This window comes from Ornithorhynchus anatinus, chromosome X1, assembly GCF_004115215.2.
Source record: "Ornithorhynchus anatinus isolate Pmale09 chromosome X1, mOrnAna1.pri.v4, whole genome shotgun sequence".
NCBI lineage: Eukaryota > Metazoa > Chordata > Mammalia > Monotremata > Ornithorhynchidae > Ornithorhynchus > Ornithorhynchus anatinus.
Genome location: NC_041749.1, coordinates 14,737,648 through 14,809,736, shown reverse-complemented (window position 1 = coordinate 14,809,736; position 72,089 = coordinate 14,737,648). Strand labels below are relative to the sequence as shown.

General features: G+C 42.7%; 1 protein-coding gene across 1 annotated transcript; it reads left to right on the top strand.

The window, feature by feature from the left end:
* Positions 1–16,259: 16,259 nt before the first annotated feature.
* On the top strand, positions 16,260–50,081 carry LOC100081669 (cysteine-rich venom protein TEL1-like). The gene is made up of 9 exons (XM_039910153.1): positions 16,260–16,290; positions 32,690–32,757; positions 35,270–35,401; positions 39,874–40,002; positions 42,258–42,386; positions 44,972–45,062; positions 47,237–47,382; positions 48,138–48,235; positions 49,813–50,081. Exons 1-9 carry the CDS (start codon positions 16,260–16,262, stop codon positions 50,021–50,023), a joined length of 1,035 nt encoding a protein of 344 aa, XP_039766087.1. The 3' UTR covers positions 50,024–50,081.
* Positions 50,082–72,089: the final 22,008 nt, after the last annotated feature.

Below are 72,089 nucleotides of genomic sequence, written 5' to 3'. Positions count from 1 at the left end.
TCCAATCTTGTTAACTTGTTTCTAACCCACAGCTTGTAACAGTGCTTGACACATAGTAAGCACTTAAGTACCATTCTTCTTCTTATTATTATCTGTAGAGCCCAGTGGCCAATGCAGGATCCTTTTGAAGCCATTACAAGCTCCAAATTCTGTTCAGCCTGGTTGTGGCATTCCTACCTGAAGCAGGGGGGCTTGGGAAAAGAGGGTTGTTGACCCTGGGTTGAGTTCGCAGACAAGGCAGAAAATGCAGCCTGGGCTACAGGAATTGTAGTGACATCACCCTCACTGGCCAGCCTGGTTTAGATCACGGAGTTCCTATCACCATAACCCATCTATTCCAGCCCCAGAGCAGCCCTGCCTCCTAAAAAGCACCTAAGCCTAACCCAGAATGGTCTGAGGGAGACAGTCACATAGAGAACGAGGCAGCAGACCTGCTCTGGGCCAGGGGGAAGTTCCACACACTCACATCATCCCCAAACAGGATGGGAGAGAACGACTCAGCTAAAGCTCATAAAGATCAGCCCCATTCACCTACTCTCTCTGACCCTCCCTCCACCCTGAACTCCATAAGACCCTTTGGATGGACCTTTCGCTATTTCTCTAAACATCTGGTAGCTTTTGGTTTCATTAGGAAATTAAATTCTACCAAGATCAGGAAGTTCAAAGCTTGTTAGCAGGTCAGAAACCACTAATATCAGAAAGATGCTCAGTAGATCAAAAACCAGCCCTTTCTTCCCAACTTTTAACTGTCCCACAAAGCATGGTGATGCATTAATCACATTCATCTGCTTTGGCTTGTCAGATCAGATGTACAATAAAGGAGGCAGTGGAAATCATAATTTTGGGGTCTACCCATTGTCCCTCTATAACCATTAACTTGTACAACAAATTTAGAGCTATAGTCAAATATCTACTGAATTTAAAGCAGACATTTTACTCAGAGACCGGCAGGATATTTTTCTGTCCCATATGTATTTGTGTTTTAGCCCTCAGGTGCCAGCTGGCATCACCCACTGCTTCAAATCAACACCTTGCCCTTATCCTCTCTGCTACTTCATCTCTGTGCCCAAATAATTACCATGTTCTGTATGTAATTAGAGTGCTGCTGGTTCACAAAAATGAATTTAACCATTTAACATAGTTATATTTAATGAATTACTGATTGCTTTCTAAATTTGACCAATTTAAAGCTGAAAAGTAATGAGAACACTAGGAAAAGTTGCATGGTATCATCAGAGAGCTGGGATATTCAGGTATATTGAATAATGATATTCCCTGTGCATGCAGAGACTTATAAACCAAATACAGATGTTTACTTGATAGATACGTTGTCTTGGTTTGTGGAGCTATCTCAGTGTTTGAAAGTCTGACCTCTCAAGGTAATGAAGTCGGTTCCCTCTATAAGACTGATATCTGCAGGATTAAAGTGTTCCCTGTTATTGCAGATGGCTTAAAAAAACCCACTCACTTTTCTAAATAATCAAATTAACTCTTGGAAATGTCCTTTTGACTTTATTCATATGGGAGATCCAGTTTCCACTGTCTCTCAAGCCATTATTGATCTTGTTAATTTCATCTCAGTTTTCATTGCCTACCATATCTAATAATAATGCCTGTGAAGTCAATTGGTGACCTCCCTTTCCACCACTCCTACAGGAGAGAGGAGTTTCAAGATATGAAGAGATGTTCAGAAGGAAGCAGCCTACTACAAGATGCTTTGGGACTAACAGAAAAAGGCTGCTATTTAATCCAACTTGGACAAAGTAATCAGTAAAACTGAAAAATCACTACTAGAGTCAATTACAGTTCATTCTGTACCTCCTGCAAATAGTTTCTAAACTGCTAGATTCCACTGATTGATTTATAAACATGTTACAACTTCTCATTAATTTAATATTGTGATGTTAAGCTTTCAATTACTTTAATAAAAAATTTAAAAAATTCCTTTCCTTGCTATTATATGAGTATATAAAGACATTTCTTAAATTTTTCAGAAGCTTGGAAATGGATCCTAATATATATCATGTAAATCTATAGGAAAACATACTCCATACTACAGTCATTCTTAATATACGTCCCCTCTAGACTGTCATCTTGTTGAGGGCAGGAAATGTGTCTACCAACTCTATTATATTATACTGGCCCAAACACTTAGTACTTTGCTCTGCACATGGTAAGTGCTCAGTAAATATGATTGATGGATTAAGAGCAAATTTTCAAGGACCACAACCCATTTGTAACATGGACTATACCCATTTATGTATACATAGCTGATCTTCACTTAGAAACAGTAGAAAGAGAGTCAGTCTGGGGATCAGAGGACCTGGGATTTAATCCTGGCTTTACCACTTGTCTGCTGTGTGACCTTGGACAGGTCACTTAACTTCTCTGTGCCTCAGTTTTCTCATTTGCAAAGTGGAGATTCAATACTTATTCTCCTTGATTATCTTATATCTACCCCAGCGCCTGGCACAGTGCTTGACACACAGAAGACACGTAACAAAAATACCACAACTATTTTGATGATGCTACTGACCAGGAGGTCTTATCCATATTATATAGGTGTGGCTGAAAAGACAAAAACAAGACCAACAACCCATTCTCAATTGTGTTCACATAGAGATACTAGGCCAGTTGATAAGACTTTCTCAAAAGTGATCAACATGTCAGACTAATAGACCCAACACGCAGACATGCATGGCACCCTCTGATAATAATAACAGTAGTAATGACAGTATTTAAGTCTTACTTTGTGCCAGGCACTCTACTAAGTGCCGGGGTGGATACAAGCAAATTGAATTGAACATGGTCCCTATCCCATGTGGGGCTCAAGTCTTGATCCCCATTTTACAGATGAGGTAACTGAGGCACAGAGAAGTGAATTAACTGGTCCACGGTCACACAGCAGACAAGTGATGGAGTCAGGATGAACCCATGATCTTCTGGCTCCCACATCCATGCTCTATCCATTACGCCATGCTGCTTCAGTATAGCATAGTGGACTGTAAGCTTGCTGTGGGCAGGGAATGTGTTTATTGTTATATTGTACTTGCCCAAGTGATTAGCACAGTGCTCTGCAAACAGTAAGAGTTCAATAAATATGACTGAATTGAATGAATGAATTGAATGAATGAAATAATGAATGACACATATGACACTAAAATATGGAAGCCTACCCAAATCCAATACAACTAATCAATCAACCAACCATATTCATTGAGTGCTAAGTGTGTGCAGAGCATTATACTAAGTGCCTAGGAAATTACAATATAACAGAGTTGGTAGATATGATCTTTGCCTACAGCGAGCTCCTAGCCTAGCGGAGGAGACAGACATTAATATAAATTGTGAATACGGACCTAAGTGCTGTGGGGCTGAGGGAAGAGTGAAAAAGGGTGCAAATCCCAGCATAAGGGCAATTCAGAAGGGAGGTGGAAAAGAGGAAATGAGAACTTAGTCAGGGGAGGTCGCTTGGAGGAGATGTGCCTACAGTAGGGCTTTGAAGGTGGGGAGAGTGATCTGTCGAATACGAAGGAGGGCATTCCAGGCAGAAGCAGGACAAGGGCAAGAGGTCGACGTTGAGACAGATGGGATCGGGGTACGGTGATTGGCTGGCATTTGAGGAGCGAACTGTACAGGTTGGGTTGTAGTAGGAACACAACAAGGTAAGATAGGAGGGGCCAAGGTGATTGAATGCTTTAAAGCCACTGGTAAGGCATTCCTGTTTGATGTGGAGGTAGATGGGCAACCGCTGGAGTTTCCTGAGGAGTGTGGAAATGCAGACTGGATATGTTGGTAGAAAAATGAGCCAGGCAGCAGAATAAATATGGACTGAAGGGGAGAGGAACAGGAGGCAGGGAGGACAGCAAGGAGGCTAATGCAGTATTCAAGACAGGAAAGGATAAGTGGTTGGATTAATGTGGTAGGAGTTTGGATGGAGAGACTGTAGAACATTTGAAATCCCTGACTGCCCCTATTGATTTAAAACCACTGAATCCTCCTCCCAGGTCCCTGTTGAGGCAGGTACCACTTCTGAGCCACAGGATTTTGTGTCAGGAGGCCTGGTAGGGGCAGGGAGGGGATGTTTACATTTTCTACCACCTCAGATCGCTGACTCTGACTCACCTGTCTGCCATTCTAATAATAATAATGGTATTTGTTAAGTGTTTGCTATGTGTCAAGCACTACTCTAAATAAGCCCTAGGGTAGACACAAGGTAATCAGGTTGGACACAGTCCCTGTCCCACATAATAATAATGATAATGTTGGTATTTAAGCGATTACTATGTGCAGAGCACCATTCTAAGCACTGGGGTAGATACAGAGTAATCAGATTGCCCCATGTGGGGCTCACAGTCTTAAACCCCATTTTACAGATGAGGGAACTGAGGCACAGAGAAGTGAAGTGACTTGCCCACAGTCACACAGCTGACAAGTGGCAGAGCCAGGATTCGAACCCATGACCTCTGACTCCCAAGCCTGTACTCTCCCCTGAGCCATACCACATGGAGTTCTTGGTCTAAATAGGAAAGAGGGGGATTTAAACTCCATTGGTAATTGAGACACAAAGAAGTTAAGTGACTTGCCCAAGGTCACACACAGCAGTCAAGTGGCAGAGCCAGAATTAGAACATTAATTTTACTGAAGCTAGTGCTGGGGAAGAGACAGGATTCAAAATGGAAGTTCCTTCATTTGGACTAAAGCAGAGCAACTGCATTGCTTTTATTGAAAGCCAAGACATCAAATACCCTTCCACCAAAACATATACACCTGCTTTTTCTCTCTGGTAATTTTAAGAATGGACAATGGAGGAATGGTGATGTCTAAGTACTCAGAATTCCACTCTACATTCCCCAAGAATACTTTCAGGCCTAAGCTGAGCTTTCTCCTCTCAGAAATGGCAGAAGAAAGCATTTGAACTGAGTCAAAGCAATTTGGGGTCAATTTTCTTCTGGACCAATTGTGTATTTTTCTAAAATTGTCTTGGAAAGTCTATAGAAATCAGACTGCCCCAGCAGTTATCATTAATAATAATGATAATAATAATGTACTAAGCACTGTACAACACACTAGGGTAGATACAAGATAATTAGATTCCACATAGGCTTTGCAGCTTAAGTAGGAGAGAGAACAAGTATTGAATCCCCAGTTTGAAAATGAGAGAACTGAGGTACAGAGAAGTTGTGACTTGCTCAAGTACGCCCAGCAGGTACCCAGTGGAGCCGGGATTAGAACCCAGGTGTTTTGACTCCTGGGACCACACTTTTTCCACTAGGCCACGCTACTTCCCAAGGGTGCCTTAGATTTATGGATTGGAGAGCTGCAACTAGACTAATAAAAAAGGTAGGGGTGTAGGAGTCAGGTGATGCTGGTCCTGATCCCAGCATCTCTGTGACCTTGGGAAAGGCGTTTCACTCATTCATTCAATCATATTTACTGAGTGCTTTCTGTGTGCAAAGCACTTTACTAAGCACTTGGGAAAGTACAATTCAATAAAACCAGACACATTTCCTGCCTACAATGAGCTGACAGTCTAGAAGGCACGCCCTTCTGGGCCTAAATCTATAAAATGGGATCAGACTCCTCATGTCCCTCCCTATTAGGTTGTGAGCCTCACAGTGAAAAGGGATTGTTTCTAACTTGATGCAATTTAGACTGTAAGCCCCATCTGGCTATAAGTTCCTTTGATCAGAGAACCTGTGAAACCAACTCTGTTGCACTGTACTTTCCCAAGCATTTAGATCAGTGCTCTGCACTGGGTAAACACAACACCACTGATCCATTTATTGATTCATTTGATCACCTTATATCAATTTCAGTGCTAAATTACTAGTAAGTGCTTAATAAATACCAACATTATTTGAGTAGTCTCTATATAGAAACGTTAATACCAAAGACAATTACACCATTTCATGATTTTAGATTCATACAGGGCTCCTTCTTATTGCTGTCGCAAACCATTGAAAATCCTATCTTACCTGCCTTAGCTTTCAATTCTATGGCTTTCACCACTTCCCTAAGAGATCAGATTGTGGCCAGGGCAAAATGTGTTCTTGGAAAATTTCCCTATTTCTGAATCTGCACAGGCAAACTTCTCATTTAAGTCTAAGGCAATGTTTGCCAAGATAGCCTTATGCAGGCTAGTCTAAATGTTTTTAGAGCTAAAGCCCTTCAGAGTCAATCTCTCCTCCCTGCTGAACCCCTCAGGACAGACCTGGGCCTTTCACGACAGTCTCTGTAGTCCTGGCCAGGCTGGCAGACGGGTGCCTATAGATCTTTCGGCAGCAACTGATCTGGAGGCTCTCACAATCATACCACACTGAAATCTGAAATCCAAAGTCCCAAATACCCACTTTGGGAGTCAGTCTTAAAGAGTATCTTTTACCACATCAGTCCCCAATACCTTCTGGTTGATTGAAAATAATAATAATAATAATGATGTTGGTATTTGTTAAGTGCTTACTATGTGCCAAGCACTGTTCTCAGCGCTGGGGTAGATACGAGGGCATCAGGTTGTCCCAATGGGGCTCACAGTCTTCACCCCCATTTTACAGATGAGGTAACTGAGGCACAGAGAAGTTAAGTGACTTGCCCAAGGTCACATAACGGACAAGTTGTGAAACCGGGATTAGAACCCACAAACTCTGATTCCCAGTCCGGTGTTCTTTCCACTAAGCCACGCTGCTTCAAAGAGTCAGAAAATAGAGTCAGTTATATATATATATATATATTTTTTTATATTGTCTGTCACCCTAGAGTATAAGCTCACTGTGGACAGGGAATGTATTTACCAACGCTGTTGTACTCTCCCAAGCACTTAGTATAGTCCTCTGCATACAGTCCACCCGTTGTCCTGGAATGTCCTCTCTCCTCACCTCCGCCAAACTAATTCTCTTCACCTCTTCAAAGCCCTACTGAAAGCTCACCTCCTCCAAGAGGCCTTCCCAGACTGAGCTTCCCCTTTTCCCTCTGCTCCCTCTGCTGCCCCTCTACCACCCCCTTCACCTTCCCTCAGCTAAGCCCCCTTTTCCCCCCCTTTCCCTCTGCTCCTCCCCCCTCCCTTCCCCTCCCCTCAGCACTGTGCTCACCTGCTCATTTGTATATATTTTTATTACCCTATTTATTTTGTTAATGAGATGTTCATCCCCTTGATTCTATTTATTGCTATTGTTTTTGGCTGTCTCCCCAGATTAGACTGTAAACCCGACAATGGGCAGGGACTGTTTCTATCTGTTGCCGATTTGTACATTCCAAGCGCTTAGTACAGTGCTCTGCACATAGTAAGCGCTCAATAAATACTATTGAGTGAATGAATAAGTATCATTGATTGATTGATTGATTTATATATCGGGAAATGTGCAAATATGGGATTTCTCTATTTTTCTTTGTTATTCTTCTTTTTATGCCACACCTAAATGAAGGCAGGAGAACTGTTAGGGCCTAGAGACCAAAGGAAGTTCCAACTTTCCAGTCACAGACAATGAATCTCTAAATAGCTATTCTGATGATAATGAGATGTATAATCTCAGCAGCGTGAGAAGCAGCGTGATTTAGTGGAAAGAGCACGGGCTTGGGAGTCAGAGGTAGTGGGTTCTAAGGTTCTAATTCCACTTAGCAGCTGGTTGACTTTGGGCAAGTCACTTAACTTCGCAGTGCCTCAGTTACCTCATCTGGAAAATGGGGATGAAGACTGTGAGCCCCAAGTGGGGCAATCTGATTACCTTGTAATAATAATACTAATGTTGGTATTTGTTAAGCGCTTACTATGTGCAGAGCACTGTTCTAAGTGCCAGGGGAGATACAGGGGAATCAGGTTGTCCCACGTGAGGCTCACAGTCTTAATCCCCCTTTCCTCTCCACCCAAACGGCTACCTTACTATTACGGGCTCTCGTTATATCCCGGCTAGACTACTGTGTCAGCCTTCTCTCTGACCTCCCTTCCTCCTCTCTCGCCCCGCTCCGGTCTATTCTTCACTCCGCTGCCCGGCTCATCTTCCTGCAGAAACGATCTGGGCATGTCACTCCCCTTCTTAAACAACTCCAGTGGTTGCCTAGCGACCTCCGCTCCAAACAAAAACTCCTCACTCTAGGCTTCAAGGCTCTCCATCACCTTGCCCCTTCCTACCTCTCCTCCCTTCTCTCTTTCTACCGCCCACCCCGCACGCTCCGCTCCTCTGCCGCCCACCTCCTCGCCGTCCCTCGGTCTCGCCTATCCCGCCGTCGACCCCTGGGTCACGTCCTCCCGCGGTCCCGGAACGCCCTCCCTCCTCACCTCCGCCAAACTGATTCTCTTTCCCTCTTCAAAACCCTACTTAAAAATCACCTCCTCCAAGAGGCGTTCCCAGACTGAGCTCCTCTTCCCCCTCTACTCCCTCTGCCATCCCCCCTTTACCTCTCCGCAGCTAAAGCCTCATTTTCCCCTTTTCCCTCTGCTCCTCCACCTCTCCCTTCCCATCCCCACAGCACTGTACCCGTCCGCTCAACTGTATATATTTTCGTTACCCTATTTATTTTGTTAATGAATTGTACATCGCCTCGATTCTATTTAGTTGCCATTGTTTTTAAGAGATGTTCTTCCCCTTGACGCTGTTTAGTGCCATTGTTCTCGTCTGTCCGTCTCCCCCGATTAGACTGTAAGCCCGTCAAACGGCAGGGACTGTCTCTATCTGTTGCCGACTTGTTCATCCCAAGCGCTTAGTACAGTGCTCTGCACATAGTAAGCGCTCAATAAATACTATTGAATGAATGAATCCCCATTTTACAGATGAGGGAACTGAGGCACAGAGAAATTAAGTGACTTGCCCACAATCACACAGCTGACAAGTGGCAGAGCTGCTCTTAGAACAGTGTTTGGCACATAGTAAGCATTTAACAAATACCATCATTAATTAATTATAATTTGTCCGTGTTTTGAGGTTTTTTGGAGGAAACAAGCTAAGTGCATCTCCCATATTACAATAATATTGACAAATATGAAATAGTGATGCTTATATCTGCTTCTAGACTATCTAAAGCACTTCTTAATCTATCCTTAATTAATATCAAATGTATTTAAAGTTTGTGGTTATAAAAATTAACACTCTATATTAAAAATATGAGACGCACAGGGATTATTAGCAGATCACAGAAAAAAACAGCGACAAAAATGGACACCTTATTACATAAACTTCAAAACATCAAACCTGACCAAAACATAAGTAACATTTGTTTTAGGTGACTTAATAAAAGTAATCCTTTGGAGTTCATCCAGCATACTGCTTTTATTTTGGACTCAGTAGTACTGACTTCTTTCAGTATTTCTTTCTCAGGATCTGTGTATTTTCATTACCCTCTGCAGTGGGATTCAAACTCAATGATTTTCTTTCTCAGGATCTGTGTATTTTCATTACCCTCTGCAGTAGGATTCAAACTCAGTGATCTCCCATTCAACCCCTTTAACTCAACCCCTTTAACGTGCTCACTTGATAAGTATATTGCAGATCATAAGGCTAACCGTATCATTTTTGTTGACATCGTTACCATCCCAAGTTTGCTGTCTACCCCCTTCCTTCTTGGTGACCATGAATTTGGGCAGTGGGAGAATGACATGTGGAGTTTAAGTCTCACAACATTCTGGAAAGACTAAAGTATCCAAACCAAGCACATGTACTGATAAAACTCTGGAAATGACCACCTAAATCAAGGTGTATGTTCATCCTATTCGTTGACCACCTTCCCAATCTGAAGCCTCCTGACAGCAAGCTCCCTTCAGCTCACATCTCTAATCACTATAGGTGGTTTTGCATCAGCACACACCGTTCAATAATAACCCCGAGTCAACTGGGCTAATGCTGATTATACTCTGGGTTCATCGGAGCTGTTCAGACCCTGTTAACATTACCTTATTTACACTACTCAATCCCTGCAGTTGCTGCTGTCCCTGCCATTTCACCATCTGCTCCCCTCCCACTCTGTACCAGCTGCCATTCCTGACAGGACACCATCTGCACAGCTCTCTGTCTCTGCAAACCATCTGCACTGCTCCTCGTCATCGCTAAAATTGCAACGTGTTGTATCCACTCCTGGAACTGAGGAATCCCTTAGTCTTGTGCTTGGAGGTTAAGGGAAACCCTTAGAAAGAACACCTACTTGCTGTGTTTAAACACCTTCTCCCTGTCCAACCTGATAGGAAGAAATTTCCCCTTTTATCTGACGCTTTCAACAGCCAAGATGCTCTGATGAATTCAAGTGGTACCTCACTTACAAGCTCGCATGGTCCATTAATCTTCTTCAAATTAAAAGGTCAACTATATATAGTCTTCAGAAGTTCCACTTATAAAGTGTTCTTACATAATGTGTTCGATGTTTGGTCCCTTCTTGAATTAATTTCTCAATCTTCCTTAAGAAATGTTCCTGTGGGGAGATTCTTAATAGCTGGTCCCCTTGAAAACTTCATTTTAGAGAATGAGTGGTTTGCCTTCCCAATAATTCTATCTGTAAATTGGTTGTGAGAACTGTGACTCCCTAAGCAATGTGCCTGGCGGATAGAGCATGGGCCTGGGAGTCAGCAAGATCTGGGTTCTAATTCTGGCTTCCCCACTGTTGTGGGATCTTGGGCAAGTCACTTCATTTCTCTCTGCCTCAGTTACCTCATCTGTAAAATGGAAATTAAGACTTTGAGTCCCATGCGGGACAGGGATCGTCTCCAACCTGATTAGCATGTACCTACACCAGTGCTTAGTAGAGAAACAGTGTGACAGCGTGGCTCAGTGGAAAGAGCCTGGGCTTGGGAGTCAGAGATCACGGGTTCGAATCCCAGGTCTCCCACTTCTCAGCTGTGTGACTGTGGGCAAGTCACTTCACTTCTCTGTGCCTCAGTTACCTCATCTGTAAAATGGGGATTAAGACTGGGAGCCTCATGTGGGACAACCTGATTACCCTGTGTCTACCCCAGAGCTTAGAACAGTGCTCTGAACATAGTAAGTGCTTAACAAATACCAACATTATTATTAGTAGTACAGATTTTGACATATAGTAAGCACTTCACAAATGCCATCCTATTATTATTATTATTAAAATGAGCCAGATAGTGATGTGGACACAATCCCTAATTTACAGATGGTGGGGAAACAATGGCCCTGCATTAGGAAATCAGTAGCAGAATTCGAAATGGAACCCAGGCCTCTGGCCCTCTCAGTTCCTTCTCCATTCTTCAGTCAAAAGTTAGCCCTAGATACAATACCAAATGGGGGAGTGTAATTTCTGTTCCCTGGCTGTTGAGATAAGGTTGGTGCATTCATATTCCCTGCATGCTTCTGGAATAGATAGTCCCTGAAAAACACTGCCTCAGACGCAACACACAGGCAAAGCTTTGGGTATCTCAAGTAGCATTATTTGACCACAAGGCATAGAAAAACCTGCCTGAACTTATGAAATCTGAGTTTGCACAGCAAATGGGAAGTTGACAGATGATGGTGTCTCCTTTCCCTCAATGCCACTGGGCAGGAAATGCTACTGGACTCTCTTAAGTGCTTAGTACAGTGCTCTGCACACAGTAAGGGCTCAGTGAATAGCACTGACTGATTGACTGACTAGTGTTGAAGAAAAAAAAGATGGTTTTTTTTAATAAGACTTTGATTAAGCACTTACCATGTGTACTAATGACTGTACTAAATATTGGGCTAGAAATAAAAGAACCTTATCGGGCATAGTTTCAATCTGGATCCTACAAAGGCTCACAATTTAAGAAGTAAGGAATGCATCCATGGTCTAATGGAAAGAGTATAGGCCTGGATGTCAGAGGACCTGAGTTCTAATCCCTGCTTTGCCACTTGCCTATGTGATTTCGGCAAGTCACTTAACTTCTCTGTTCCCCAGTTTCCTCATCTGTAAAATAGAGATTAAATCTTACTCTCCCACTTTCATTCATTCATTCAATTGTATTTATTGAGCACTTACTGTGTGTACTTGGAAGAGTATTATATAACAATAAATGGACTTGCCCACAATGAGCAGGTGAGCTCAATGTGGGACAGGGGCTGAGTCCAACTTGAGTATCTTGTGTCTGTCCCTCTGCTTAGTACAATGCTTGACATATAATAAGTGCTAATAAGGATGTTATTGCTAATAATTATTATCCTTATTTTACAGATGAAAAAACTAGTGCACAAAGTGCTTTCATAAACCAAAATCACACAGCAGGTCAGGGACAGAGCTGAGATGAAGACCTGGATCTCAGATTCTCAAGCCCATATTCTTTACTTTACAATCTTTCTTGTCTTGCCAGAAGAAGCCCTTTAGGAATAAATTTTTGCATTCAATTACCCTCAATCGCAGGAAAAATTTTAAAAAATGCTTTATATAAAGCAAACAGCCCTAAAATTAAGCCACTCACTGGAGCTGTGTCATTTAAATCCTGTTAAGGAATTGGTAATTATTCAATTTAAGATTTTTAATCCCCAGTGAAAATTTCACACTCCATTTGCTCCTATTCAATGGAAATGGAGACTGCTCCTTAATAAGTGAAAAATGGAAAGTCTTTATAATGTATTTGTTTGAGCCATGAAACTTGGGTCCAGGGAATAAAATAGTAGCAAAAGCATTTATTAAGTGGTTTCTGGGCACAGACCCCTGTAATAAATGCTGGGGGAAAAAATGCACAGTTGAGAGTTAGATAAGGCCCATGGCTTTTCAAAGGGTTAACTATCCAAGAATAAAGTGGAGAAAGGTTTGTCAACATATGCAGTAGGAAAGATGAAATAAAGTAAATGCAAAACAACACAAGAGACATCGTGCAAGGGCAGAGTCCAGCAGTTCTGGTGGTAAAGAGAACCTCGAAGGGTCTTCTAAAATTTGTAGAAGATGCAGAGAGCTGCTCTTTTTCTTAAAAAAAAAAGCTCTTGATATATGCCAGGCATTGTACTTAGATACAAGGTAATTAGATTGGACACAGTCATGTCCCACATGAGGTTCAAAGTCTCAATTCCCATTTTACAGATAAGGTAACTGAAGCAGAGAGAAGTTAAGTGACTTGCTCTAGGTCACACAGCAGACATGTGGTGGAGCGGGAATTAGAACCCAAGTCCTCTGATTCCCAGGTTTGTGCTTCTTCCACTAGGCCAGGCATGCACAGGGGTGTTGGGAGAAGGGGACCTAGGTCTCCCAAAACAAACTAAAGTCCCACAACAGTACGACAAAATGAATTCCTATTTTCAGCTATTGTGTTCTGAACTAGAATGGCAACTACAAACGAGGAAACAGAAGACGAGTTTTGATTTCTGGTTTCTCCACTGATTTACTATGCAAATAAGCGCCTCGATTTCCTGCCTCTCTACCTCCTTCACGATGAATAAAAACTGAATAATATAATATCTACAAATGTTTCAGTACACAATAGTAAAACAAATTGGAAATGTGAGCAATTATTATTTCTCTTTAAATAAAGTTTAGAAACATCTCATGCTTCTACATGTGCTTTGCACATTCACGATTAATCTAGTCTCTTCAAGGACCTGGCCTAATAAATCTATAACATGATTTTACCCATTAAACAAAATTCTTCAAGAATAACACTACCAGGATTCAGCAAAAATGACAAGCATTTCAGGACTTTCACTGCTAGGTGGTGCCATATCACTGTCTATTGTTTAAGATTAATTCACACAAAATACCGTCAATGATTACTACAATTCTTAAATCAATAATCATGTATCGAAGGCCCTAGACATAATATAAAATTAGGAGGGGACCTTCCCAAGGAATTCATAATCTAAATTAGGGCAAACCAGAGTTTTTCCTTGGGATCACTGACATTTAAGGGAAATAGGATAGACTTTCCAGAAAAAGTGAATCCTGAGGAGAAATTTGAAGGAAGGAATGATTGCTAGCTTCATAAAGACAATGAAGTAAAAGAGCAGAAAAGGGAGGAAGGAATTCTGATGAATTCACCATTCAGCTTTTGCTACACTGTTGTAACATGCCCATAATAGGGCTTAATCTCAACTTCTCCTTTGGCGATTGGCACTCTTCCTATAACTCCCTTTGGTGTTTCTGAATTCAATTAATTTGGATTTATGTCCAGTAGCTCAAACTGATCTTGTCTTAATTGTTCGGTGGTCTCTAATCTCATCTTCCCCAAACCTGGAGGACCTACAGGCATATCCTTTCAGGGTTGCTAGTCTCTTGGGAAACCAGTTTATGCCTAGAAATACCAGAGAATGGTCTAGACCTGCCCTACAGTCATGGTTTTTCCAGTGGGACAGCCAAGCAATCATTCTGCCTATGCTCCGCTCAAAGGTGCCCTTTAATCACAATCAACCTCAGAGGAGGGGAGAGGCAAGCATGGCCTAGTGGATAGAGCACAGGTCTGGAGGTAAGAAGGTCATGGATTCTAATCCTACCCATGCTACTTATCTGCCGTGTGACTTTGGGCAAGTCACTTCATTTCTCTGGGCCTCAGTTACCTCATCTATAAAAATGAGGATTATTATTATTAATAATAATAATAATGGTATTTGTTAAGCTCGTGTTATGTACCAAGCACTGTTCTAAGTGCTGGGGTAGTTACAAGGTAATCAGGTTGTCCCACATGGGGCTCACAGTCTTAATCCCCATTTTACATTGACTTGTCTAATTATAGAATAGATGACATGAGCATGTTTGAAGAGCATGGATTGTCTCTCTTTATTGCTGTATTGTACTTTCCAAAAGCTTAGTACACTGTTCTGCACACAGTAAGCACTTTATAAATAAGATTGAATAAATGAAGGCAAAGCCATAAAAGAGTGAGCACCTGAAGATGGCAGTCAGGGAAGGAAAAGGATTAGGTACAAGTGCTTCTAGAAGGTGAGAAGGGATGGGGTCAGAGGCACAGATAAGGAGAGCATTATTTGAAAGCAGGTAGGGATCTCCTTTTGAGAGATGGCTGGGAAGGAGCAGAGAGTAGTGATAGGATGTTAGGGAGTTGAGGGGAGACTTGGGGACCTTGCGCCTGATGGTTTCGATTTTGTCAATGAAGTAGCCGACAGGTTCATCAGAAGTTAGAAAAGGAGGAGGCCAGGAGCACGGGGGATTCAGGGATTAGAGATCTGGATATCTGGTTGGAGTAGTGGGCACAGGAGTCCGTGAGGGAGAAGAGTAATATATCCGAGCCAAAGAGAGGGCAGAATGAAAGTAAGAAAAGATGAATCTGATGGACAAAGTCAGCCTGGTGTCTGATTTTCCACACTCAGAGCTTTGCAGCACAAGTGCAGGAGCAAGCAGTTGAAACAAACTGTGGGTGTGATCTGGAGCTGGCAGATTGGTGGTGTGAAATCAACTCCCTTCTGTGTTGCCTATGGACTTGGATCAGTGAGCTCTGGGCATCTGAAATTCATCCCACCTTCAACCTCACAGACTTTTGTACATATCTTTAAATTACATATTATGAATTATTTATTCATACTAATGTCTCTCTCTCCCTCTAGACTGTAAGCTCATTGTAGGCAGGGACCATGTCTGCCAACTCTGCTTTTTTGTACTCTCTTATATAGTAAGTGCTCAATAAATACCACTGATGATGAAGATGATGATGACAGGTAGGTGAGGAAGTTAACAGGGCATGACCTGGCAGAAGTGGAGGTGAAGATCTTCGGATCAGCCATCTCTATGGGAAAAGACGTTTTAAGAGGACGGGTGAGAGTCCAAAGACAGGTTAGAAGATTATGGCTGGAAGATAGAAATTTAGACTTAAGATTGGAAATTGTGCAATGTCTACCCACTCTATTGTATTATACTTTTCTAATAATAATAATTATGGTATTTGTTAAGTACTTACTATTGTCAAGCACTATTCTAAGCAGGTGGGTAGATACACAATAATCAGGTTGGATACAGTCACTGTCCCACACTGGGCTCACAGTCTTAATTCCCATTTTACAGATGAGGGAATTGAGACACAGAGAAGTTAAGTGACTTGCCTAAGGTCACGCACAGCAGACAAGTGATGAAGCTGGGAATAGAACCCATGACCTTCTGACTCCCAGGCCCACGCTCTATCCACTAGGAAGCCCTCAGTACAGTGGTCCGCACATAGTAATACCCTTGACTAATTAGCTAGGAATTCTGAGATTCAGTGTGTGGGCACTTTGATGAGTCAGTATGATGGAATGGAAGACAAGGATTGCAGGATTGAGGAATGAGAGGAAGCAGGCATCTGAGGAGATTTGGTAAACATCCAGGGGGAAACTGAAGTCCCAAAGAATCTGTATAGGAGAAGAGAAGGAGATGAGGAGGAAGTAAAGATGGGCATCAAAACAGCTCAGAAAAATGGAGGTAAGGCCAAGGAGCAGTAGATGATGGAAACCAGTAATTGGAGTGATAATTAATCAATAGTATTTATTGATTACTTACTGTACGCAGAGCACTGTACTAAGCACTGGGAGAGTACACTACAATGGAGTGGGTAGACATATTCCCTGCCCACCAGAAGTTTATAGTCTAAGAGTGGGCAGCAGGACAATAAAATAGATTAAAGATGAGTATTATAGGTCTGGGCTGAGTATCGAAATGTTTAAGGGGAGGTCATTTACATCTATCTTCAGAACTTTTTTATATTTATTCCTTACCTATAAATACCACTGATTGAAGACCCCAAATATTAAATTCTGAATTATTCACAAGACTCAGAAATTCAGGTTAATTGAGCTTTTACTCTATTAAGGTAGGGACAGTTCTGGAGAGCCCTTCATGATCAAGAGGAGAGGGATATCTAACCAAGATGGATATATCCTCATTTGAAAAAAGCCCCAGAGCTTCACTGAAGAACTCAAAGCAGGGATAGAATCAGCAAGATTGTGCCTGCTTTATCTAATGAGGTTTGCTGAATGGTGTTCATTTCACTAACGATTTACTTTGGCTCCCACACAATTGACTCTATTTGGCTGCAACCTTTAACATGCATCCAAGTTCATGCCCGGATGGGGATTATGAAAGATTATCCTAATGGAGGAGATCACATGATTATGAGCTAAATGTCATTACCGATGTCTTTGTGCATTGAGCATTTATGTATTACAAACCTATTTGAGTGGGGCTGAGTCAGGGTGGTAATCATTACAGAACAGCTATCCAGAGGGCTAAATTTGGGTGTGGAGGACAAAAAAAAGTGAAGGGAACTGGAGGCCTAAGAAACAAAAGTTAATAAAATAATCAAAAGCACTCTGGGTAGACTTGCCAGTTCAGAATCTCTAAACCACCACCTGACATGGGCTTGCCCATCGGGGATTGCCAACATGGAGCTAGACTCTGGAAAGATACGAACTTTGGAGAAGCCATCATGGTTTGATTTTCAGAACTGCACCCCGAGCAAGGAAGCTTACCAGGACTGTCCCTTCTGTGGACAGTCTAATTTTCTTTATACCTTTCTACTTCCTTTGCTCTTCATTCTTGTATCATAAGTGGCCCCTTTTGTTTGTGCCTTTTTATCTCCTATTCACTTCTCTTTTTCTAGCATCTGTTCTCCTTATATCTAGATTGTAAGGGACCACGTGTGAATTTGCTAATTTTTTATTCACCACAGCGCTTAGTGCAGTGCTCAGCGTGAAGTGCTCAAATACCTTTAGTACTAGTACCACTATAACTACTATCAATCAATCAGTCAATTGTATTTATTGAGCCCTTACGGTGTGCAGAGCTGTGTACTAAGTACTTCTGAAAGTACAAAACAACAGTATAAAAGACACATTCCCTGTTCACAATGAGCCTACTAAACTACTGCTGTTCTTGGCCAAGAGGAGAACCTAAATTGTTGGTGTGCTCCATTTTTTCTTTGAAATATAATCTCAAAAATAGATTTTTGCCCTTTCACCTAGTTTGTCAGGCAATTTTCCCTTCCACACTTCTGTTTGGGCTAGGCCCCTGAAACATTTGAGACGGGACACACACATCAATCAGTGGCATTTATTTAGTGCTCAGAGTATGCAGAGCACTATACTAAGCATTTGGGAGAGTACAGTAAAAGAGAGTTGGTAGACACTTTCCCTGCTCACAACGAGCTCACAGAGTAATCTGCCTTCTCTGCTTGCCATGTGATTAGCACTTCTTCCATTGGAGTGCCTGGGAATTTATGCTGAGGCTGAAGGCATAACCTTGAGAAGGTCCTGGGCAAACTATTCCTGAATCTTCTCTGCTGGCTATTGAGGAGTACCCCTCCCCCAAACTAGAGATTCCAAGGAACAAGTGGACCTGGAAAGTCTTTGCCAATCATTTACATTGCACTAGGTGTCCCCTCCTTAGATGATGGCTGGAACACTGCATGCTCATGACCCTCAGGCTGTTTCCAGTGAACCAGAATTTCTGGGCAGAGGAAAACCGTAAACTCCGTTTCTGTGTTTGATATCTTCATGGATTCTTTAAGACATCTGGGAGACAAACAGCAACTGTTCCCATCCTAAAATTAGTCGGAACTACAAACTGGATTTCAGCAACCAGTGAAAGATGACCTCTCTTAAGTGGTTACAAGAAAGAACAAGATTTGGCATGCACCACATTGTAATTCAGTGAATGACTCATGCTTTTCCCCAGGTCGGTGAATACAGTAAACGCTTTGTTACAGGCTAGAATTAAGGACAATGGACAGTGGAGCCTGATTCTCTCCTTCCGTTATAGTGGAGACAGTCTGGCTTAGGGCAAGAAGGGATGGGATCCTTCAATTTCTGCACTTCCAAAACAAATGGACATTTTAAACTCAAGGAGGAAGTTTGGCTAGGAAGTAAAGCTTTGTCAGTGCCTCAGGTACCTCCAGTTGTGGCCCATCCTTCTCGGCATCAAGCAGAAATTCATCACCATCGGATTCAAGGCACTCAATCAGCTCCCTTCCGTCCTTACTTCTTCTCATTCCCCTCCCACTACAACCCAGGTTGCACACATTGTTCCTCTAATACCAACCTATTGAATGCCCCTTATTCTTGCCTGACCCATTGTCAACTCTTGCCCATGTTCCCCTTCTGGCCTGGAACTCTCTCCCCCTGCATATCTGACAGACCAGCACTCTCCCCATCTTCAAAGCCCTACTGAAATAATATCTCTTCCAAGAAGCCATCCCAGATTAAGCTCTTATGCCCACATCCTATTTCCCCTTCCTACTGCTCTCTAATGTGCTTAATTAATGAATCAATGAATCATTAGTATTTATTAAGCACTTATTGTGCACAGAACACTATAATAAGGGCTTGGGAGAGTACTTTACAACAGAGGTGGTAGACACAATCCCTGCTCACAGGATCTTAGAGTCAGGGAAGATGGACAATAAAATAAATTATAGATAGGAAAACTGGCAGAGTATAAGGGTATGTACCTGAGTACTGTGGGGCTGAGAGTGGGGTGAATATCAAGTGCTTAAAGGGCATAATTCAAATACATAGGTGACACGGAAGTACGGAAAATGAGGGCTTAGTAGGGGTTTGAAGTGGGGGGAGTGGTGTGAATAGGGAGGGAATTCCAGTCCAGGGGGAGAATGTGGGGTGGGACCTGGATTGTGAGATTGGGTGCAAAGTGGTGTCGCCCACAGTGATGAGAAAGGCTATAGAGAGGACAGATGGGAAGGGGTAGTTCTTTTATGGACATGTCAAGTTTGAGGTGTTGGCGGGACATCCACACAGAGATATCATGAAGGCAAGGTCAGTTGTGGAACTGGAGAGGAGAGAGGGCAGGGCTGGAGAGGTAGATTTGGTAATCATTCACATGAGATTGGTAGTTGAAACCATGGGAGTGAATGAGTTTTCCAAGGGAGTGGGTGTGCATATAGAAAAGAAGGGGACCCAGAACTGAGTCCTGAGACACCTCCAGGTTAGAGGGTGGTAGGCAGAGAAGAAGCCTGTGAAAGAGACTGAGAAGGAGCAGTGTCACCTTCACAATATGACTAAAATCCACCTTTTCTTCTCCATACACACTATCATGGTAATACAGTCATTCATCCTATCCCACCTGGATTACTGCATCAACCTCCTTGCTAACCTCCCACTCTCCTGTCTCTCCCCACTCCAGTCCACACTTCATTCTGCAGCCATGATCATATTTCTACAACAACATTCAGGACATGTTTCCCCACTCCTCAAGAAACTCCAGTGGTTGTCCATCCTCCTCCACATCAAACAAAAACAACTCACCATTGGCTTTAAAGCACTCAATCACTTCACCCTCTCCCACCTCACCTCACTTCTCTTTTACTACTCCCAGCCTGCACACTTCACTCCTCAAATGCTAACCTTCTCACTGTACCTCGATCACGTCTATCTCACCACCAACTTCTCACCCACGTCCTGCCTCTGGCCCGGAATGCTTTCTCTCCTCAAATCCTACAGACAATTACTCTTCCCTCTTTCAAAGCTTTATTGAAGGCACATCTCCTCCAAGAGGTTTTCCCAGATTAAGCCCTGCTTTACTCTTTTCCCACTTCCTTCTGCATCACCCTGACTTTCTCCCTTCATTTCCCCCCGTCCCAGCCCCACAGCACTTATGTACATACTTGTAATTTATTTATATTAATTTCTGCCTCCCCCAACCCCAGACTGTAAGTTCATTGTGGGCAGGGAATCTGTCTGCTCCTTGTTGTATTGTACTCTCCCAAGCGCTTAGTACAGTGATCTGCACACAATAAGAGCTCAATAAATACAACTGAATGAATGAATACAGATGGACGAGGTAAATTTTAAGAGGAAGTGGGAGATTTCTTCTCAAGATACTGCTGGGGAAGGTGAAAGAGGTGGAGCGTGAGCAGGAGGATGACAGAACTGGAGAGTGGCAGGGGAGATTTTATCAATAAAGTACCCAGCAAGGTCAATAGGGGCAAGAGATGTGGGGATGCAATCATAGGGAGTGTGAGGAAGAAGTTTAAAGTCTGAAACAGGTGACATGGACAATGGGCAAGGGGGTCAATAACAATGGTGAAGTACTGTGGCCAGGCAGAGGAGAGGGTTGAAGCAGGTGAGAATAGGTTGAGGTGGGCTAGTTCAGCCTGGCATCTGGATTTCTCCCAGGAACTTTCTGCTGTTTGTGCAGAAGAAAGGAGGAAGCAACTGGGGAGGTAATCGAAGGCTATGGATACAATGACTTAGTCCCATCCTACACCTCACTGCACTTAGGAACAAATTATTTGCTTCCTTTCCCTGTAATTTACTTTAGTATCTGTCACCCCTATTAGACTGCAGCCTCCTTCAGAGTAGGGTCATTAATATCATCTGAATTAACTCTTCCAAGTGCTTAGTACATGGCAGAGCCAGAATTAGAACCCAGTTTCTCTAGACTCCCAGCCCATGCTCTTTCCATTAGGCCATGCTGCTCCTCGTCTACCAACTCTGCTGCACTGTATTCTCCCAAGCACTTAGTACCATGTTCTGCGCACAGTAAACACTTAATACTTACCACTGATGGACTGATTGGAGGGAAGACATGGCAGAATTGAAAAATACAAGCACTAAGCAGAAAGTAGGCAGACCAAAGCTAGCCTCTGGGAGTTGAGTAATGGCACTGGCCTTAAGTCTAGGGTTAAGTCTAGGGTTTAGTCTTAAGTCTAAACCCTAGGGTTTAGAGCCAAGCACATGGATTGTGTTTTGGGTTTGGCTTGGTTTGATTGAGGTTGGTTGCCTCTGTTTCCCATTTTCATGTTTTCCAAGATACCTTTCACACCTGGTTGCATTTTGAATCACAGTGCACTGGTGTGTGACTGATTTAACTCTGAGATAAGGAAAATCCCATTTTCATTAATTACATATCTGAGTTAACATTTCATCTGGGGCTCCTGCTACACTTTGTTTGACTGTGGAGAGATTTCAGTAGTGTCCCACCACGAGAATCGGTGGGAGAAGAGAAAATTGAGTTAAGGTTCAACCCTGTAGTAATAATAGTAATAATTTATAACAATAGACCTGCAGATTATCCACCAAATCAACGGTGCTTATTGAGTGCTTACTCTATGCAGAGCACCATACTAAGCACTTGGGAGAACACAGTACAACAGCATTAACAGAGATGTTCCCTGTCCACAGCGAGCTTACAGTCTAAAGACTGTGTTTGACATGATTAGCTTGTATTTACTCCAACCTTTAATACAGTACCTGGCACATAGTATGTGCTTAACAAATACCTTAATAAATGAAAAAAGTAAATAAAAATAAAAGGAGGGCATTCAAAGTCCTCACCTTCACTATTTCACTGGGAAACAGCCTAGACTAGTGCTCCTCAAAACTATCTGCATCATCTCCTGCCAACAAAATTGTATAGTTTGGGCCCTCCGGAAGGTATGGAAGGATTTTAGAAGGTTTGCTCTGACCTATATCCAGAGTGCTCAATGAATAGTCTGTTGGGGAAGAAAGTCAATTACTTCAGACAACTCCTTCCATGGTATTGGGCTCTTACACAGAAATATTTCAGCCTCACCCCTAGTTATTGAAAAGTTATATTATGTTTTTATTTGTATATATAAAAGCAGCTATGTCTAAAACTAAAGTATCCCTTGGGCAGAAGTGTAAAGGATAGAGAAGCAGTGAGTGAGATTTTCCACCAAATCCCATGTTTACCACAGACAACCTCTAATCTGACACTTGCCTTTATCTTAATCTGGGTTACCCCCAAAGATAGCCACATTCCCTCGTCTTTTCTCCTCCTGGTAGGCCATCTGCACGGTTTCTCTGGCACGAGAGCTGAAGTGGACAGATGGGAATCATGAATGTTCTGTCTTCTAAATCTCTCTCAATTGAATTTTTCCTTCTGACCTCGCCTTCTCCCCAGCCCCCTGATGGGATTGGTTAAACTCCAGGAAAAGTCTACAAGTGAGTCAGACCCTACTAAAGTGATTGATAGGGCATAAAATGTGTTTCCTCTCCTGTCCGGCCCCTCATGACAAAAGTACCAGAAATTTCTTCTTAGGTGTCTTGTTCAGCCCTAGCCCAGCCCATGAGAAAATGGCCCAAGTGAGGGGAGAGGATTGAAATGAATTGAGGCTTTGTACTGTGCTGAAGACAGAGACATGTGCAGTCATATCCAATATCTACAAAGCTTTCATCCACCAGTCATTTTACATTTCACTCAACATGTTCAAAATTTCCTCTCTGCTTTACCGAGAGTTAGCTCTTTATTGTTACTTTCAAATATAAGGTAGCACAGTTTCTTAAAGGAAAGAGGACTGAGGTAATTCAGTATCATAGGAGCCTAGACTCCCATTATAGATAGATTTTAAAATGTCAGGTAAAATGCTAATGGATTCGAGCCCAAGAAAAGATAGGGTTGATCCAGGTTGGCTGGTTTTTCAAGAAAACATCAAAGGAGGTACACAGAACTATGTGCAAATCTCACTGATAAGCCAGTTCATAACCTGACACCTCAGGGCAAGAGAAAAGGGCAGGTTTTATTACATAAGATGTGGGGGCCTTGGCTTATTCCAGGAAAATCTATAAGCAAGGTGAGTAATTTCTCCTCTTTTCATACGATCAAATCTTCCATATTTCCAAATACTACCAATTTCTAAATTTAGGTCTATTATTTGGCATGCCTAAAAGTTGTTTAGCATGACCTAGTGGGAAAAAAACAGACCTGGGAGTCAGAGGATCTGGGTTGTAAACCTGGCTCCACCGTTTGTCTGCTGTGTAACCTTGGGCAAGCGACAACTTCTCTAAGTCTCAATTCCATCATTTGCAAAATGGAGATTAACACTCCTTCTCCCTCCTACTTAAACTGTGCGTTCCAAGTGAGACCTGATTATCTTGTGTTTATCCCAGCATTTAGTCCTGTACTTGACATACAGTAAGACTTAATAATAATTATTATTATTTAATGTACAAGGCAACTAAACTTTCACAAAGTCACTTAGGAGGAGATATTCCAGAAAAAACTTGAGAGAATTAGTGATTTTAAAAAGGATATATTAGAATTAAGGGAAGAGGTATTCTAATCATATTCAACATAAATATAATAATATGAATAGAAGAGAAACTTAGATAATTTAGATAATGAAGATCACACTGAGTTCATGATCTTTGTGCTTATGACGCAGTCAACATTTACTTTATATTCTCAGCCACTGGATTTTGGAATTCAGCCTAGGAGTTTAGAAATGGTTGCATCATTAAAGTATTCAAGGCTTGGTTCCCAAATGTTTTGTGGAGCTTTCATAGATTGATGTTCATGATAATGAATTTCTGGTTCTGTACATTCTGAAATGGAGAACGCCAAGTACAAAGGAAACTGTTCAGGAAATACCCCATTTGACTGTCATTATAGTTTGCTCATAAGCAAATCTAGTCTTTGCTTTCACAACAGATTCCATGGATTTACCACAAAATGTTTTTTGTAACCGGAGAGCAAAGCTTTATTCAAATATGACAGGGTTTGGCTGGGCTGATCCAAGTCAGGAAATAACATGAACAAACAGATAAATCCAAAGTTATTCAACATATGATGCTGACTCAATCAATGCCTTCATGACAAAAAAAAAAGTAATATCACACATTTTAAAAGTCCAAGTCATAATCCAGAATGGTTAGGCTAAATTATGCTATTTTGCCTTCTTTATAAAGCAGAATGCAAACGTGGGTTTCCCAACGCTGCTGTATTGTACTCTCCAAAGTGCTTAGTACAGTGCTCTGCACACAGTAAGCACTCACTAAATACCATTATTTATGACTGATGGGGAAACCAGGTGAAGGACCATTCTGTTTTCTGTATCCCTGCTCTTACTGACCACTGATTTGCTACTAATAATAATGATAACTTTGGTATTTATTAAAAACTTACTATATATGCCAGGCACTGAACTAAGCACTGGGGTAGAGAAAAGCAAATTGTGTTGGACACAGTCCCTGTCCCACATGGGCCTCAAAGTCGTAGTCATCATCTAGACTGTAAACTCATTATGGGCAGGGAATGTTAATTCTGCTGTACTCTCCCAAGTGCTTAGTACAGTCCTCTATACACAGTAAAGACTCATTAAATACCACTGATTGGTTGATTTTACAGGTGAGGTAGAGATGCAGACAAGTTAAGTGACTTGCCCATGGTCACACAGCAGACAGGTGGTGGAGCCAGAATTAGAACTCAAGTCCTTCTGATTCCCAGGTCCATGCTCTATCCATTAAACCACACTGCTTCTCCTGAGGTTTGGCAATTCCCCATTTTCCAATTTTGCAGAAAAGGGGTGAGAAACTGCCCTCTAGCAAAGGTGCTTACCTGGTTCTCTGAAAAATGGTGCTCCACCTTTTATGATGGTGATAATTTTGGGAGTCCAGAACTGTATTTTTAGCCAACCCACCTCACTCAGTTATCTGGCACTTTGGCTTCCCAGCCCTGTCCCTGCCAGAATCATATCATATACATGAGAGAAGCAGAGACACTGAGCCTGGAGTACTAGTATCCTGGGTTGGCTTCAGAGAGTAAGATAATTTCTTTCCAGTGGCAGTTCAAAAGTAGAAAGTGTTAATCAAGAGAGTCACAGAGACCTGAGTTGGAACACAATGGCTTTGGAGCAAGGACAGGTCAGAACTTCCCCCAGATAAATGTTCTAGGTTCAGGGATTCAAAGAGACAACTCTATGACATTAATGTATGAGCATGCAACTTACAGTAATTACATTATACAGAATTATGAAATTTTACCTTGCCTCAGAACAACTTAATGTCTGTTCCTTAGCTCGCTTTCTTGGCTCCTCTCAGGCTTACCTTATAACTGTACTCCACTTTCTCTACTCTCCCACCTCTTGTTCATATATTTCTCCCACCTGGAACACTTCCCACATCCACACTTTAGCCCTCCTAAAATTCACACCCTCCAGGAATCTTCTCATTAATTCCTAGCACTACAAATCATGTCAACCCCACAGCTGCACTACACATTCATGTCACCAGATCAATTCTCAGCACTTATGCCTATATGTATGTACATTCAATTGTTCCTTCAACTGTTTATGCTGCTTTATTCTGAGATTTCATCCTGGCATATGCACTCTACAACCTTTCTGATCCCTGTTCTTATTTCTCCTAGTATTTACAAAGGTTAAGTTTCTTATGTGCACGTTTTGCTTCTGTTACATTTCCCCAGTCACTCAGTACAGCGCACTGGATTCAGTAAATATCATTACTATCACTAATTCCCCTTGCTTGGTATCCTTCAGAAATCAAGCACTGGGTATGCTGGATTGTCATTTCAGAATACCTTGCCCTCTGATGACCACAATAAATATGGAAGCTAAAGTTGTTAAATCGTGGCTTTTCTGATCCAAGCCTTTCCGGGAAGGAAATATGAAAATAGTAATATTCGATTGCAAAATAAAAAGGAAGTGTGCAAGCCTTCCTTTCTAAAAGAAGAACATTGCTCAGGGAGAACAAATGAACTATTAGAAGTCTTACTAGATGAATATTAGACAACTGGACTGTTAGAACAAGGAACTATTAGATGATGAGAAAGAACTCAAGCACTTAAAAGGAAATGCTTCATAGGTTCAGTACAATCTCAGGTAGGTAAGACACTTTAATATAAATCATAGAAGCATAACTGTCCATTGACTGGTCCATCCAGCCCAGGATTGTTTCTATAAGAGGTGCATGAAAGAATACTTGAAGGAACAGTTTGATGATTCCTCACTCTAGGCTCACTCTAGGCTTCAAGGCTCTCCATCACCTTGCCCCTTCCTACCTCTCCTCCCTTCTCTCTTTCTACCGCCCACCCTGCACGCTCCTCTCCTCTGCCGCCCACCTCCTCGCCGTCCCTCGGTCTCGCCTATCCCGCCGTCGACCCCTGGGTCACGTCCTCCCGCGGTCCTGGAACGCCCTCCCTCCTCACCTCCGCCAAACTGATTCTCTTTCCCTCTTCAAAACCTTACTTAAAAATCACCTCCTCCAAGAGGCCTTCCCAGACTGAGCTCCTCTTCCCCCTCTACTCCCTCTGCCATCCCCCCTTTACCTCTCCGCAGCTAAAGCCTCATTTTCCCCTTTTCCCTCTGCTCCTCCACCTCTCCCTTCCCATCCCCACAGCACCGTACCCGTCCGCTCAACTGTATATATTTTCGTTACCCTATTTATTTTGTTAATGAATTGTACATCGCCTTGATTCTATTTAGTTGCCATTGTTTTTACGAGATGTTCTTCCCCTTGACGCTGTTTAGTGCCATTGTTCTCGTCTGTCCGTCTCCCCCGATTAGACTGTAAGCCCGTCAAACGGCAGGGACTGTCTCTATCTGTTGCCGACTTGTTCATCCCAAGCGCTTAGTACAGTGCTCTGCACATAGTAAGCGCTCAATAAATACTATTGAATGAATGAATGATTGCACTTTGGACCACCACTCTAAGGGTTATGGAATTCTCCTTGATGATCCTTACTTTTCCCTCCCATTATCCAATATGTTTGTGTCACACATGGATTTTCCAAATCTTTCTGGAAACTATTTCCTCCCTGCAAAACTTGCAGAGGTTATAAATTCTATATGCTGTGAAAAAAAGGTAGTGATGATGATTCTGCAGTTACCAGAGTTAGATGCAAAAGAACCAAACAGTGAAGGAAAACTCTTCAGCCACTATTAATTTTATAACTTTAAGGTGACTCAAGATTAGAGAGAGGTTGGAGACCACTGCAAACTCCTTGAGCTGTGTTTCTCATCTGAGCGAAGTCAAGTTCAATCCCAAAAGGGGGACAAACATCCATGAACAGTAATTAGGCAAGAAATGGGCTTTTTATTCAGAAAGCCAAGGTTAAGAGCCAGGGGCCAATAGTGAACACATTTAAAAAGACTCAGTCACTAAGGAAAAAGACACTACTGATGATTGATTTTGCACTCTCTCTGTGATCATTAAAACTTTTCTGCTTGCAACTGGTTGTGTCCTGCAGTGGTGAATGGCACATGCAGGTGAATGAGTCAAGGCTGGAAAAACTTACTTGGAGCTGGAGGAGTAAATGTCTCACCTATCTCTGCTCCTAGTATTTTTTTAAATTCAATCTTGGCTGAGGTCTCATCAAACAACTCTTGTGTAACTGCATGCAAAATAACAAACAGGAAATATGATATCTTCTTTTCTTTTATATTCTCCTTTCCACTAAGCTTCTCTCCATACTCTTGGGGTCTTCTTGATGGCACAGAAGCTGCTGTTCCCAGAAACTGGAGACGTATGAGGTAAGGAGAATCAATATGTTAAACCTCACCTTCCTAGAACATTTCTTCTCTATCCTAACATGAATCGATTTCTTAGCCTGGCAGGAGAGTTTGTGTACACTGATTAAGCTTAGAGTTACACCTTGCAGGACTACCTGTAATGGAAAGGTCTAAGCCGAAGTGTCATACAAAGTTGATTCACCTGTGCTGGTTAGCAGTGGTATGGGAAAGAGTCAAAGGCAGATTATCAAGTATTCAAGACGTTAATCAAAGGCAATGGCAGACACTCGACTCTTTTTTAAGGTGCGGAAGAAGGCAGTGGTAAACTACTTCAGTATCTTTACCAAGAAAATTCTGAAGACAAACACCGGAATGATTTTATGACAGAAAATGGTATGCTCTGGAGAGTCTGTGTCATGGAGTTGCTATGGATCGGAAATGATTCAATGACATTTCGATCCTAATATGCCAACTGGGGCTTCTTCAGAGACAAAGCAAAAGGAGAAGGAAAGAACAGAGAAAATTTAAAGGAGGATACTGAAATTCGAAGTCTGACATGGGGTCCTGAAGTGTTTGCAGTAGAGATTGAGTGTTTTGATCAATCAGTGGTATTTATTGAGAATTTACTGTGTGAAAAACATTGAATTCAGTGTTCGAGAGATTACAATACAGTTAGCAGATATGAACCTTGCCCATTTTCCAAGGAAATGGATTTTCCTATGTTATCAGAAGAGGTAGGAACCAGGGACACATGTGTGTTTTATTCTCAGCTTTCATTTTTCTTAATAATCTTTTCTCCACCTTTCCCTTCCACGAAGAAAAGCTGGGCAGTAGGATTGCGGATTCCTTGCTTTTATACTTCAATAAAAGTGTTTTTTCATTCTTCTGCTATTCAGTTCTCTGACTGGTAGACACTTCCCCATAGCTGTACAGAAGCTCTTTTTGATTAAAAGATAAAAATGATATATGATCTGAGGCAAAGAACTCCAACTCATGGAATGTACTGTCAAGTTTAATAGAAAATAATGTATAGTAGATGTGCTTGTTTTTCCTTAAGGACAGCTGGGAAAAACAAACACATCTACTATGCATTATTAACTGCTTAGTACTACAGTGCTTTGCACATAGTAAACACTCTGTAAATGATATGATTGAAGGAATGAATTATTGTCTAACAAACCTTCAAAAAACAAACTAAAAAATAAAACATTAAAATGTAAATGTAATTTTTTGAGAAAGTTTCCTCATAAGTCCAAACAATCCTTTCAGCCAGAAGTAATTAATTTCAAAAGTGAGATGGCCTGAACTAAATCTCTTTTGGGGATGGGGACATCCAGGAAGGGTGGAATTGAGCTAGGGAACCCCCTTGTTCACAAACCCCTCAAGCAGTGCCAAGGCTGAGTGGAGAAATGGGTGGCATTCCAGAGCTGGACAGAGCTTGGGAGACTTGGGTTCCAATCCAGGCAAAGCTGTTTACTCATTCACCTGGATTTTCCCCTCCACAACAGTGATAGGGCAGAGTGGGACACTGTAGAAAGTAAATGCTCAGTAAATATTACGGATTGACTAGAAAAATAGTTAAACCTGGAGTCGGACATTGTAGCTACATGTCTGGTTCCCAGGAAAAAGAGGAAGCAACTTGCAGGCCGAGATGGCTCCCCTTGAGGCCCAAACCCTGGTGTTTCTGGACTACTGATCCAAGCCCTTTTAGGGGTACTTGTATGTTCTCTGGGGTGAGAGCTCCTTTCAGCAGGCTGGCTCTGGCACAGGACCCCTCTCTGATGGCAACTCTCTAACCCCCTAAACAAGCCCACATGTACCGGATCCAGCCCTCCCCTCCTCTTTTACCTTCTCTTCTCCTATGCATACACGTACTTGCTACTGGTTGGAAAATCAGTTTAATTATTTGACCTGGGACAAACCGTTTCCCCACCTGACACATCAGTTTCCTCACTGTGCTCTTGATCCAAGACTCGCTTCATTTTAAAATAAATGGCAATGAGCCAATAGGACCTGATGGGTTTGGACATGGTCCTCTGATCTGTAAATAGATTGCTTAAGGATTTCTGTATTGGATAGTGTGTTTGGATTGGCTCTCATAATTTTGAAGTAACAAACCCGAGGATAAAATTACCTGTGCACTAAAAGATATAGAAACTTTCTTCCTGAGAACTCAAAATCCTTTCATATCTGATGAGAAGGAGTGTGGCTCAGTGGAAAGAGCCCAGACTTGGGAGTTAGAGGTCGTGGGTTCTAATCCCAGCTCCACAGCTAGTCAGCTGTGTGACCTTGGGCAAGTCACTTAACATCTCTGTGCCTCAGTTACCTCATCTGTAAAATCGGGATGATGACTGTGAGCCCTATGTGGCACAACCTGATTACCTTGTATCTACCCCAGCACTTAGAACAGTGCTTGGCACATAGTAAGCACTTAACAAATACCACATTATTATTATTATTTTGACCTCAACATCCCAATGTGATTTGGAGCATAAGACAGTAAATAATGCCCTCCTATGTTCTTCCAGCTATGGATTCTATCTCCAACAGTGGCATTATAGGAAAACCAAAGGAACAATGTGATGGTTTCCTTACTTGAGAGCCATCCTCACAGTTATGGAGGGGCCAGTGAATATCCCCAACTGTTTCTTTTAATGACATATCATCCAAACCCTTCCTGAACCTATTGATAGTTACTAGTGTCACAGCTTCTTGTGTAGTGGCAAGAGTAGTAATAGTAATACTATTTATTGAGCACCCACTGGGGGGAATCCATTGTCTGAACTTTTGGGAAAGTAAAACAAATGCATGAGACACATTAGGGTACTCTAATGGAAGAGACAGAAATGTTTACATACTGAGTAATCAGAACCTGAACAGCAGAATGCACAATTGATTATGCATACAGACACAAATGTTGTTTAAAGAAAGTATAAATAATTATGCAAGTACCAGGAGGAGCTCTTGGGTGTTATGGGATTTGATGAAGAACAATTCCATGTCTCTCCCCTGCCCTCAGCTCCAGCCTGTTTCTGCCCGTTCCCCTCTTTCACCTGTGGTATTGAGTCATTGGGGCCCAGGGGGTGGTGGGAGACTCAGGGACATGGGAGGGGGAGCTGCAGTGCCCTCTTGGGGGATACTGAAAGTTTAATGTGAAACAAGGACTGTGTTCAAACTGTTTATCTTAGTCCTTCATGCAGTGCTTGGAAGATAACCACTTAACAAATCCCATGGTTATTATTATTATCATTACTATTATTTTTAGGTCCCCCCCAGCCACCATACAGAGAAAGATCTGGTGGCACAATCCCTGGATGCCCCCAGACTTACTGGGTGACATTGGGCAGACAATTAGCTTCCTGAAATCAGGAGTGGTGGAGGGACCTTCCCACATTTTCGCTACCTCCCAGGGATGGTGGGAGCTTGGAGAAGTAATAACTGGGCAAGATGGTCTGGGTTTCTGGCTCTTTGGAGGAAACGTTTTATAGAGATGCAAGTTAAAATCGATATCCCTTCACCCCTGCACATGGATATTTACTCAATATTCACTCCACACTTAATCCCACAGCACTTCCGTCCATATCCATAATTTATTTTAATGTCTGCCTCCCACCTCTAATCTGTAAACTCCTTGTAGACAGGGAATGTGTTAACCAACTCTTCTGTATTGTACTTCCCCAAGTACTTAGTAAAGTGCTCTTAACACAGTCAGAACTCTGATCAATAAATAAGATTGATTGATTGCTTGGTACCATGTTATGGGAAACAGCATGGACTAGTGGAAAGAGCATAGACCTGGGAGGCAGAGGACCTGGATTCTAATTCTGCCTTTCGCAGTTCCCTCTGTGTGACCTCAGACTAGCCACTTAACTTCTCTATGCATCCGTTTTCTCACCTGCAAAATGACAATTCAATACCTATTCTCCCTCCCACTTGGAGTGTGAGTCCCATGTGGGCCAGGGACTGTCTCCAATCTGGTTATTTTGTATGTAGACTGTAAGTTCTTTATGGGCAGGGAACATGTCTACCCACTCTATTGTACCACACTCTCCCACGTGCCTAGTACAGTGCTCTACACATAGTAAGTGCTCAATAATAAGAATAAAAATAATAATTATGGTATTTGTTAACCAATTACTACGTACCTCAAGCACTATTCTAAGTACTGGAATAAATACAGTGGATTGATTCGTCTACCTCAACACTTAGTTCTTAGTTGTACTTAGAAGTACAAAGTTAAGAGAATTTCCCAAGAAGTCACAGGGATTCAGTAATAATAATAATAATGTCGGTATTTGTTAAGCGCTTACTATGTGCCAAGCACTGTTCTAAGCGCTGGGGTAGACAGAGGGGAATCAGGTTGTCCCACGTGGGGCTCACAGTCTTCATCCCCATTTTACAGATGAGGTAACTGAGGCACCGAGAAGTGAAGTGACTCGCCCACAGTCACACAGCTGGCAAGTGGCCGAGCCGGGATTCGAACTCATGATCTCTGACTCCAAAGCCCGTGCTCTTTCCACTGAGCCACACTGCTTCTCTCAGTAGTAATCAGGATTGGTCATTCTCTGGACTTGTTTTTTTTTTTTTTTTTTACACTTGCAGCCTTCGTGACCCAGGACCAAACCCTGCCATCCCCAGGAGACAGAATCCTGGGCCATCAAGAGACCATGGTCTGATTCAGTAACGGCATGGTTTATGGTCTCCCACTAAGCTTGTCCTGCCCTAGGGAGACCTAGTCAGATCTGTCACACATTAGTTTCTCTTCTAACTAGTATCAATTCTAACCAGTTCAGTTGGGCTAGAAGGAAGAATGACAAGGAAAATGGATTGATTGTGAAATGCTCTGCAAATAGGTTAGAGTTTACTTAACAGCACTGGCCACTGAATATTTCAACATCCGTGCATATCATTCTGAAGAATGATGGAAAGCCTTTGCAGTTAATTTCTAGCCATTCACCAGCTATACTTAATTCCAACTACTCATACTTGTACATACATACCTATGCACACAAACACACACACATACACTTTCACAGTTGCATTTCATTGTGGTTCCAACCCTCAAATGTCACTTGACTGTACTTCCTCTGTATTAAATAGGGACCTAACACTCCTTGAGCATTATAATCTATGAAATACAAACACTAGTTTCAGTGCCAACAAAACTTTACAGGAGTAGAACCAGAGAATCAGGTAGGGGGAAGGCAAGGAGAGGAAAGAGTGTCAGCTTTTTCTACCTCTCTACAGAAGAGATTTTTAAAGGGAAAGTGCCATTCTTCATTCTGCAGGACTTGTCTGTCACGACTAGAGGCACTGTGGCTTGGGGACCAAGCCCCAGGCTAGTTTTTACCAACAGTCAGTCAATCATATTTACTGAATGCTGTGTGCAGAGCACTGTACTAAGCACTTGGGAGAGAACAATACAACAACAGACACATTTCCTGTCTACAGCAAGCTTACAGTCTAGAGGTGGAGAAAGACAGTAACAATGTCTGTATTGAAGAAAGTGTGGCATAGTGGCTGGAGCCCAGGCCTGGGAATTGGAAGGTCATGGGTTCTAATCCTTGCTTGGCCATTTGACTGCAGTGTGACCTTGGGCAAGTCACTTCACTTCTCTGAGCCTCTGTTCACTCATCTGTAAAATGGTGATTAAAACTGTGAGCTCCAGGTGGGACAGGGACCATCCGACCTGATTTGGATGGATCAGCTCTTAGAACACACAGAGCTTGACACATACTGTAATAATTATCATTATTATAAATGAATGAATTACAGATATATACATAAGTGCTGTGTGGCTGGGAAGGGGGATGAATAAAGGGAGCAAGTCAGGGTGATGCAGAAGAGAGTGTGAGAAGAGGAAAGGAGGGCTTAGTCAGGGAAAGCTTCTTGGAGGAGATGTTTCTTCAATAGGGCTTTGAAGAAGGGGGAGAGTAATTGTCTGCTGGATATGAGGAGGGAGGGTGTTCCAGGCCAGAGGCAGGACGTGGGTGAGAAATGGGCAGCAAGATAGATGAGATCAAAGTAGGGTGAGAAGGTTAGCATTAGAGGAGCAAAGTGCGCAAGCTTGGAGGAGAGAAGCAAGAGAGTAGTGAGGAGAGGAAGGAGGGGGCAAAGTGATTGAGTGCTTTAAAGCCAATGGTGAGGAGTTTCTGTTTGATGCAGAGGTGGATGGGCAACCACTGCAGTTCCTTGAGGAGTGGGGAAACATGGCCTGAATGTCTTTGTAGAAAAAATGATCTGGGCAGCAGAGTGAAGTATGGATGAGAGTGGGGAGAGACAGGAGGCAGGGAGGTCCTTGGTGTTCTCCTGTAGCTTGTTTTCCCAGTGCACTTCTGTATTCAATCACAAAGTCACATCCCTAGCTTCTGATTCTTGCGGTCCCTTCATACATCCTGTATAATATGAGTAATGGCTTTTAAGCACTTACATATGCCAAGCACTGTTCTAAGCACTGGGGTAGATACAAGGTAATCAGGTTGATCCACGTGGGGCTCAGTTTCAATCCCCATTTTACAGATGAGGTAACAGAGGCACAGAGAAGTTAAGTGACTTGCCCAAAGTCACACGGTTGACAAGTGGTGGAGCCGGGATTAGAACCCATGACCTCTGACTCCCAAACCCGTGCTCTTTCCACTGAGCTGCGCTGTGGCTTAATGGTTTCTCTGTATCAATAGCCTAGAGCAGCGCTAGATAGAAACTGGAGGGAAAAAGCCAATATATGGCCATGATTTGGACATGATGCAATGAGTTTCTGCTAAGCAATGTCTTCCGGCTGCATTTCAATGTGTTTTGTATTAGAAACTGGGAAGCAGCGTGGTCTAGTGTAAAGAGCACAGGCCTGGGAGTCAGAGGACCTGGGTTCTAATCCCAGTTCTGCCATTTGCTTGGGCAAGTCATTTCACTTCTCTGTGCCTCAGTTTCCTCATCTGTAAAATGGTGATTCAAATCCTGTTCTCCCTTCTACTTAGAATATGAGCCCTATATGGGGCAGGATTTTGTCTGACCTGGTTAACTCATATCTACACAAGCACTTAGATCAGAGTTTGACAGAGAGTAAGCACTCAAATACCATAAAAAAACCCAGAATTGGTTGACTTGTTCCCTACCCACAAGTCACACACATTCAAAAGCTACTATACAGCTATTGCTGGCCTGTTTGCTTTTGTTATTGTCTCTCAGCTTCCAGGAGATATGCCACATTGCCTGAGACTCTTTTTATACTTTGAGGCGCTTCTTCTTCTGTCCTCCTTGTTTATGGCTTTCCACACCCACTCACATTCACACTTCCTCTCACCAACAGCCGCTGTTTGGGTATCCTACGGTGATCTGTTTTCTTTGTATCCCACCCTGAGAAGATAAATATGCCCTCTTTCTGTACATCTGACAGACCACAACCCTCCCCATTCTCAAAACCCTCCTAAAATCCCCTCCAACCAGCTTTCCTCTATTTATTTCCCAGCACCATGAGCTACATCATCCCTTTTGCTAACTCTAGCACTTACGAACTTATCTATCCCTTCCTCGGATGTGTACTCAATTATTTATTTTGATCATTGTAGTTATAATCATTTTTGTGTTTGTCTCTTCTGTTAAATTGTAAGCTTCTTAAAGGCAAGAGCTGTGTCATATCATGATTCTGTACTTTCCAAACACCTAGCTGTTCACACCACAATGAAAGGCCTAGTCAGTCAGTCAACCTTATGTACTGAGCACTCTGTGTAGAGTTCTGTACTAAGTGCTTGGGAGAGTACAATATAATAGACACATTCTCTGCCCATAACAAACATACAGTCTAGAGGGAGAGACAAACATATAAATAAATAAAATTACAGATATGTACCTAAGTGCTGTGGGGATGAATAAAGGAAGTAAGTCAAGGCAATGCAGAAGGGAGTGGGAGAAGAGGAAAGGCAGGATTAGTTAGATGGCCTCTTGGAGGAGATGTGCCTTCAGTAAGGCTTTGAAGCAGTAGGGGAGTAATTGTCTTTTGGATTTGAGGAGAGAGGGCAGAGGCAGAGGCAGGATGTGGGTGAGAGGTCGTTGGTGAGATAGATGAGATTGAGGTACATTGAGAAAGTTGGCATCAGAGGAGCAAAGTGTGCAGCCTGGATTGTAGCAGGAAAGTAGTGAGGTGAGGCAGGAGGGGGCAAGATGATTGAGTGCTTTAATGCCGATGGTAAGGAGTTTCTGTTTGATAGTGGATAGGGCATAAGTCAGAGTCAGAAGGACTTGGGTTCTAATCCCAACTCCATCACTTCTCTGCTCTTGACCTTGGGCAAATCACTGGTCTGTGCCTCAGTTACGTCATCTATCTAGTGGGGTTTAAGACTGTGAACCCCATGTGGGACAGGGATTGGGTCCAACCTGATTAGCTTATACCTACCCCAGCACTTCTTAGTACAGTTCCCGGCACACATTAAGAGAAGCAGTGTGGCTAAGTGGCAAGAGCACAGGCTTGGGAGTCAGAGGTTGTGGGTTCTAATCCTGGCTCTGCCACTTGTCAGCTCTGTGACTTTGGGCAAGTCACTTCACTTCTCTGTGCCTCAGTTACCTCATCTGTAAAATGGGGATTGAGACTGGAGAGCCCCATGTGGGGCTACCTGATAGCCCTGTATCTACCCCAGCACTTAAAACAGTGCTTGGAACATAGTAAGTGCTTAACAAATACCATCATTATCCTGCGCTTAGAACAGTGCCCAGTGCTTAAAACAGTGCTTGGCACATATTAAGCACTTAACAAATGCCATCATTATTATCATTATTACTTAACAAATACCATAAAAAGTGGGCACTCCATGAATGCTACTGATGTTTCTACTGCTATATTTTAATCATTCACTAGCAAGCACTGTTTCTACTTCCACAATCAAAGGATGAGTTGGTACTATTATCACCCTAATATCATTCTTTGGAAGGTGCTAGTGAGGAGAAATAAGCCACAGAAAAAGCAGCCTCGGCCCTGAAAAATAATAAAAAGATTTTAAAATGAAGGTTTCTTTGCGAGTTCCACAGGCGCTGTTCCCATAAAATGTCCAGAAACTAAACTTTAAAAGTTGCACACCTTCCTCACTAGATGGCACCCTTAGCTAGGAAAACAAATCACATTATTCCACGAAGGCATTTCTAAAGACTGGCAGGGGAATTAAAATTTGGGCTTCCTTTAAGGTAGCTTCTAAGAGGAAGGATGCAAGCACAGGATCTGGAGCTTGGAAGGTGGTTCTAGGGAGTGAGTTCTTTGCTGACATTTGTTTTTGCTGACTGTAAACTCGTGGGCAGGGAGTGTGTCTGTTAGATTCTCATAGTGTACTCTCCCAAGCACTTAGTACATTGTTCTGCAGACGGTAAGCACTCATAAATATGATTGACTGACTACCTGACTTCCTAAGCTGCATTAATTATAATAATAGTATTTGTTAAGCACTTAATATGTGCTAAGCACTGTACTAGGTACTGGTGCAGATACAGTGTCTGCAGATCAGACACAGTCCCTGGCCCCCATGGGGTGCAAAAACAGATTTTGTATCCCCATTTTAGAGATGAGAAAATAGACAGCGAGGAGTGAAGTGACTTGTCCAAGGTGACTGAGCAGGTAAGTGGCAGAGCCAGTATTAGAACCCAGGTCCTCTGACTCCTGTGACTGTGCTCTTTCCACTAAGCCACGCTATTTCCCTTAAAATAAATTTCTCGGCTTGGTAGTTTAATAGCACAACAGCATACTGTGATCACAGCTATGGAGCCCTGTGGCCAAGCTTCCAAAGTCTAATATTTGATCTATCTGTGCATTGATATCATGGGGGGAAGATACGAGGTTTGCTCAGGTAGCGTGAAACACTGACTGGCTCCTAGAACCACCCTGCTGCCATCATTCCTGGCATCTGCCAGTTACTCAATCAGACACATAGAACAGACTCTCACCTTGAGTCCTTGCTAGAGGTGAACCAAAACCAAGTCAGGAAGCAGATGGAGGAGGCAAGGCCAGGAGATGAGATAAGAGCCTAAAGGACAGGGAGGGATTCATTCTGGCTGCCTGTCCTTTGATGGTGAAGGAAGATAATAATAATAATAATAATGTTGGTATTGGTTAAGCACTTACTATGTGCAGAGCACTGTTCTAAGCGCTGGGGTAGACACAGGAGAATCAGGTTGTCACAGAGAACACAGGAGAAGCCTCTCAGAGATGCTGGGCCAATGCAACCCAGTTTGGCCTCCAATCTGCCCCACAGTAGGCAGGAAAGAGGACACTCGATTCTGGACCATCTCTAGAATTAGGAGCAAAAAGTCACATTGGACAGATGGTCCAAGACCTAAAAGTCAGGTGTACCACCACCTGTCCTCAGAAAAAGACAGAGCAGGGCTGCGTGAAAAGAATCATATGAAAACTCATATCTCTCATCAAACTGCGAGGCCCAACCACCAAGAGAGATGTTAGCTCCCTTATCACCCCCATTGCTGTTTTCGCACCATTCTACCTCCTCCATCCTTTTCTTTCCCTTCTTTGGAAGCCCATATCATCCACCTCTTCCACTCACTCCATATTCTAATAATAATAATAATTTTGGTATTTGTTAAGCACTTACTATGTGCTGAACACTCTTCTAAGCATTGGGGTAGATACAGGGTAATCAGGTTGTCCCATGTGAGGCTCACAATCTTAATCCCCATTTTACAGATGAGGTAACTGAGGCACCCAGAAGTTAAGTGACTTGCCCAAGGTGACACAGCTGACAAGTGGCGGAGCATGGATTAGAACCCACGACCTCTGACTCTTAAGCCCGTGCTTTTTCCACTGAGCCATGCTGCTTCTCTAGCTACTGTCATCTACCGACTTCCCTCTGTCCCTACCCCAGGTGGTGCTTACTGTGTGCAGAGCACTGTATTAAGAACTTGGCAGAGTATAATACAAGAGATTTGGTCCACAACGAGCTTACAGTCTAGAGGGGGAGATCGACATTCATGTCAATGAATAAATTTCAGATATGTATGCAAATGCTGTGGGGCTGAGGGAAGGATGCAAATTAAGCACAAGGGTTATGCAGAAGGGAGTTGGAGAAGAGGAAATGAAGGTTTATTCAGGCAAGGCCTCTTGGAGGAGATGTGGTTTTAATAAGATTTGGAAGGTGAGGTGAGTGATCGTCTGGCGGATGTGAAGAGGGAGGGCGTATTGAGTGCTCAGTAAATATCATTGATTGATTGAGTTATCATTTACTCTGCATGGAGTACTGTTGGGAAAATACAACACAAGAGTTTGCAGACGTGATCCCTGCACGCAGCGGGTTATGGTCTACCGGGGGAAACAGATATTAAAATGGATTACAGAAAGGGGAAAAAGGGATGCCAACAAAATCATTTTATGCCCTTAAAATTCAGCCCTCATCTCAATCTCATTTCAGGGATCCCGGCTCTGCCACTTGTGTGACTGTGGGCAAGTCAGTTAATTTCTCTGTGCCTCAGTTACCTCATCTGTAAAATGGGGATTAAGACTGTGAGCCTCACGAGGGACAACCTGATTACCCTGTATCTATCCCAGTGCTTAGAACAGTGCTCTGCACATAATAAGCGCTTAACAAATACCAACATTATTATTATTATTGATTCCATAATATTTGGGCCAGTCTCATCCACCACGTCCACCAAAACAAGGTTGTTGGGACTGAGGTTTTTGGGACTTGATCCTGTGGCTTGGTGTCTGAGCACTGTCTGTTCCTCAGAACAAATGGAAATCCTAGAAGGTGGTTATCCTAACTTCTGTTCAGTCATTAATTTGGTTCCTGCTCTCTTCCAAGGGTCAAGGTGCTCTGATGCCTTGTGAGAAGAGCCAGTGTGTGATATCCACTTCTTTTTCAGAGATGACAATGAGAAAACTCATCATCTGTTTGACTGTGGCTGCTATCCTGCCTATCTCCATTCTAGGGGTATGTGCTGAGCTTTACACGATCCAGACCAAATTTTTACCCAACTACAAAACCCTGATATTTCAGGACAAACACACACAATGATTAATCAAATTATACTGGGTAGACTGGGTATCAATAGTGTTTAGCAAGTTTCCCATCTGTTTATCTCGTATTTGCCCTGGTGCTTAGTTTAGAGCTCAAAATGTAGTAAACACTTAAATTCCAAGTTATTATTGTTGTTGTTATTCCAAAACAGTCACAACCATAAAACGGGGCCTATTGATGAGGCACAGTAATCAGCCCAGGCTGAAAATCTGAATGAAAGCAGCATTCAATGACTCTTATACAGGAACGTGGGAAAGTAGGGTGGGATTAAAGGCCCCGGGGGCTCTGATTCTGAGGACATGAATCCTGGAGATCCTGAGGCCTCTGTACTGACACCACTCCAGTACATGCTGAGTTGGCACACTTAGTCCCACTGTAGACAGGCTTCTTGACCAAAACCTTTTCCCATTCTCTTTCAAGATTATATCCCTTCCAATGGCTCTGCTGTTAATCACTGCTAAAAGTCTTGTGGGAAATTGGGCAAGACAGGCCATTAATCTAAATGTTATTAGAGTTATATGCAGGATTCAACAGCAGCTGGGAAAATGTAGATTCCCTCATCTGCAAATTACTGAAACAAGAGAAACCACGATGCCCTTCAAAGCAGGCTTGCAGTCATTCACATAGTCAACTGACTACTTTCATGTCTACTGGGTTGAAGGTTGAGCTGTTTAAAAATAACAGCAATCTAAAACTGGTAAATTATCTCATTTTCTTTACAAGGCCACTTGAGGACTTTCATGCAGACATCATGGCTGCCATTAATGCTGCTGCCCTTTCACTTTAAATGAAGAGCCTGGTTTGTACAGGCCAGCAATTTTTCCATCACTACTTCAGGCCATAAAAAAAGGAACCCCATCATTTCAAGTTACAGAGCTCTGAGCTATTTAAAGGTGGCACTGGTGGAGGAAGAGTATGGGGATGGACAGGGTAGTCATATACCTCTTCCTATCACTCTCTACTACATGTCTCTTCCCCCTAGCTTGTCTGTCTTAATTTTCCTCCTCCTCCATTTTAGTCCAAACTGTTGGGCAGGAGATGGGAAGGTGATGGGGATTGGGCAGACAGATGACAAGGGTGGGGACTTCAGGGAATTGAGGAAGCTAATTTTGAAAAGTGGCAGTCACCAAAGGGATATAAAGCAAAAGGCAAGTAGTGAGCTACCCCATGATCCTGAGGTGGGTGTGAGGAGGAAGAAAAAGGAGATTGCAGCTTTCTGAGGTCTTATATTTAAAGGAGGTTCTTGGGAAATTTCTTCTAAGGACCAGGGCTTTCCAATTTTTGATCGTTGTCCACAGCCATCCTGCAACTGCCCCTCTGGCAGAGCACTTGGAGGCCGCTGTCTTGCTCTCTTACCATCTGAAGCCAGCCCTGCTCTTCACCCAGCAAGTTTCTCAGGAACTCTGCTTTGCCTCTTCAGCCCACAATGTTCTCTGAGAAACCCTGCTGTAGAGGGAAGGGCATAGAGAGAGTGCACTTCTCACTTAATCTGTTGAGTAATTGGGAAGCAGCATGGACTAGAGGCCTGGGAGTCAGAGGACCTATGTTTTAATCCCAACTCTGTCACTTACCTCCTCTGTGCCTCAGTTCCCTCATCTGTTCTTTCTTAGATTGTGAGCCTCAGGTGGGATCTGATTATCTCATGTCTTGTATCTTGTAGAAGCAGCATGGCTTAGTGGAAAGAGCATGGGCTTGGGAGTCAGAGGTTGTGAGTTCTAATCCCGGCTCTGCCACTTGTCAGCTATGTGACTTTGGGAAAGCCACTTAATTTATCTGAGCCTCAGTTACGTCATCTGTAAAATGGAGTTTAAGGCTGTGATCCTCACGTGGGACAACCTGATTACCTGTATCTACCCCAGTATTTAGAACAGTGCTTGGCATGCAGTAAACATTTAACAAATACCATTATTATTATTATTGTATCTACCCCAGTGCTTGGCACATAGTAAGTGCTTAACAAATACCACTATTATTATCATGGCTAACAGTGATAATAATAATAATAACAAAAATAATAATAATGAGTGGGTCTGTGTAAGAAAGGAGATCCTGAATGCTAGAGGAGATTTACTTTCACTGAAAATTTTTGGGAAAGGTTTGGGTGATAACAGGACTCCAGAACCAAGCAATGCAAAGCTAAGATTCACAGAGTTATTTCACTGTAACAGGTTGGCCCACCTAGAGTCCCATATGAAGCCATTTCCACTGTAGCTACCAGGGTCCAGCAGGAGATTGTGAACAAGCACAATACCCTCAGGAGACTTGTGGAGCCACCAGCTAAAAACATGCTGAAAATGGTAAGAGATTCCCTTAAAAAGCTGCCCTTTAGTATTTGTCATTATGTTCTTCATTAGTGAAAGCAGCAGGAATAGCAGTAACAGCTGTACTAATATTTAGCTCACCTTTGTCCAACAACTGTACCAGGTGCTGAGCGGAATTACAAAGTAAAGAGCCCTACTGTTGAAGAATTTTAAACATGTGGATGAGGGGCAATTCACAGAAAATATGAAATATATTCACAAAGGCATAGATCTGTCTATACATAAGTGTTGGGGATGGAGTGATAAATTCATTCATTCAATCATATTTATTGAGCGCTTACTGTGTGCAGAGCACTGTACTAAGCATTTGGAAAGTACAGTTCAGCAACAAATGAATGGTGGGAATCTTTGATGGAAGGAGTATGGCCTAGTGAAAAGAACACGGGCCTGGGAGTCAGAGGATCTGGGTTCTAATCCTACCCGTGCCACTTGCCGGCCATACGACTGTGATACTTAATAATAATGTTGGTATTTGTTAAGCGCTTACTATGTGCAGAGCACTGTTCTAAGCACTGGGGTAGACACAGGGGAATCAGGTTGTCCCACGTGGGGCTCACAGTCTTCATCCCCATTTTACAGATGAGGGAACTGAGGCACAGAGAAGTTAAGTGACTTGCCCACAGTCACACATCTGACAAGTGGCAGAGGGGGATTTGAACTCATGACCTCTGACTCCAAAGCCCGTGCTCTTTCCACTGAGCCACGCTGTTCTTTGTGCTTTAGTTTCCTCATCTGCAAAATGGGGATTCAATGCCCGTTCTTTCTCTTAGATAGTACTCCCCATGTGGGACGAGGACTATGTCCAAACTAATTAACTTGTAATTACTCCAGCACTTAGAACAGTTTTTGGCCCCAGGAAGTGCTTAACAAATGCCGTTATTATGGGGCAACAGGGATTAGGCAAGGCAAGTGATGCCACATGGAGATCTTTGAATAGTGATAATTTTCAAAAGAAGCAGTTATCAACATTTTTCACCTTGCATCCACTCTGAGGATTTCCTTCCATCCTTCCAATCCCTAAATCACCCCCTATATCACCCATAAACACAAACTTTTAAACCCATCCTCCCTCAATTTGTCTCCCTCTTCATTCCCTCTAGAGTGTAAGATCCTTGTGAGCAGTGAACATTTCTACCAACTGTACTGTAGTTTCCCTAGTGCATAGTACAGTGCTCTGCACACAGTAAGTGTTCAATAAATACCACTGATTGATCGACTAATACAGCAGGAGAGCTTCAAGGGCTCAATGGGATGCCGACAACCAAAACAGACATTCACTGACTTAGTCACAAGATGGCAACATGTGCACAAGGCATCGAACATTTTTCTTTCTAATTCAAGGAAAATGGAATCCATGCCTATGTCTGTACAGGGCACGAAGCTTTTTAAAAATGTTTTTTATACAATTTGAATCAGGGTCACTTTTGGGGGGCGGACTCCCAGATTTAACACCACGTTTCTATTTGCAATTTCTTAAAGTCATTGCAGCGGAGACACTCTCAGAGGTACATTGTGGTTTACCCCCAAAGTGTCCGGAGTGATTTCTACCACCATTCCTTGACTCTTAGAATTTTTCATTCATTCATTCATTCATTCATTCATTCATTCAGCGCTTACTGGGTGCAGAGCACTGTACTACACGCTTGGAAAGTACAATTCAATTAGTCCCTCTGAAAAACTCAAGAGGTATTAGGGGGTCAGCTCACCAGTCTTTCATTACACCGACCAGATGCTGACGATGGAAGCAAATGCTAAATGCCCAGATCCCCCTCTCCACTACAACACATTTCTTCCAATTAGCAAATTCATCACACTCAGCTACCTCAGAAAATATCTTTGGTTACTGACAGATAACCCAGTAATTGCTTAGTATTTCAACTTAACAATAGCTGAAAAACACAAGACTGCATTTTTCTAAATCCAGGTCCCTTTTGGGCTCTGGGGTTTTCCTGAATTTCCTAGTCCCGTCCTCATTTTCCAATCCCACTCCTGAAATGACTGGCAGCTTGAGGAAAATTGCTTTCCCTTTGGGAGGGTTCCTGAAGAGTGAACAGTTGGGAAATTTTAGAAATTTCTAGTGATGTCCACCTATCTATGTGAGATGGTAGCAAATGCCATTATTACTGTTATTAATATAGTCTGGTCGTCAATATACCCATGTATATATCCATATACACCCATTCCTATTGGAATCTATTTGAATTATAGCTGACCCTCACCTACAAATTAAGAGTGGTGGGAAGAGTGCCATGTAGCCATAGGAAATAGCTTGGAGCCTCACATTTATAGTAATCATAAATCCTAATCTGAGTAGAACAGCCTAGGCTTTGGGGGTTCTGTCTGCTCATTTGATGGGCTTAATATGTGACCCATAGAGAGTCTCACTTACAGATGAGGTGGTGGGATAGGATCCTTCTCTTTTCAACTTTCAACTTAATACCTCAGGGAGATTGGTCTTTAACCAACAATAAAGGAAATAAAATCTACTGAGCAAGAGACTGTTTAATTGGCCCTCAAGTTAACTCTGTGATGGATGAATATTCTTACTTTTCAATTTATAGGAGTGGAATGAAGAAGCTGCCCAAAACGCCAGATACTGGGCTGAAAAGTGTGAGGTGCAACACAGCCCTCAACCTGGAAGGCAGATTAAAGGTGCGTGGACATGGCTCACCACAAGCCTCAGAGGAAGCAGATGAATAGGGAGTGAGAGAAGAAATACAGCTGATATTTATCCCCAGCTAAATGTTAGTTTTATTTTCCTCTGGATATCATCTCTCCTGATCTCCAGAGGAAATAATCCAGAAGTGTAGATTTGGATAAAGAACTGTAATTCACCTACTTCATATCATGCTCCATTTATTTGTCCAAAATTACAGTATATTATGAGGCCATAAGGTCAACAGATGGAAACAGGCAGATCAGACTTAACTGAAGAATAAATGAATAATAAATAAAGAACCAGCCGGGTTTAGTGGAAAAAACACTGGCCTGGGAGTCAGGAGACCTGGGTTCTAATTCCACCTCCACCACTTGCCTTCCATAGGACATTGGGCAAGTCAAGTAATTTCTCTGTGCCTCAGTTTCTTCATCTGTAAAATGGGGACTAAAATCCTGCTCTTATCCTCCCTTAGACTGCGATCTCCACGTGGTTCAAAAACTGTAATTGGCCATGATACAGTAAGCGCTTAATGAATACCACAATTATTATAAATTCATGCAGTGAACAGTATCATGAAGGGTTTTTAATGCTATTTCTTAAGCACTTACTTTGTGTCAAGCATTGTTCCAAGTTCTCATATAGATACAAGCTAATTAGATTAGATATAGTCCCTGTTCCAAGTCGAGCTCACAGTCTAAGTAGGAGGGAGAAAAGGTATTGAATCCCCAATTTGCAGTTGAGGAAACGGAGGCATAGAAAAATTAACTGACTTGCCTAAGGTCACACATCAGGCGAGTGGTGGAGCCAGGATAAGAACCCAGGTTCTCTGGCTCCCAGGCCCGTGCTTTATCCATGCAGCTTCCCAGACACTAGATTTCTAGACTGTGAGCTGGTTGTGGGCAAGGAATGTGTCTATTTATTGTTATATTGTACTCTCCCAAGCTCTTAGTACACTGCTCGGCAGACAGTAAGCGCTCAATAAACACGATTGAATGAATTAAATAAATTTCTAGTGCATTTAGGATATACCTTCTATAAGCACTTCCTTCTGTTTTCCCTACCGCTGCCCTCGTGCCTGCTCTTCCGGTGTTCCCATATTTCTAGCTAATTGTCTCGTTGCCTCTAGTCTAACGGAGAACACACCCTGAGTAATTTTACTGAGAAAAATGGAGGATCACTGTCCCTAGACCCACTCCTGAATTATCTGTTAGGCAGAAGGCACTGTCTGTGGAGCAGGGGAGGATCTAAGTGCAGGCCAGTGTGGGCAGAGGCAATCCTTGGAATCCTTGGCAATAATAATAATAATAATGTTACGTTTAGGCTCTTATGTAGCCTTGCTCATCTTCTACCATAACCCAGTCTGCACATTTCTCTCCCATAACACCAATCTACTCACCATACCACATTCTCATCGGTCTTGCTTCCAACCCCTTGCCCACACCCTCCCTCTGACCTAGAATTCCCTCCCCTTTCATATCTGACAGACCTCCACTCTCCCCACCTTCAAAGTCCAACTAAAATCACAACTCCTCAAAGCCTTCATTTCCTCACATTATTTGCCCTCCCTTTTGTGTTCTTCTGCCCTTTGTCTGAAACCCTTAAGCCCTTGGTTATTCACCCCAGTCCCACAGCACTTATATACATATCCTTAATCTCTACTATTTCCCCTGTCTAGAATTTATTTTACTGTCTCCCCCATTAAATTGTAAGCTCCTTGAGGGGAGGAAACCATGTCTACCAAATCACCTTCAATGTTGTCTCCCAAGAGTTTAATACAGTGATTGATATAATTTACTGCCATAGTTGGAACTTATTGAATGCCTACTCATTGAGATGCATGGTACTTTGGACACTTGAAATTCACCTCACGCTCAGCCCCACAGCACTTATGTACATATCTGTAATTTAATTTTTCATATTAATGTCTGCCTGCCCCTCTAGCTGTAAGCCCATTCTGGGTAGGAAATTTGCCTACCAACTCTTGTTCTGTGATCTCGCAAGCACTTAGTACAGTGCTTTGCACATAGTAAGCATTCAATAAATACAGAGAGCTTCCTTTGAGAATACTATTGGTGGGAACCAGAAAGTTTAGGAAAACAAATTCAGGTCCTCAGGCATGAGGTTCCAGCTGATGCAGGTTATAACCAAGGCCTTTCCTTGCTTACAGATCATTCCTGTGGGGAAAATCTGCTGTTTGCAACCTACTCTCTGTCATGGTCAGATGCTATCCAAATCTGGTATAACGAATCCAAAAACTTCCAGTACGGAACCGGGGCAACAAAACGTGGGGCGATGGTCAGTCATTACACTCAGGTACAGTAGGCTGAGCAAGACCCTGGGGAAACACCATTCTACTCTCCCAAGTGGCTTAGTGCAGTGCTCTGCACACAGTAAGCGCTCAATAAATATGATTGAATGTTGGAGGCCAGACTGGACAGTACGGGAATCCATTCTGACCCATCCTCACGGCTCATATCTGGGATGAGGAGGTCAGCTTCGGATTTCTCCTCCGCTCTCCTGGCACTGTTTTTCTTAAATACCTTTTCTTTCCTACAGGTTTGATTCTGCTCCTTCACCACTTCTCTACCATTTATTGACCATGTGTTATGTTGAAGGAATTAAATGGCATCTCCCTTTCTAGAAGATGTGAAAAAAAACTTATTCCTCAAATTATCACCTATCCTCCCCTTAATTTAGACTCTTGTGCAGTTGCCCTTTAAAGGGACCCCACTTTGTGCCTTCCCAGTTTTTCTGGGTCTAGTTTTAAGTGTACTAACCATTGGAATATAGACTTTTGGGGAAACCTCTGAAGGCATGGATTATTAAATATTCAGATCACCTGATTCCGTCCAAATTATTTTCTGGCTTTCTTTTGATCCTGGGCACCAATTAGGTAGAGCCACTAATTTACAGAACTTCCTAATGGACAATTGGTCAATGGATCCTGAAAACAAGGCTGAAAAATATAACACTAAGGGAAACCCCGCCTGGAGGGAGATGCCATATTTTTTCTTAATAGTAGCATTCCCATTTCTTTATAATTGAATTTCCTCTTTTTATCCTTTCAGCTGGTTTGGTCCACTTCTTACCAGATTGGCTGTGGAGCAGCCAACTGCCCCAAAGAGAAGTCATTTCAGGTCCTCTTCATTTGTCAGTACTGTCATGCGTACGTATGAGCAGGTAGCCCTTCGATCCCAGCATCCCCTTCGGGTCTGCATGGGGAAAGCATAATATTTGAACATAATTTGGAGAGGAGAAAGATCCTTTTTCAGACAGACTCCCGACTGTGAGCCTGTGAGGATTAAACTAACATTAACCAACTTTGCATTCTCCTGCAGGGTTCACCTTGGGACCCTTGAAGTCAGTATGGTCACCTGATTGATGACTTCTAGGCAGTCCTCAGTGTTCAGATACCCTGGCAATGGGGATGAGGAGGGGAGAGCACAGGTCAATAACACCTCTGGGCAACAACTGCAATCATCAAGTGGCAGGGCCAATCCAGAATCACTCGGGAGGAGTCAAATCTCAGGGATCTATCACCTTGCCTCTGAAACACCAGCCTATCATTTTTCATTCCTTTCATGATACATGTGCAAAAGATCTTAGTAGGAAACACCCACACTTCTGCCATCATTAGCTTGATACTGAGTCAGATATTGTTTGTACCAATAAGACAAAGGTGTAGGTGTTTTCATCCTGCCATTAGCCTTCTTCCGTGTAGACACGGTCACCTCAATCAACATCTTCATCAAAATATCTTTAGCAAAGAGACTTTGCTAAAGAACATGACTATAGTACACTGATACCCTAATTTCCATTGAAGGATGATAGGCAAGGGTTTTCTAATTTCCCAGCAACTTTACTACCCCTGCTTAACTCCCTCCCCACTAGAAAAATAACTCCTAGTCCCTGCTCCATGATGTCCAGAAAATCCTCACTCTCCCTCCACCCCACTACTTAATTCCTCGCCAACCAATAGGACATCATTTTCTGATTCTAATGCTAGACCAAAAGGTAAAAGGGATTTCAGGGATACCATCTTTAGGGGAGTGGTACCACAATACAGCATAGAGTTGTGGTTTCAGGATGTCTTGTTAGCAGGTCTTCTAGGTAGCAGGGGACACTGTTAGCATGGTGGAACCTGAGAAAACCTTTATTTCCTACTTACAACTGTTTCCTCAGATGCCAGGTCTCCAGGAGTATTAATAACAGACATATATAGAAAGCACCCACTTCTCTAAGGAAGGGCTTACTACTGAGCATGACTTCCACCTTTATACTCAACACAAACTTACTCAATCCTTTCCTCTCCCAACCTCTTCTCGGTCTCCAAGAACATTTGGCCAGGTTAAGAAAGAGCATAGCCAGCCACCCAGGATGGCTGGCTAACTCCAAATTTCCATTAATTCTGCTTATCTTCTTGCTTGGGAAGCTTTGGTGAGTCCCGGCTTGTCAGCAGATATGGAGTTTGTTTATTCACCTAGCTGTTATGCAGGAAGTGAATGGAGCTAATGTTATTTCGTTTATAAACACACTACTTATGAATTGACACTCACCTATCCAAGTAAAGGCCAAGAACTCTGATTCCATCTTGAAAACAAAGCTGTGAGGCTACTGTCTTGGTAACGTTGTTTGGGGTTTATTGGGAAAAGATCCCTCCTTGCCAATTTCAAGGAACTATCTTGATCCAACAAAATCCTACCATTCCACCTTGTTCTGGAACTGGACTTAAGGGGCCAATAGATCTTTTTTTTTTCTCCTGAATGGGGTGATGAGATCTGAACTAAGCTATATGTGCATACCCCTTTTAGATGAGTCTTGTTTGATCACTTTTCTCTTGGTGTCCTTGTGTAGGGGAAACGATCCAGAAACAATGAATACCCCTTATAAGGTAGGGCCACCTTGTGGAGACTGCCCTAAAAACTGCAACAATCGACTTTGTAGTAAGTTTTGAACATTAATTCTTCTAGAGTGGACAGTTAATCACTGAGGCACCTAAATAATCTTTTATCCTGCCCTCAGCCACTGAGTATCTCTTGATTCTCACCTCTGATTCTATGTCACCCCTTAAGAATCAGTGGCCAACCACTAAGGGTAACCCTGAAGCACCATTTACGTGAGCATATTGCCCCTTGCGAGGAAGGAGGAAAGGGGGAGGGGAGGAAAGAAAAGAGAATGTGGTAAGCCCACAGGGCCTTCAGGAAAGAATTGCTCTTCGCTTCTTTCAACACTGCCTGTCTTTCTTCATTCTGTTTCTCCTCCTCCTCATTCTCTTCCTTTTCCTACTCCTCCTCTTTGTCTTCCTTCTCCATCTCCTTTTTCTGTTCCTTTTCTATCAGTACATAAATTCTTATGAAGAAAATTATTTATTTATGTAATGTCTGTCTCCCCATCTAGACTCTAAGTTTGTCATGGTCAGGAAATATGTCTACCAACTCTGTTGTATTGTACTCTCCCATACAGTGCAGTACTCTGCACGCAGTATGAGCTCAATAAATATAATTGATTGATTGACGGGTTCTCCTTCCTCTGTTTCCCCTTCCTCCTCTACTTAATCTTCTCCCACTTTTTCCTCTTCTTTTTCTTACTCCCTATATCACATTAGGCTCCGTAACTTAGTTATCTACCTAGATATCATGTCTCTATATAGTATACTGAACTCATAGAGGCCTCTAATGTGCTCCCTGGTTTTATTACACCAACTTAGAAGTGGCCTGATGGAGCCCATATCCTAGCTACCCAGCAGATAAGAGTCAGCTCAGAGAACACAAGAAAAAAATGTATCATACGATTCCTTTTGGGAAGAGTTCTTCTCCTTCCAGAACAGATCCAGGCCTTCTCTTTTAATGGACTCGCCAGAATTTGCATTTTTATAATTTTTTTTTTTTTTTGCTTTCAGCCAACCCATGCCCCTTTGCTGACAATGCTAGCAACTGTCTTGAGGCTATAAAGGCTCTTGGATGTAAACATGAACTGACCGAAGCATACTGTAAGGCTAGTTGCAAGTGCACAATTGAGATAAAGTAGATCTCGGCTTTGGGATTGATTATCTTCCTTGAGTAGGTGAGACCTGCATCACTCACCGGATCAAGATTTGTTTCTTAGGACAGACTCTAAGCTAGTCCTGTTCACTGAAAGACATGCACCTTCAAAGCTCCTCCCTCTTCAGTCACAGTGGAATCATCCATAGAATCTGGGCCTTCTTTCCTTGAAAACCAATTAAATACTTCCATTCTACTGACTCACATATGCCACTTTTTTCTGCACTGGAAAATTGAAAATGCTTTGGAGTTTTTATTAAAGCTTAGTGAAATAAACATGTGGTCTAGCCTCCAAATTTACTGTGTATGATACTATTTAATCCCAGCTCCACCACCAATCTGCTGTATGACCTATGACAAGTCACTTAACTTCTCTGTGACTCAGTTCCCTCATGTGCACAGTGTGAATTCAATACCTGTTCTCCCTCCTACTTAGACCGTGAGCCCATGTGGGACCTGATTATCTACCCCAGTGCTTAATACAGTGCCTGGTACATAGTAAGCACTTAATACCACAATTCACATTACTATTAGTGGGGTGAATGAGAAGATAAAGCATTGAAATCTGGTCTGCTGGTGGGAGAAGAGGCATGGGAACTCATGCCAGATGAAAATTGATTTTAATTGTTTTTTCTCATAAATCCAATCTTGGCTAAAGGAGATTGATCTCCCTTAGAACGTATGGCCCTAGAGGCCACAGTTGTGTTGGATTGATTCGAGGGAATCAATCAGTGGTACTTATTGAGTGCTTACCGTATGCTAAGTGAGGTACTAGGCTCTTGGGAGGTACAATACAACAGAAAGGATACCTGCTCACAAAGAACTAGCAGTCTAGAGGGAATTGTAAACTCCACAGAACTAAACTGGGCATCTTAGAGTACACCATTCTTCCTTTCAGTTTTGAGTTTCAAGCTTGAAAGCTCACTAGGGTCTAGAAATCTATTAAGTAGCCTTTCTCCATTAGGCTTTCAGTTTCAAGGAAGCCTACTTTCTAGTGAAGTGACTTACTGCTGATAAGAAGGAAAAGTTAATTTCCTAGAAGCTATTATCTTAATTGCTTTGGAGATAAGATCAGAACCTGCCCCGAAAACTAACTGATAGTCTTGCTGCTCCAAGAACAAACATTTACCAACACTGATCATTTATCTATGGATAAGATATTAACACCTAAGGGAAAACCTTGAAACAATTGCATTAAATAAACATCTATGCTCTCCTAGTTCCTCCTCTGCATTTCTGAGTGTCTTTGATGGCTTTCTCTTCTTTCTAAACTTTTAGTCCTTTCTCTTACAGGGATCTGTAAGGACTTCAACATTTGACATGATGGTGGTTCTGGTCCCCTGCCTTCCTTTTCTACCCCCAATTCATCCTTGCTGAGCTCTCGCTCTGTCAATTCAACCACACATCTGCATGAATCGTGCTGGACCTCATCATCTCCATACAGCACTCTAACCTTATCAACTCCAAGCACAATCAGTCAGTGGTACTTACTGAATGCTCACTATGTGCAGAGGACAGAGGACAGTATGATAGAGTGGGTAGTCATGATTCCTGCCCCAAGGAGCTTACAATCTAGTGGCAACTTAAAGTCTCATCTACCACCTTGCACACATCCTTATGGTCAAGTGGACAGAGCACAAGTCTGGGAGACTGATGGACCTGGGTTCTAATGCCAGCTTCACCACTTATCTGCTGTGTGACTTTGGGCAAGTCACTTAAATTCTCTGTACCTCAGTTCCCTCATATAAAAAGTAAGCAGCATGGCTTAGTGGAAAAACCACGGGCTTGGGAGTCAGAGGTCGTGGGTTCTATTACTGGCTCCACCACTTGTCAGCTGTGTGACACTGAGCAAGTCACTTAACTTCTCTGTGCCTCAGTTGCCTCATCTGTAAAATGGGGATCAAGACTGTGAGCCCCACATGGGACAACCTGATTACCTTGTATCTACCCCAGAGCTTAAAACAGTGCTTGGTACATAGTAAATGCTTAACAAATACCATCATTATTATTATTAATAAAATGGGGATTAGGACTGTGAACCCTATGTGAGACAGGGATTCTGTCCAACCTGATTATCTTGGTACAGTGCCTGGCACATAGTAAGTGCTTAACAAATACCACAATTATTATTATTACTGTATCTAATCTACCTCAGCGCTTAGGACACTGCCTGGCACATGGTAAGCACTTAACAAATACCACAATTATTATTGAATATTGTCACTGAATATTGTCCTCACCCCAATGGGGATCCCTGAATTCTGGAGCTAGTCAACTGCCCATGTTATCTCATCCCTCTTGGATTTCCTACCAACCTATCAATCTCTATTTATTGAGCATTTACTGGGTGCAAAGCACTGTTCTAAACACTTGGGAGACTACAATATAAGAGAGTTGGTAGACATGCTCTCTGCCTACAATTAGTTTACCAATCCTCACTTCCCTTGACATTAACTTTAACATCAGCCTACCATACTCAACTCCCTTATCCCCTGCCCCCTCCTCGCGCATAACATTTGCATCACCCAATCTCCAGCCATGGCTTACCCTAATCATTTGATCAATCCTTCAGTCAATGATATTAGTTGGGCACCTACTGAAAACAAATCATGATACAAAGTGGGATATGTGTTCCCTGCCCTCTGGGAGATCACAATCCAATGAGAGAGACAGATCAACAGTAAATTCTTGCAAATAGTGGCAGGAGGAAGGCCAAATATATGACAGTTCAGAGTGGACGTACAGAAGGATGAAATAGCTGAATAATGAAATGGTAAATCGATGTACATGTGTGTCTAAGTGCTGCTGAGGATACAAGTGGTAAGGATGGCTGTTGGATGAGAAGAGGATGTTATGAATTAATCAGGGAAGGCTCCCTGGAGGAGATCTTTTTAGTTTGTCTTTTGTTCTTTTAAGCAGAGCTTTGAAGATGTGGAAAGCAGTGATCTGATGGATTGGAGAGGGAGGGATTTTTGGGCCGGGGAAGAGTGAATATGAAGGTTGAGGAGGTGGGAAATTCAAGAGTGAGGTTCAGTTAGAGGGTGAGCTTGGGGAGAACCAAGACTGTTCAAGAATGGGGAAGAGTAGGCAAAGAGAGTTGATATATTAAATGAAAGATCTAGGGGAGAGCCTTAAAAAGCCAACTGCGAAATTGTACATGATGTGGAGGGAGAAGGGCAACTATACACCCACAGTAGGCTTCCGGTGCACCTACAGCTGGGTGGTGTGGTGAATAGGCAGGCACCAGGCTAGCTTATGCTTCATCAAATGCTTCTTCACCTTGCTATAACTGCTACGTTTTCTATTCAGTAACACTTCTGTTCTCTCCTCAGTGACTCTAAGCTCCCTCCCTAGCCCTAGATGGCCTTTCCAACTACTAGGAAAATAGAAATCTTCAGACTTGAACTTCCAACTTCCCTTACACCCTAATCCATTCACCCCTCTAGACTGTAAGATCTCTGGCCAGGGAACGTGTCTGTTACTTAGTACTATCCCAAGTGCTTAGTACAGTGCTCAGCACATAGTAAACACTCAGGAAATATGATTGACTGACCAGATAGCAAGAAATTCCTCACCCGTCACCAAGTGTTCTCTGGTAGGATTGCCCAACTGCTCTAAGCCAGGTAGGCTTCCCCAGTCTGGAGCCACAGGCTGGGCTCTTTGAGTGCATGGTTCCTCAGTAGAAGCATGGCCTACTGGAAACAACCCAGGCCTGGGAGCTAGAGGGCCTGGGTTCTAATCCCAGCTCTACAACCTTCCTGCTGTGTGACCTAAAACAAGTTACTTCACTTCTCTGTGCCTCAGCTCCCTCATCTGCAAAATGGGGAGTCAATCATTGTTCTCCCTCCAAATTAGACTGTGAACCCCATTTGGAGCCTGATTATCTTGTATCTACCCCAGTGCTTCCTACAGTGCTTGGCACATACTAAGCATTTAATAATTAACACAAATGTTACTATTATTACTTAGACTATGGGAAACTAGGGTTAGGTGTTTTGGGGTGCATGGTCTCCTGCCACTGCGATGGTCTCCAACCACTGAGCTATACTTCTCTGACACAGGAACTCAGGGGCTGAGCTGTTCCTGGTGGAGAAACTAGCCAACCTGGTGATAGGCAAGTTGAATGCTGGGAACAACTGTTCATTCCAAATTGTTTGTGCTCAGCAAGGCCAATACCCACAAGACAACATTATATAGAGTTCCCGAATGGGCTCAGTCTCATTCCTTAGGCCCTGACTTACTGTGGGTCAGGCATCTTTCCTTCTCAGGCTGCACTTACCAGTAACAATAACAGTAATAATTGTGGTATTTGTTAAGCACTTACTGTATCCCAGCAATGCACAAAATTTGGGGGTAGATATCAGATAATGAGGTCAGACACTGTCCCTGTCCCGTGTGGGGCTCAAAGTTAAAGGGAGAGGGAGAACAGGCTTTTAATTCCATTTTACAGATGAGGAAACTAAGAACACTGAGAAGTTAAGGGACTTGCCTAAAGTCACAAAGGAAGTGAAGGATAGAGATGGGATTGAAACCCATGTCCTCTGATTCAGAGGCATGATCTTTTCAGTCGACCTCACCGTTTCTTACTAGGGGTTAATTTGGGTCAAAGTGGGGGTTGGGCTGGTTAGGTCACTCTAGGACAGACTCCAGGTTCAACTAGGGCAGAATATGACTAATACTAATACTTGTTATTAGTATTAGTCAATCAGTGGTATTTATGGACCACTCACTGTATGCAGAGCATTGTATTAAGTGCTTGGGAGATTACATTAGAGATGTACACTAGTATTCTCCTAATTCCTCTCATACTTTTTGAGGGGATGTCAAGTAAGGGCCTTCTTGCATTTCACCTGTCTCAGCCTCCCTCAGGATTTCTAATCCCACTTTGAGCTTCTTCTTGGCCACTGGGTTTGCTTCAACCCTCCCTCCTGGCATCCCCTTCCCCAAAGGATTCTTAGCTTCAACCCGGCTGTGACTTCACCTACTTCCACCCTGCCCAGTTACTTGAGGAACAAAACTGTAGCTTTAATGAGGAACTTCCTCATGATTTGTAGGGTGGGATGTAAGAAGTGTGGTCAAGGAGGGGAGGGAGGAGGAAGTCAATCAACTGAACAGTGGTATTCACTGAGCACTTACTGCATGCTGAGCACTGTACTCTGTACTAATAACAGAGTAGGTAGAGGGATTCCCTGCCCACAACAAAAAAGTGCCAGGGGGCAACGTGGGTTCAAATTTCCATAAAGCCATCAGCAGGAGTCCAGGAACTGAACCAAAAGAATGGTTTCCTTCCTTCCACCAACTAATGAACTCTTGACCTCTCCCCAACCCTGTGGGATTTCTTTATGAAAACAGGAAGCATGAGACAGGGAGGATTTTTTGATGGGTCAGAAGCAGGAGGAAGAGTAAGAAGAGAAGGTGAAAGAAGATGAAATACTGATGGGAAGGAACAGGGCAGTGGCTTGGATAGCTGACAGAGATTGATGGACAGTTTCTCCAAGGTGAGCAGGAAGGATCCCTCATGTGGAATTTCAGGACCCACTGTTTTACCAGGAATTCAACAGTCTCTTTGAATATTCTGAACTCCTATAGAGTCAGAGGCAGGGGAGGGGAGCATGGACATCCAGAAGTGCAGAAACCACAGACTGCAGGAAGCAATAGTGAGGCAAGGTAAAATGGGGATTAAGACTGAGTCCCAAGTGGGACTATTACCTTGTAACTACCCCAGTGCTTAGAATAGTGCCTGGCACAAAATAAGCCCTTAACAAATACCATTTAAAAAATAGTATCTCCTCCATGACAGTCTCCCTTAGCTCCAAAGGCCCAAGGAGACAGGGTCATTTGGGTGGACCTCCTGGCAATCTGAGCAAGGATCCCTGCTTAGTAGAAATTACTATCCCCTCCCCATATGTCCTCTCACCTTCCTCAGCATCATGGTGTCATTTGGGAGTGATGATTTTATAGCCAAGACCACAGGTTATGTAGGATACTGACATCATTTCATGTGTCCACACCTTGCCCCACTTCCTATGCACAATCCCACCTACTTTATGACATCTTGAGGCCAGCCAGACTGGAGTTAAGGAGGACCCAAGCATGAAATGCAGTGCCAGACAGATGGACCATACTGTCACGAATCTCCCAGTGGGCTCTGAGGTAAACCCAGCGGAAACTGGCTTCAAAAACATGAGCTGGAAATAACTGGCACAGTTCCCACTGTGATCAGCTTAATCCTGAACAACAGTTTTGCTCCAGGGTTGATTAGTACCGGAAAGAAGTTCCTGCCTCATAAAGACACAGCCAGTGTTTCTCAGTGATCTGGGAACCTGCTCTTCCTCTCCACTGAGAATGACTGCACTGACTTCCCATAAAGGATTGATCATAATTGCTCTGATTATGGGCGGGAAGCATTTGAGCCAGTAACTACCATCATTGCACAATGAGTTCTGCTTAGAAATATGTCTTCTGAATGCTTTGTGTCAGGCAAGGAATCATTTCTCAGATTGTTTTTCCCTTTATCCAATCAATTGTTTGCTAGTTAAAAAGTCACTACATCTGCACTGGAAAGAGTTGTGGTCTGTGACTATTCTGTATCAGCACAATTAAAGACACACACGCTCTCTTAATTTTGTAAAAGTTAGAATGAGTCACTTTATAAATTCTATATATAATAATAATAATGTTGGTATTTGTTAAGCACTTACTATGTGCAGAGCACTGTTCTAAGTGCTGGGGTAGATACAGGGTAATCAGGTTGTCCCACATGAGGCTCACAGTTAATCCCCATTTTACAGATGAGTTAACTGAGGCACAGAGAAGTGAAGTGACTAGTGGCACAGTCACACAGCTGACAAGTGGCAGAGCTGGGATTCGAACTCATGACCTCTGACTCTGAAGCCCAGGCTCTTTCCACTGAGCCATGCTGCTTCCCCATCATCCATCACCTCACTGAGGCATGTGAAAATTGAGATCTGGGTATTCAAGGTAAACATATTCCATTTGATATTCACTTTCCAAGAATTTAAATACATGCACCCAGGAAAGGAAGAGCTCCATCTGTTAATTTTTGAAAGATCACTTTTCATTAAGCCTCGATGAGAGGAGAGTAGAGTAGGAGAGGAGAGTAGAGGAGATTTTCCTACAGTTTACTTTTCTCCATTTGTTTGAAGGAAATTAGATTTTGATTTGTTTTGATATTCTTGTAATAAGGAATGGTAAAATTATCCAATACATGCCAAGTCAGAAGCGTCCATTGCATAGGAAACATTCATTTACATAGGAACAAAAAAATCCATACAGAAAACCTAAGCTGTGATCCTTTCATTAGACCACAGTAATCAATCATCAATCAGAATTTACTGTGGGTAGAGCACTATGCTAAGTACATGGGAGAGCACAGTAAAGTTAAATGACACAATCTCTATCCTCAAATGACTTAAAATCCCATGGAGAAGGCACTTCCAAAGTAATTTACACATGGGGGGGTAGAAAAGAATGGAAAAATGGGTATGTGGATAATAATAATAATGGAATTTAAGTGCAATTTTGCCAAGCACTGTTCTAAGCTCTGGAGTAGGCACAAGTTAATCAGGTTGGACACAGTCCCTGTCCTACTTGGGGTTCCCAGTCTTAATCTTCATTTTACAAATGGGGTAACAAAGGCACAGAGAAGTGAAGTGACTTGTCCAGGACATTTTTAAATGGTACTTGAGGAGATTATAGTCCTCAATAGGACTTCAGGGCATCCTTAAATAGTAGGGTGTAAAAGTCAGTTTATACAGAACTGCTACTGGCTATTGCAAATGCATTAGTGGGGAGGTAATGCAAAAGTACTAAAGAAGAAATTGGGAGGCCCTAACTTGGGGAGAAAAAAACAATAATCAGGGGAAGCTTCTCGGAGGAATCTGCATTTCAAGAAGGCTTTGAAATTGCAGAGAGCTGTGGTCTGTCAGATTTGAAGAGGGAGGGAGTCCCAGGCAGGAGGAAGAACATGTCATGGGGTTGGAGGTAGAAGAGTTTAGAATGAAGCACAGTGTAGAGGCTAACTTAGATGAAATAAAGAGTGTGAGCTGGGGTGTAGTGGGACAAGAGAGTAGAAGAAAGATAAGAGGGAGAGAGATGATGAAATTCTCTTTAAGCCACAAGTCAGGAGTTCTCAGCAATCCCAGGATAGGTAGATCAGACCTTCCCTCCCCCTAAAAACTTCCATTTCCATGTTGAATCCTGTCCTTAAGGACAGATCCTACTCTGGTATCCATAACCTCAGCCTGCAACCTAGGATCTGGAAAATGACAATTCATTATTCATTACATCAATTCACTGATGTCTATATATCTATAGTTCTTTTTTATTTATATTGATGCTATAGAATGCCTGTTTACTTGTTTTGTTTTACTTCATTGTCTGTCTCTCCCCTTCTAGACTGTGAGCCCATTGTTGGGTAGAGATTGTCTCTGTTGCTGAATTGTACTTTCCAAGCACTTAGTATAGTGCTCTGCACACAGTAAGCACTCAGTAAATATGATTGAATGGATGAATTATGGGCACAGCACCTCCTTCTCTGAGATTGACACATTTAACAGAACAGTATGTTGCTCAGTCCCTTCCTCACTTTTGGGTAAAGGGATACTAGTTGTCTCTATTTGTTACTTCATAGTATTTAGGCCAAGCAACACAGATATCACATCCACCTCCTCTTCACTGACAAGCCATGCTAAATGTCAAATGCATGTCAGCATCACCCACACTAGAATTATCTAGTGGAAAGAGAATGGGCTTAAAAGTCAGGGGGACTGGGTTTTAATCTTGGATCCACCACTATCTTCTGGGTGACCTTGGTTAGGTCATTGAACTCCTCTGTGCCTCAGTTACCTCATGTGTATAATGGGGATTAAGACTGTGAGCCCAGTGTGGGACATGGACTGTGTTCAACCTGATTATCTTGTGAACACTCCAGTGCTTAGTATAGTGCCTGGTACATGTTAAGTGCTTAACAAATACCACTTAAAAACTAAAAAAAAATCAACATTGAGGTCCTTAAACACAGTCAGCTCACTATCATGAAAGAAATGCTCATCACGCTATTTTGCTGGGCAGATCATGTGGGAAGCATGGGCCAGAGCAGGACATCTAGGGAGTTGTTGAAAGTGAACAGAAATTGAACATTCTCAAGGACAGAGAGCAGAACAAATATTTTAAGCAGGGAAGCAAAATTCAATCAAGGAGGTGTAACACTCAACTGTTGGAAGACAAACTGCCACAAACAGACCAGCCTGGTGTGCAATAATCCTGAGAGGAGTTGCTCTCCCAAATCCATCAATTAGTGGTATTTATTGAGCACTTACTATGGCCTTGGGAGAGTACAACAAGATTAGTAGACACATTCTCTACCCATAATGAACTTACTATCTACAGGGAGGGAGAGCAAGTATTTTTCCCCATTTTATAGATGAGAAAGGATCTAAATGATAACAATAATAACAGTATTTGTTAAGTGCTTACTATGTGTCAGGCGTTGTACTAAGCACTGGGGTGGATACAAGCAAATCAAGTTGAACACAGTCCTTGTCCCATATGAGGGGCTCACAGTCTTAATCCCTGTTTTACAGATGAAGTAACTGAGGCACAGAGAAGTGAAGTGACTTGCCCAAAGTCACAAAGCAGACAGTGCACTGTGGGCAGGGAACATGTGTATTGTTCTTTGGTACTCTCCCAAGTGCTACATACAGTGTTTTGCTCCACACTGTTACTGTGGTAATGCTCAATAAATTTGATTGAATGAATGAAAGTGGCAGAGTTGATACTAGGACCCAGGTCTCCAGCCTTCCAGTCCTGCCCTTTCTTTTCCCCCTCAACCACACTGTGGTTGAAAATCATAGTAGAAATCATTTCTACTATGATTTTATCAAGATAAAGACTCTATGCAAACATCAGTGAGGAATGTGAGTAGACTGAACCTTTAGAGTTGCCATTCTTATTTATTCTGGGGCTTTCAAATTTAATTTCCAAGTCCAACTCTCCAATCTGACTCCAGAAAGCACAGAGAGGAAGTAGAAGTCAGAGAAACCACCCACAAAGTGATTCTTATCTGAAGATGCAAAATGGTCCATGAGCATCACACTAAATTCTACACAGTAGATTCTGAGCAAGTGGTAGCCAGGTGCTCTAGAAAGGACAGTTAATTGGTTTTCTTGAGACCTGTATTCTATTCCCATGGGTTAACTGGACATTCTGGGTGTTGGATCAGCTGGCATTAGTACTCTGCTTCTGTGTCCACAAATACAAAATGTTGAGAATGCTCCTTGTCTTCTCCCAATGTTGCATGATGATTTAAAGACTAATGCGATATCATCTGTTCCGGTCACAGTTTGAGCTACAGTGAAGAAGGGTTCTCTTTATGAACAAATCATGGCATTGCCTCTGCCAAATGCTTCAATACTTAATAAAAGCAAACTTGGGTTCTTTATGACTTTTATTAAAAAATACCCTGCTACCTAGAACATTTAAACATCGTTATTTTACCAAGCTCATATTTTGGCAAACTTGCTCAGACACTGAGCTTTGTCATATTGTTTTCATTTACAGAGTAAACAAGATCTAGGTTTCAACAAGAATTGTTTCAGGGAGCAGCGAGGTGGTGAAACATTAAAAGTTTGGTATTTCCCTTGGTATTCGATAAGCAGTAGCACTGGATTGGATTTTTAATTCATCCAATAGTATTTGAGCACCTACTACATGCAGAGCCCCTAACTAAGCACTGGGGAAGATAGAAGGATGATAATTCAGAAGTAGTCCTGGGTCCAGAAGGGGCAGAGAACAGGGAGGGTGGCCTGGCGTTGGATTCTACTGGAAAGACAAATAATTAAAAACAGAAAAACAAATAAAGCATGCAAGGAGGGAACAAAAAACAAGGAAAACTGCCATTCATGACTGCTAAAGGAACGGTTTTTAAGGTTCCTCACTTCTCCAACTAGGCCATCGAGAGTCCAAAAGTCACAACTTTCCAATGGTGTTTTGTCTCTCCAGTGGGACTAGCCATTGAAGATGACTTCATATTTAATATCTTCTCACTCTAATGTACGAATCTGGAGAAATGTCTTCAAAAGTTAATGTCATGTGCTGGAGTTAGATGCTACAGTCTACACTGCCTCTTACCCATGTCAGTCTTCTCTCTGTCCCACCACCCATCTTCATGTTCCTTGAGTCAGTCAGTCCACCATATTTATTTAGCACTTCTTGTGTGCAGGGTACTGTACTAAGAAGCTATGGGGAGTGTACAATGCATTAGGCACACTCCCTTCCTACAACAAGTTTCCCCTGGACTGTAAGCTCCCCGTGGGCAGGGAATGTGTCTACCAATTCTATTATACTGTACTCTCCTAGGCATTTTGTACAATGTTCTGAATACAGTAAGTACTCAATAAATACCACTGAAGCCTGGTGTGGGCAGGGATTGTCTCTCTTTATTGCTAAATTGTACTTTCCAAGCACTTAGTACAATGGTCTGCACGTAATAGATGCTCAGTAAATATGACTGAATGAATTGATACCCTGCCCCACTCTCACAGTGCAGATGGACTGTCTCATTCTCCAGTCCCCCACCCTAAAACTGCTCAGAAGAAGACTGCATATACAATTTAAGGTATTGTATCCCATCTGAAATTTGTCCTTTTTAGAGTTTTCAGAAGCAATCTAGAATCCATGGTATTGACATTCAAAATCGGGGCATTCATTCAATCATATTTATTGAGTGCTTAATGTGTACAGAGCACTGGACAGGAACTGTATGGTAATGTCCCCAGTATCCTCAACACTGATAAAAATAATGGTGAAGCATATCTAGAGGAATCGTTCTTGAGTTCTACAACTAAATGAAGCAAGAATTTGCAAAAATTCTATTAACCTATTAGAAAATTTTAAAGGAACTCAGAGAAGAGAAAGTAAAAAAGTGGTCTTCAAGAAGGTGAAAGTTTAAGCCCCAGAGATCGGAATCAGTTGTAGAGAAAGATAATAATAATAATAATTATGGTACTTGTTAAGGGCTTATTATGTGCCAGGCACTTAACTTAGGGCTGTGGTGGATATAAGCAAATCAGGTTGGACACAGTCCCTGTTCCACTTGGGTCTACCGATCTCAATCCTCATTTTACAGATGAGGTAACTGAGGTCCAGAGAAGTGAAGTGACTTGCCCGAGATCACACAGGAGATAAGTGGTGAAGCCAAGATTAGAACCCAAGACCTTCTGACTCCCAGACCCGTGCTCTATCCACTACGCCGAAGGTTAAAGCTACAGAATGAAGAATTTAAGACAGTAGGAAAAGCCCTTTTCTCGACAGTGGGGGTTGAGAAATGAGATGAGATGAGGGTGGCTAATAAGTCATAAGAAGTCACAAATTCATGTTGATTATCATCAGCATGTCCTGCCCAGAAACTCTTCTTGGTATGGGTATAAGGGGAGTGAGCTTCGTCCAGTCTGCTCTAATAATAAAAGAAGCACTTATTAAGTACTTTATGTGCTAAGCACTGTTCTAGACATTGGGGTAAATTCAAGGCTCTGGGGTAGATATACATAATGAACGGGAGAAGGCAGCCAGACTCACTATCACTAACTCATCCTAGCCCAGCAGAGCCCACAGGGAGACTGGATCATATTTTTTGAGTATGTAAGAAAAAAACCCACAATTCCTCAAATTGTATTAAACACCTGACATTTAGGAATTCCAAACTTTGTACAGAATCCAGAGTGAGCCAGCCTGCAAGACCCAGTGCCCAGGTGAGTAGAGTGAGGACAGATGATGCATCTGGGTATATAATCTGAAAAGTAGAGATTGAACTTTTCATTTCAAACCACAGTTATGCTTGGGAATTTGAGTCAAAGTTTGAGTCAAAGTTGAGAAGCAGCCTGGACTAGTGGAAAAAGCACAGGCTTGGGAGTCAGAGAACCTGGGTTCTAACCCTGGTCCCGCCACCTACTTGCTGTGGGACCTTGGCCAAGTCACTTAATTTCTCTGGGCCTCAGCGCCTTCATCTGCAAAGTGAGGGTTCAAAATCTGTCCTCCCTCCAACTTAGAATGTGAGCGTCATGTGGGACCTGATTATAATGTGTCTATTCCAGTCGTCAGTACAGTGCTTGGCACACAGTAAGCACTTAACAAATACTACGGCTTAGAAGCAGCATGGCTCAGTGGAAAGAGCCTGGGTTTGGGAGCCAGAGGTCATAGTTTCTAATCCCAGCTCTGCCACTTGTCTGTTGTGTGACTTTGGGCAAGTCATTTCACTTCTCTGTTATCTCATCTGAAAAATGGGAATTAAGACTGTGAGCTCCATGTGGGACAACCTGATCACCTTGTATCCCTCCCAGCACTTAGAACAGTGCCTTGCACATAGTAAGCACTTAGAAAATTGCATTATTACTATTATTACATCAGGCCATCAGTCCTGACCTCCATATCAGGAGGTTATGATTGCAGCAAGCTCACTGTGGGCAGGATATGTGCCTGCCAGTTGTGTGTGTACTCTCCTAAGCTCTGAGCATAGCACTCTGCATATAGTAAATGCTCAATAAATACCACTGATGATGATGATGATGATGATGGTTTGGACATTTTAGGAAATGGCCTGGAACAGTTTTAGCAAGGTGACCAAGCTCTGGGGTACACAGGAAAAGGATTATAAAGGAATCACACACTGAGAAGCGGCATAGTCTAGTGGTTAGAGCACAGCACAGGTCTGGGAGTCAGGAGGACCTGAGTTCTAATTCTTGCTCTGGCACTTGTCTGCTGTGTTACCTGGGGCAAGGTGCTTCACTTCTCTGTGCCTCGGTTACCTCATCTGTAAAGTGGGAATTAAGACTGTGAGTCCAGTGTGGGACAGGGACTGTATCCAACTCAATTACCTTATGTCTACCCCAGTGCTTAGTACAGTACCTAGCACACAGTAAGCAATTAACAAATACCACTAATTTCACTGTTACTATTACTATTATTAGATAACCAAAAGGGAGAGAGAAGGTAAAATATAACCCAAATCACTGCACTCTATAATAACAATTCCTGGATCAACCTGGCTCTCGCTCCACAAATGCACATGCTCAGAAAACAAACCTTTCAAACCACAAAGGCTGAACAGTATGAAGGCAAACTATTTCATGCAATTAGTTGCATTTGCCTTCATGTGGGTGGGAAGGAAGGGATAAGGGGATTGGATGAGAATGAGGAGGGGACTTTTTCCTCTGAGGTTTACCAAAGATAGCAGAATCTCCACTCCACCTGTTGGCAAGATGTTAAAGATAGGGGTGGCTTGTAGCTAAGCCTGTCTGTCACATGGACTCTAAATTGTTCTGCCTGGGCAGTGAGACACTTGGAAGTGCTCCTTTAACCCAGTGATCTACAACTCCTGTTGTTTATTTTCATCCTTGACTTTCCCGCCGCTCTAGACTGTAAACTCATTGTATCTGTTTATTGCTGTATTATACTCTCCCAAGTACTTCCTATAGTATTCTGCGCACAATAAGTGCTCAATAAATAAGATTGAATGAATGTCATTTTGTTTCTTTTATGGTCCATTGCCATGTTCTTAGACCATGAGCTCCTAGTGGGAAAGAGACTATGTAAAATTCTCACCTCTCTACTTTTTCTAAGCACCTGTTATAGTAGTATAGTGTTTTGTACCTATTTAGATATTTTATAAATATTACTACAACTACTGCTTGTGAAGTCTTATTTCAGCTGCATACTTTTTTTCTAATGGTACTTCCTAAGTGGTTACTATGTCCCAGGCATCCCTTCCCTATGGCCTCCAGAGCTTGGTCACTCTGCTAAAACTATTTTGGGTTATCTCCTAAAATGTATGTACAAGTCATCATCCTTATCATCAATGGTATTTATAGAGTGCTTTCTATGTGCAGAGCACTCTACTAAGCATTTGTGAGAGTTCTGTATCATCAGGTTGGTCACAGTCCCTGTCCCCCATGAGGCTCGCAATGTAAGTAAGAGGGTAGAGGATGTAGCCCCCATTTTACAGATGAGGTAACTGAGGCACATAGATGTGAGTGGCTTGTCCAAGATCACGGTCTGGAGCCAGGCTTAGAAACTTGGTCCTCTGACTGCTAGGCCTGGGCCCTTTTTTTTAAATGGTATTTTTTAAGTGCTAAAAATGTGCCAGGCACTGTACTAAGTGATGGGATAGATACAATCTAATCAGACTGGACACAGCCCCTTTCCCTCATTTTACAGATGAGGGAACTGAGGCACAGAGAAGTTAAGTGGCTTGCCTAAGGTCGCACAGCAAGTGGCAGAGCTGGGGTTAGAACCCAGGTCTTTCTGATTCCGAGACCCGTCTCTATCCACTAGGCAATGCTGCTTGTCAGTGTTTCCATCTGTACACTAGGATATTCTATTCACCCTTTAATAAAAGTCATGGCATTTAGGAAGTGCTTACTATGTGCTACGTGTTAGATTAGATGAGAAACCTCAGCCATGGCACATCTACCCCCAAAATATAACTTGTAGTTGAACAGGCCTAAATGCAACATTATGATACCTCTAGATAGCTGGATTGTGCTCTGTTAGAACTAAATGATAGAAGCAGCTGATGTCCATTTGTTTCCATAACTGACCTGTACTCATACATTAAAAGACTGTTCACGAGATTGGAGAGGAAGCAATTTCATTTGGAATTTCTGTCCAGCTCATTAAGTTCCTTTCAGTGCCCATGTCTTGCATGGTTCAGAAGCCCCTATGAATGTTTTGATTGTATTTCCTTGTGAAAAACTGGGCATACTGTTGACACCACCCAGTCACTTTCCAAGAGTGCGTAGCCTACTTCATTCTCACATCCTGCTACTGGCAAATAAAGGGGACCATTGTATCCCAACCTGGGACCTTGGGCTAATCCTTTCTCTCCTTTCTCTGTGTTCCTTCTAAACGCTAAATCCCCAAGGAAAAAAACTAACATTCCAAGCTGAGGAGTTTGGGGAAGGTGAAGCTGTGACTCATCACCATTTGAATCCTCCTTCTCCAATCCTAGCAGAAAGGAATCCAGAAGAATCTCTCCTAGAGCTGCCCTGGAGTTTGACCATTGACTCAAGCAATCACATTTCTTTAACCCACACTCTAAGAGGAACCCCTCAAGGGGATGTTGGGAAAGTAGTTCTACAAGTCTTAGATTTGGCCATCTTAAATCAGCTTTTGAGGGCCCCAGGAAGTCACTTATAAAGGAAGCCCTTGCTAAAATTCAACCAATAGCTAATGAAATCAGCAGTTATTCAAAGGCCCCTTTTAATGTTACCAAGCATTGTTATCTAATCCCCCATAGTCCAAAATAATCTCATTAAGTGGATCCAACTGAGGTAAACTTGGAGTACTCCTTTGTAATCAGAAGAAAGGTATTAAGGAAATATATGGTAAAATCAGATAACTGCGAACAGAATGTACAGGAGAAATGCTTTTAAAGACATAATGGAACATATAGAAACATAAGGTAAATTTATGGTAACCATAAATAAGGGGTCCAGAAGTAATTCAAATACACAGTGAAACAAATCCTCAGGTGCTGGACAAGTCAGGGTTCAGTTAGGGGAGAGTTGTAGATGGTGGATCAACCTGTTATATGGCAATCAAAATGCACACCATGCAACAGTTAGAGCACGGGCCTGGGAATCAGAAGGGCCTGGGTTTTAATCCCAGATCCTCCACATGTCAGCTGTGTGACCTCGGACAAGTCACTTCTCTGAGCCTCAGTTCCCTCATCTGTAAAATGGGGATTAAGATTATGAGTTCCAAGTGGAACAGGGACTGTTTCCAACCTAATTAACTTGAATCTACCCCAGTGCTTAGAATGGTGCTTGGTATGTAGTAAGTGCTTAGCAAGTACCATTATTATTATTAATATTACTAGGAGTCTGGGGGTGGGGGGGACCCCACTGATCTTATAGTTGGATATCCCAATCAAAATCTCACCATAAGAAGTGTCATCTGTGGACATGCATAATGCAGCGCATAGCTATATATAATCATGTCTCTGCAACACTGTGTAACAATGCAGCAAAGAAGTTGATGGGCTGTATGAAACACCTACTCATTAATATACTATAAAATTAAAATAGCCAATAGAGCTATCTTCCCAGCCAACTCCTTCTGCCATTTTGCCTATCCCAGCTCTCTCCAAGCCCCGCTTGTCCTCTACCTCTGGCCATCTCACTCATCCCACTTGAGATCAATTAATTAATGGCAATAATTGAACTCTTACTATGTGCAGAGCACTGGACTAAGGCCTTGGGAAAGTATATATGTAGTTAGTAGATATGATCCCTGCCCTCAAAGGGCTTACAATCTAGCGATATCCCTTCCTTCACATTGCCGTGGTTCTGGCTATCTCTGCACCTCAAAAGCAGTGGCCTCTACCAGTACCTACCTTCTCATCATCATCAACCATGTTTATTGAACCCCTACTTGTGCAGAGTTATGTTAGAACTGCTCAAGTCTGTTTGTTTCCATAATTGACCTGTACTCATATAATAAAAGACTGTTCACGAGATTGGAGTGGAAGCAATTTTACTTGGAATTTCTGTCCAGCTCATAAGTTCCTTTCAATGTTCATGTCTTGCATGGTTCAGAAGCCCCTGTGCATGTTTTGACTGGATTTTCTTGTGAAAAGCTGGACGCCACCCAGTCACTTTCCAAGGGTGCGTAGTCTGCTTTGGACATAATACATCCACACTTCACTAACTTGTGCAGAGATCTGTTTTAGTGCTTGGGCCACATTCAGAAATGTACTCCCGTTACCAATCATTGCATTTATTGAGCCCTTTCTGTGTGTAGAGCACTGCACCGAGAACTTGAGGGAGTACAGTGTAACAAAGTTGGTAGTCACACTCCCTGCCCACAGTGAGTTTACCGTCTAGAGAGGGGATACAGATATTACCTTGAATAAATTATGGGTATGTGCATATGTGCTGTAGGGCTGAGAGAGGGGTGAATAAAGGGTACAAATCTAAGTGCAAGGGTGATGCAGAAGGAAGTGGGAGAAGAGGAATTTAGGGCTTAGTCGGGGAAGGCCTCTTGGAGGACATGTGTTTTTAATAAGGCTTTGAAGGTGGGGAGAGTGATCATCTTTCAATAAGAAAAAGGAGGGCATTCTAGGTCGGAATCAGGACGGGGTGAGAAGTCACTGGCAAAATAGATGAGATCGAGGTACAGTGACCAAATTGGAGCATTCGAGAAGCAAGTGAAGTGTTCAGGCTCTTGGTTTTTTTTTTAAAATGGCATTTGTAAAGAGCTTGCTTTGTAGCAGGCAGTGTATTAAGTGTCAGGGTGGCTGCAAGATAATCAGGTTGGACAGAGTCCCTGGGCCCCATAGGGCTCACAGGCATTCATTCATTCATTCAATAGTATTTATTGAGCGCTTACTATGTGCAGAGCACTGTACTAAGTGCTTGGAATGTACAATTCAGCAACAGATAGAGACAATCCCTGCCCCATAACGGGCTCACAGTCTAAATGGGGGAGAGAGACAGCATAGCAAAACAGAACAAAACTAAACAACATCATCAAGATAAATAGAATCATGGAGATATACACCCCATTAACAAAATAAATGGGGTGATAAATAATATATACAAATATGCACAGTGCTGAGGGAAGGGGAAGGGGGAAGAGCAGAGGTTGGGGGTGGAAGGGGAGGGGAGGAGGGGCAGAGGGAAAGGGGGTCTCAGTCAGGGAAGGCCTCCTGGAGGAGGTGAGCTCTCGGACTTTGAAGAGGGGAAGAGAGTTAGTTTGGCAGATGTGAGGAGGGAGGGCATTCCAGGACAGCGAAAGGACATAGGCCAGTCTTAGCCCCCATTTTACAGATGAGGTAACTGAGGCACAAAGAAGTTAAATGACTTTCCCAAGGTCACACAGCCGACAAGTGGCGGAGATGGGATTGGAACTCGGGTCCTCCTGAATCCCATCCACTGGGCCATGCTGTTTCTCCAATGCTGGATTGTTATAGTAGGAAATCAGGGAGGTAAGGCAGGAGGAGGTAAGGTGACTGAATGCTTTAAAGTCTATGGTAGGGAGTTTTTGTTTGATACAGAGGTGGATGGGCAACCACTGGAGGTTCTTGAGGAATGGGGAAACATGGATTGAAGAGTTCTGTAAAATAATGAGCTGGGCAGCAGAGTCAAATATGGACTGGAACGGGGAGAGGCAGGAGTTCAACAAGGAGGCCGATGCCGTTATCAAGCAGAGATAGAATAAGAGCTTGGATTAACATGGTAGTAGTCTGGATGAGGGGGAAAGGCAGATTTAACAGCACTGTGAACACTGAATCAATGGGGTTTGGTGACAGATTGAATCTGTGGGTTGAAGGAGGCAGTTGAGTCGAGGAAAACGGCAAGGTTACGGGCTTGTGAAACAGGGAGGATTGTGACTGTCTACAGTGAGGGGAAGTCAGGTGGAGGACAGGTTTTGGATGGAAAGATAAGGCGTTCTGTTTTGGACAGGTTAAATTTGGGGTGTCAATGGCACATTCAAGTAGCAATGTCTACTTCTACTTCTCTTGCCATCAGATATATGATAAATTTGAAGCAGCATGGGCCTGGAAGTCAGCAAGACTTGTGTTCTTAATCCCAGCTCTGCCAATTGCTTGCTAGGTGACCTTGGGCAAGTCACAACCTCTTTGTGCCTCAGTTTTTTCAACTGTAAAATGGCTGTACTCCCTCCTGCTTAGACTGCAAGTCCCATGCAGGACAGGAACTGTGTCCAACCTAATTAATTTGTACCTACCCCAGCAACTAGAACGATGTTTGACACATAGTAAATGCTTAACAAATACCATTTAAAAAAAAATTGTGCTTTACCAAAGCGTGACCCACTACAACACATGATAGCTTCAGGACCTCCCTGGCTTCCCTCTTCCCCACCTCTCCCAGTAGCCCTCAACATCTGACAACCTCTGAAGCACTTATAATAACCATTTTTATTTTAACTAAATCCCCATGAGATTAAAAGTAATTGCAGGGTTCAAGGCAGAGCAACAAAAGAGACACTGTGTTCCTTCCTGATTGAAACACTCCGTTAAACCACACAATAGTCTCTGTTTACCCCACAATATTGCTCAAATACAAACAGGTATAATTAGCTCACTCCAGGAAACACCACAGTTTTTTCTTGTCCCCTTCTGCCTTAGCAGAAAATTGTGTTGGCTACAACAGACTAGTCTTTTGCTAGCATCCCTGCTATGGCAACTGACTTGGCCCCAGGCAAAGTGGTTTAGCTAGCTGGACCTGGACCCTTCCTTACAAATGTCCCCAACCCTGATTTCAAGCAGAGTCAACCTGATCTGGTTATTCAATTAGGGAACTCTGCCACTTGTCAGCTGTGTGACTGTGGGCAAGTGACTTAACTTCTCTGTGCCTCAGTTACCTCATCTGTAAAATGGGATTAAAACTGTGAGCCCCACGTGGGACAACCTGATCACCTTGTAACTACTCCAGCGCTTAGAACAGTGCTCTGCACCTAGTAAGCACTTAACAAATACCAACTTTGTAGTAGATTGCCAGACCCTTAACATCACTGGAGTTGTCATTTGGACACTCCATTAAGGTCTGAAGGATGTGGTTTGCATTGGCCTAGCAGAAGAGTTTGAAGGCCCTCTAGATTGTAAACTTGCAGTGGGCTGGGAATGTGTCTAATTTTGGATTATACTCTTCCAAGTGCTTAGCACACAATAAGCACTCAATAAGTATGATCGAATAAATGAGTGAAGAGCCATGTGGAAGAGATTGATATTCAACTATGGCTTGGAGATGGATTAAGAGGAAAAGGAGAAAGAGGGCAGATCAGTAAGTGGGGAAGAGAAAATGTAGCTGAATATCCTAAAAAAAAAAAAGGTGAATTCCTCAATTAAAAATAGAGAAGGAATGGAGAAGCAGTGTGGCTCGGTGGAAAGAGCACGGGCTGAGGAGTCAGAGGTCATGGGCTCTAATCCCGGCTCCACCT

What these genes read in the sequence shown, in the direction of transcription:
- LOC100081669 (XM_039910153.1), top strand. Translation starts at nt 16,260, where the DNA reads ATGGGCATCAAAACAGCTCAGAAAAATGGAG. An exon ending in AACAGCTCAGAAAAATGGAG is followed by an intron (nt 16,291 to 32,689) that starts GTAAGGCCAAGG and finishes TTACACTTGCAG; the next exon opens with CCTTCGTGACCCAGGACCAA. An exon ending in TGGTCAGTCATTACACTCAG is followed by an intron (nt 47,383 to 48,137) that starts GTACAGTAGGCT and finishes TTATCCTTTCAG; the next exon opens with CTGGTTTGGTCCACTTCTTA.